The sequence below is a fragment of the Salvelinus namaycush genome, unplaced genomic scaffold (assembly GCF_016432855.1).
Source record: "Salvelinus namaycush isolate Seneca unplaced genomic scaffold, SaNama_1.0 Scaffold393, whole genome shotgun sequence".
Classification (NCBI taxonomy): Eukaryota; Metazoa; Chordata; class Actinopteri; order Salmoniformes; family Salmonidae; genus Salvelinus; species Salvelinus namaycush.
Genome location: NW_024060930.1, coordinates 135,389 through 207,477, shown reverse-complemented (window position 1 = coordinate 207,477; position 72,089 = coordinate 135,389). Strand labels below are relative to the sequence as shown.

At 42.3% G+C, this 72,089-nt stretch overlaps 2 protein-coding genes across 3 annotated transcripts; one reads left to right on the top strand and one right to left on the bottom strand.

Moving 5' to 3' along the window:
* Positions 1 to 21,171: 21,171 nt before the first annotated feature.
* On the bottom strand, positions 21,172 to 25,427 carry LOC120040930. The gene is made up of 14 exons (XM_038985913.1): positions 25,272 to 25,427; positions 25,094 to 25,165; positions 24,932 to 25,015; positions 24,688 to 24,834; positions 24,518 to 24,598; positions 24,249 to 24,398; positions 24,082 to 24,131; positions 23,891 to 23,960; positions 23,712 to 23,798; positions 23,520 to 23,618; positions 23,317 to 23,397; positions 23,106 to 23,210; positions 22,605 to 22,664; positions 21,172 to 21,195 (listed from the first exon to the last, which is right to left on the bottom strand). The coding sequence occupies exons 1-14, from the start codon at positions 25,425 to 25,427 to the stop codon at positions 21,172 to 21,174; spliced, it is 1,266 nt and encodes a 421-aa protein (XP_038841841.1).
* Positions 25,428 to 56,422: 30,995 nt separating this feature from the next.
* Positions 56,423 to 61,507, top strand: LOC120040929 (zona pellucida sperm-binding protein 4-like). 2 transcript variants are annotated; one of them, XM_038985911.1, is made up of 12 exons: positions 56,423 to 56,519; positions 56,623 to 57,035; positions 57,178 to 57,398; positions 58,047 to 58,203; positions 58,374 to 58,597; positions 58,908 to 59,028; positions 59,300 to 59,496; positions 59,611 to 59,725; positions 60,158 to 60,327; positions 60,424 to 60,518; positions 60,665 to 60,795; positions 61,159 to 61,507. In XM_038985911.1, exons 2-12 carry the CDS (start codon positions 56,951 to 56,953, stop codon positions 61,209 to 61,211), a joined length of 1,569 nt encoding a protein of 522 aa, XP_038841839.1. In that variant the 5' UTR covers positions 56,423 to 56,519; positions 56,623 to 56,950; the 3' UTR covers positions 61,212 to 61,507. The 2 variants fall into 2 exon arrangements, with proteins under 2 accessions (XP_038841839.1, XP_038841840.1); XM_038985912.1 differs by lacking the exons at positions 56,423 to 56,519; positions 56,623 to 57,035; positions 57,178 to 57,398 and adding an exon at positions 57,840 to 57,971.
* Positions 61,508 to 72,089: the final 10,582 nt, after the last annotated feature.

Below are 72,089 nucleotides of genomic sequence, written 5' to 3'. Positions count from 1 at the left end.
TGAAATTCTTAATTAAAATGAAGTACTTATTTTGAAAATATGATACCGACTGTCTATTCGGCAACTTTGGTTAAACCACGGTCAATTGATCAATATTCAGGTCGCCTGTAGTCTGACCATTCTGGATCATTTAGAATTTGAAGAACCAATTTAGAGGGACGTCTCACCACATGAGAATGCGATCATGTCAATGTAATTGAATATACATGTTGGACATACGACGTAGACATTTGACATCCGTCATTTACCTAGCTATAAAAGCCTTTGCAGTAGACAAAGTAATATTGTTGATGAGAAATGCTATGGCATTGCTAGTATGACCCTCCCTTGACAAATGAAATGCATTTTTTTTCAAATAGGCAGCCCAATTTCTGTTTTTAAATAAAAAATGTACTAAATCAGATTTTTCCAGGTCTGATGGGCCAAAAGATCAGAAAATAAAACCAACAAACTACTGTTGTGACCTTGAATTATCTGAGGACTGTTTAATTGTTACCCGACTCTAAATGAATCGTGTTAGGATTTGGGGTGCCGAGGAAACGGTTTTAAAGATACCGTCTCCCGACTTAAACTCTACACGGTAGAAATCTATTACATTGCTAAAGTCAACTTATTAACCATTACATCGTATCCTCCTCGCAGTTGCAAGAACCCCAGCCTTATGATTCAGTACTATACAAATTGGTTTAATTTAATTACTAGCTAAACACAGGTCCCTAGCGGACTGACACAATATGACGGCTCCCCACCCATGGTTCCATAAGGGACACTTATCGTTGTTACATTTTTGCATGAATGTATTTATGTGGGATGCCGCCGTGTTTGGGTCTTCTCTCTGATTGGCTCCCTGAGGTCACAATGTCGTTAGTTGTCCGTGGCTCCAATGACTAATCTTGAACGGAACTTCAGGATGGATTTTCCTTTCACTCATTCTGGAAGATGGGCTAATCAACCCTGTCGCTGATTCCTCAGTGGGTGATGAGAGTAGGATGGTTTGGATATAGTAGCAGAATGGTCCCACTGAAGTTAGCTTTTCTAGGTACTTGGTTCAAACAGCTAATCGGCTGTACCAGTGACTGTCTGTCTGAGGGGTGTTTATTCTCCCTTGTGTTGGTATTCTGGTTTCGGACCACTTTGGACATGAGCTGCCGCTCGCCATCCTTAGGAAGGTGCGTTTAGGAAAGTTCCAACCATTTCAAACGTGTAGCTAGCGACTCACGGTTTTCTGGTCTAATGTTAATTTCAGTTACCAATCCTTTTATGTACTCTGGCCGCCGGGGACAGTTCTGTCAGTCTGGCCCGCTCTCTGATGTCACTTGTGGCATGGCTACTTACTATGCACATTTTCTTGGAGTTTCTCTAATATGTTCAAAAGTGAATACTGGAACAATATTTCTAACATAAGACTGGTCAGATAGAATAAGAATGTTATGTTTCTTATTTTGTGATTTTTAAAAAGGAAATACTGGAACTAGAAAAGTGCTCACACTACAGGTAGGGAGTCTCGAGCCTTTACATTGTATATGAAATATGTTGGGTGTTTTTCAAGACCGAGGGGTAAGAGTTTTGGTGGGAAAAGCCTGTTAACAAAGACATTAGTTCATACTGGAGGGGGAGAAGGAACCCACTTCTCCTATCATTTACAACACGGTGTGAATTGATCTGATCCTCACAGGACAGTCATGACACCACCATAAGACTTCGTACACAAGGCGGTTGGGGTTTACAGTTTTCTTGTTCCTAACTTAGTCCCTCTACACTGGCAGTTGTGAGAACCCGGAGGATCCGTACCGTGTAGTCTTCCACCCGGTGGTAGCTGACGCCAGGGTCCACTTCCCCCCTCACGTCAAACGCTTTGAGGTCTATATGTTTTCCTTCGTCGAGGATGCGGTTGAGCCGAGTGGCCAGGTAACAAATTTCACCCAACAATCTTTAGGTTAATTTTGTGAGTGGCAATCATCCCTTTATTTAAATTTCTGACACCATCAAATCTTTGATTCCTAGGTCTTTGTCCATTGTGATGTGGTCATCTGTGACGCCAGTAGTCCCTCTGGCGGCCCCTGTAGTGGACAATGTGTGAATCAGGACAACTTGAAAAGAGGTAGGTCTTGTGTTATGCTTTTCAGACCCTGTCAGACCATAACTGAACTAATAGGTTCTCTCTCAACAGGTCAAAGACCTCTTTGAGGAGCGTCATTTGTATGTTTCTTCTGGATACATTCTTTGGGTGTAATGTCTTGTTCTAACATGTCAAATAAAGTGTTCTATATAACAATTACGTTTGCTTTACTTGCGTGGCAACAATCCTAACCGTTGGAGCTACCTTATTTGTATCTGATTTGCGTATAACACCAAGGCGCATGTACTTTAGTGGATGTAGTAGGCTTGTCATCTGACGTGTATCAATCAACCCTTTTGTAAGCATGGAACTCTGAACCATCCACACCAATTTCCCGTCTAGGATGAACAATGGGTGTCAAAACAAAAGCTTTCCAATGTCCAGTAGGAAGAACTGACTCAATGTTATAGCAGATGGTGGTTTGTGAGGCCAGCAGGGCTGTGGTTGGCTGCAGGCCCCAGGGAGCACAGCAGTGTTGGGAATTTTCAACTGATATTACAACTTTACTTGATACCTCTCACTAGCTTGGTTTCCATCCAAATATGGACCTTTCTTTAATGATATGCATGTATATCTCAAATGGGGAGAGCTTGACTTTCTCACTACTTGTTTTATGTAAGAAGTGTTGACAAGCTGAATGTACCGAGCGGTCTGGTTTTTAAAACTACTAGCGCACAGCTCGGACACCCATGCATACCCCACAAGACATGCCACCAGAGGTCTCTTCACAATCGCCAAGTCCGGACTACGGAAGGTACAGAGTCATGAATACGTTGCAATCTATTCCGCATCAGGATCAGATTTAAAGAAACACCTTACGGAACAGCGGGGACTGAAGAGATGCAGCAGTTCCTCCTTTAAAAGTTGCGAGCTTGCACCGTGGGATGGCTTCATTGCTCCAGACCACAAGGGAGTTGGCGCACTGGAGGATGAATTAGTTGGGTAACATAGATAAATAGGATGTTTAATTTACATAATATGCTTATGTGAGTTGTCATTAGAATGTGTCCCTTTGGACTATACTGTTGGCAGTTGCACGTTTCCCTTCTCAGCTAGGGCTCAGTCACTTGGGGCCCAGAGAGGGGAGATGTCAGAATGGAACATTGTCTTTGTATGTGAAGGGATGGCGTGATTAAGGGGGAACCAATTATCTCTTGGCTCAACAATGTCTGTGCGCAAGTCACTACCCTCAGTGAGCTTGTCCAGGAGTGGGGAGAAGAGGTTTACTTGAGATGGGATCAAATTTATTTATATAGCTCTTCTTACATTAGCTGATATCTTAAAGTGCTGTACAGAAACCCAGCCTAAAACGGAAAGCAATGCAGGTGTAGAAGCACGGTGGCTTGGAAACTCCCTAGAAAGGCCAAAACCTAGAGAGGAACCAGGCTGAGGGGTGGCCAGTCCTCTTCTGGCTGTGCTGGGTGGAGATTATAACAGAACATGGCCAAGATGTTCATACATTTTCAGCATGGTCAAATAATAATAATCAGTTATCGAGGGTGCAACAAGTCATCACCTCGAGTAAATGTCAGTTGGCTTTTCATAGCCGATCATTAAGAGTATCTCTACCGCTCCTGCAGTCTCTAGAGAGTTGAAAACAGCAGGTCTGGGACAGGTAGCACGTCCGTTGAACAGGTCAGGGTTCCATAGCCGCAGGCAGAACAGTTAAAACTGGCGCAGCAGCACGGCCAGGTGGACTGGGGACAGCAAGGAGTCATCATGCAAGGTTGTCCTGAGTCATGGTCCTAGGGCTCAGGTCCTCAGAGAGAGAGAAAGAGAATTAGAGAGAGCATACTTAAATTCACACAGGACACCGGCTAAGACCGGAGAAGTACTCCAGATATAACAAACTGACCCTAGCCCCTCAACTACTGCAGCATAAATACTGGAGGCTGAGACAGGAGGGGTCAGGAGACACTGTGGCCCCATCCGATGATACCCCCAGACAGGGCCAAACAGGAAGGATATAACCCCACCCACTTTGCCAAAGCACAGCCCCCACACCACCAACTTACCATCCTGAGACAAGGCCGAGTATAGCCCACAAAGATCTCCGCCACGGCACAACCCAAGGGGGGGCGCGCCAACCCAGACAGGAAGATCACGTCAGTGACTCACCCCTCCTAGGGACGGCATGAAAGAGCACCAGTAAGCCAGTGACTCAGCCCCTGTAATAGGGTTAGAGGCAGAGAATCCCAGTGGAGAGAGGGGAACCGGCCAGGCAGAGACGGCAAGGGCAGTTCGTTGCTCCAGAGCCTTTCCGTTCACCTTCACACTCCTGGGCCAGACTACACTCAATCATATGACCCACTGAAGAGATGAGTCTTCAGTAAAGACTTAAAAGTTGAGACCGAGTCTGCGTCTCTCATATGGGTAGGCAGACCATTCCATAAAAATTTAGCTCTATAGGAGAAAGCCCTGCGTCCAGCTGTTTGCTTAGAAATTCTAGGGACAATAAGGAGGCCTGCGTCTTGTGACCGTAGCGTATGTGTAGGTATGTACGGCAGGACCAAATCGGAAAGAGGGGTAGGAGCAAGCCCATGTAATGTTTTATAGGTTAGCAGTAAAACCTTGAAATTAGCCCTTGCCTTAACAGGAAGCCAGTGTAGGGAGGCTAGCACTGGAGTAATATGATAACAATTTTGGGTTCTAGTCAGGATTCTAGCAGCCGTATTTAGCACTAACTGAAGTTTATTTTGTGCTTTATCCAGGTAGCCGGAAAGTAGAGCATTGCAGTAGTCTAACCTAGAAGTAACAAAAGCATGGATACATTCTTCTGCATCATTTCTGGACAGAAAGTTTCTGATTTTTGCAATGTTACGTAGATGGAAAAAAGCTGTCCTTGAAACAGTCTTGATATGTTCGTCAAAACAGAGATCAGGGTCCAGAGTAATGCCGAGGTCCTTCACAGTTTTATTTGAGACTTTACAACCGTCAAGATTAATTGTCAGATTCAACAGAAGATCTCTTTGTTTCTTGGGACCTAGAACAAGCATCTCTGTTTTGTCCGAGTTTAAAAGTAGAACGTTTGCAGCCATCCACTTCCTTATGTCTGAAACATAGGCTTCTAGTGAGGGCAATTTTGGGGCTTCACCATGTTTCATTGAAATGTACAGCTGTGTGTCATCCGCATAGCAGTGAAAGTTAACATTATGCTTTCGAATGACATCCCCAAGAGGTAAAATATATAGTGAAAACAAACGGAACATTGAGGAACAACGAAATGTACAGTTGATTTGTCAGAGGACAAACCATTCACAGAGACAAACTGATATCTTTCCGACAGATAAGATCTAAACCAGGCCAGAACTTGTCCGTGTAGACCAATTTGGGTTTCCAATCTCTCCAAAAGAACGTGGTGATCGATGGTATCAAAGGCAGCACTAAGGTCTATGAGCACAAGGACAGATGCAGAGCCTCGGTCTGCGCCATTAAAAGTTCATTTACCACCTTCACAAGTGCAGTCTCAGTGCTATGATGGGGTCTAAAACCAGACTAAAGCATTTCGTATACATTGTTTGTCTTCAGGAAGGCAGTGAGTTGCAGCGCAACAGCTTTCTAAAATTGAGAGGAATGCAAGATTGGATATAGGCTGATAGTTTTTTATATTTTCTGGGTCAAGGTTTGGCTTTTTCAAGAGAGGCTTTATTACTGCCACGTTTAGTGAGTTTGGTACGCATCCGGTGGATAGAGAGCTGTTTATTATGTTCAACATAGGAGGGCCGAGCACAGGAAGCAGCTCTTTCAGTAGTTTAGTTGGAATAGGGTCCAGTATGCAGCTTGAAGGTTTAGAGGCCATGATTATTTTCATCATTGTGTCGAGAGATATAGTACTAAAACACTTAAAACTTCTTATGGCTGCAAGGGAAAGTGTTGAGTAGCCAGTGAAATCGTGCCCATTTCAAACGGCCTCGTACTCAATTCTTGCTCGTACAATATGGATATTATTATTAATATTGGATAGAAAACACTCTCTAGTTTCTAAAACCGTTGGAATTATTTCTCTGAGTGAAACAGAATTCATTTGGCAGCACTTTCCCTGACCAGGAAGTGAAATGTCAGAAATATATGCTCTGTTCAACTTGATGCCTATACATGGTCATGACACTTAGGAGTCTACGTACACTCCATACGCCTTCCTCTGGGTGTCAAAGAGGATGTGAGAGAAGAAATTTTGTGTTCATCTTGGTCTGAGGTGGAATAAAATCTATTTCTTTGACGTGACCGTCCACTTCCGGTACTCTGAAACGCACGACAAGGACGTGGCATTGCCTTCTGTTTTGCTGCCGTAATAGACGACAACTGTCCCCGGCTCGGATTTTTTTTGATACATGTGACCATATCATCGTAATGTATGTTTTTTTCAATATAGTTTAATCAGATTATTGAAATTTTTTCTGGAGTTTTGCCGTGTTCCGTCCTCTGACTGTGTTTTCGTTGGAGAGATTTGTGCCACTCGGCTAGTGCCAATGCTAATTGAAGAGGGAAATTTGCCATTCTGAATCCAAACAACGACTCATCTGGACAGAGGACACCTTGTTCAACATTCTGATGAAAGATCAGCAAAAGTAAGACCCAATTTATGATGTTATTTCATATATCTGTCGTGCATGTCAACTGGTCGTGGGCGCCCAAGTGTTTCTGGCTATTGTGGCTACGCTAATATAGCGATACATTTTGTTTTCGCTGTAAAACATTTAATAAATCGGAAATATTGTTTGGAATCACAAGATGCCTGTCTTTAAATTGCTGCACACTATGTATTTTTCAGAAATGTTTTATGATGAGTAATTAGCTATTTGACGTTGGTGTCTGTAAATATTATGGCTGCTTTCGGTGCAATTTCTGATTGTAGCTGAAATGTAAACTATGGTTTATACCTGAAATATGCAAATTTTTCGAACAAAACATATGCTATACAATAAATATGTTATCAGACTGTCATCTGATGAATTTGTTTCTTGGTTAGTGGCTATTTATATCTTTATTTGGTCGAATTTGTGATAGCACCTGATGGAGTAAGAAACTGATGGAGTTAGAAAAGTGGTGTCTTTTGCTAACGTGGTTAGCTAATAGATTTACATATTTTGTCTTCCCTGTAAAACATTTTAAAAATCGGACATGTTGGCTTGATTCACAAGATGTGTACCTTTCATATGCTGTATTGGACTTAATGTGTGAAAGTTAAATATTTAAAAAAAATATCTTTTGAATTTCGCGCCCTGCACTTGAGCTGGATGTTGTCATAAGTGTACCGGTGTCGGGCCAGCCAGCCTAACAGGTTTTAAGTGTCTCTCTTGATCCTAAGTCCTGGCAGAGTTGTGCAGACTCAGGACAGCTGAGTTTTGGAGGAATACACAGATTTAAAGAGGAGTCCGTAATTTGCTTTCTAATGATCATGATCTTTTCCTCCAAAGAAGTTCATGAATTTATTACTGCTGAAGTGAAAGCCATCCTCACTTGGGGAAATAAATTTCGGATTGTTCTTATTTTCCTCAATTAAGTTGGAAAAATAGAATGATCGAGCAGCAGTGAGGGCTCTTCGATACTGCACGGTACTGTCTTGCCAAGCTAGTCGGAAGACTTCCAGTTTGGTGTGGCGCCATTTCCGTTCCAATTTTCTGGAAGCTTGCTTCAGAGCTCGGGTATTTTCTGTATACCAGGGAGCTAGTTTCTTATGACAAAGGTTTTTAGTTTTTAGGGGTGCAAATGCATCTAGGGTATTGTGCAAGGTTAAATTGAGTTCCTCAGTTAGGTGGTTAACTGATTTTTGTCCTTGGGTAGGCAGAGGGAGTCTGGAAGGGCATCAAGGAATCTTTGTGTTGTCTGAGAATTTATAGCACGACTTTTGATGCTCCTTAGTATATAGAGTTGACAATTGAGTTATGCCTTGGATGAGGTAATGTTTTGGTACTACGAAGTACCAGGAACGAGATTAGAACCTCGTTTTAGAGACCAAACCGAGCGATAATTCATAGCGAATGCAATCTGGCTAAGGGATACTCCTGTCTCAAGTTAAAGGCCCTTTGTGAAGTTTTCCTAAGATCTGTGGTTCGTCATGTAAGTTGAGAGGGGTGTATCTTTGCTATAAAAGATCTCAATTGCCATTGTTGGAACTCTCAACAATTAATAGATAGTGAATTGTTGAAAGTCACAGGGCTTTGGTAAAGCTCATATTATTAAAGATGAAGTTTAAGTATAACTCTGACGTGTGTGTGGTTTGTAACTCTCCTCATTTGGTAATACAGGAAATTGCCACGACAGCACTCATAATGCATTTGGGTCCCAAGGCTTTGTGATGACGAATTTTGACGCGAGCCACCCTTGCCTTGTGGCGCTCAACGAAGATGGCTGACGTCTTAACGAGTCAAGCAAATGTACAATTTGAGAGGAATGTGTTAATGTAGAGACAAACGCATTGACTGCACAATTGTGTAAGCTTGCCTTGCAATGCAGCTGAAGTAGCATAGCTAACTATTTACTTGCTTATTGTGTCGGGTTAAAAATAACTATGTAGCCGATCTGGGTATGAACCCTAAAACGTAAAGTTCTGAACTAATATTCATACCAATCTATGAACCTCAAGGCTGAATGGCATTAATGAAGCCTAGAGTAGAATATAACTTTAATGTGCCAAGGATGCAAGTCCTATATACACATGGACTGTAGTTACCACCACATTGTAGCCTGTACATTGAATATATTCACCGATCGTGTACTCTTCCTTGGCAAATAAAGGTGCGGTTCAGGTATGACTGTATTTTTCAGTCATATCAAACGCCATTATTTAAATGATGCGGTGTCTGCATGCATTACAATTATACACTTTAGTGTTTACTGCTCCTGGGATATCAATGATTACACATTGTAACTATACAATAGACTAAACATGATTGATCTGTAATTCATAGAGAGAAAAACCTATGCACATTTAACTCCATTAATCTGAGGACGGACACAGGATAGTATTTCAACCAGTGGAGAATGTGAAACGCTTTATTGAAAGAAGTGCATTTTAATTGTAATATTATAAATACAAGTTCAATCTTGGGCGGGCAGGTGGACTAGTAACCGGAAGGTTGCAAGATCGAATCCCCGAGCCGACAAGGTAAAAATCTGTCCTTCTGCCCCTGAACAAGGCAGTTCTTAGGCCGTCATTTTTATCTGACTTGCCTAGTTAAAAAAAAAAATGGTAGGCAAATCTGTACTTCAATGCACATATGGTGTGCATTAGAAGATGAGGTGGGTAGAGAGGTAAGAACAGCGGCAGATAGCATATGATTCATGAATGACAGTGCTACCCTAATATTCTCTCAGTTCATCACAATTGCGCTGTCGGGACTGGATTCCTCTCACATCAAAACATACCTGCAGACGAGAGAGCATGATTAAGCCTCTTTTTTTGTCTAACACGGTCAGTCATCTTAAATCAGAAGGTGAAATGCAAAACTGACCTTGGATCATTAACTCTGGGGTTTCAATGTAAAGCATCTCTTTAATAATACTTCCTGTGGACTCAACCAAGTGACATCTCACCTATGATCAGGCTGTGCCCTCTGTCAGCCAGTTCAGATGCGGGAGAGGTTCAACAAAACAGCTGATATAACCTAGAGGATTTAGGGGGAGAGGGATGACGTGAGTGGCTACAGAGTACTTTAACCTGTTTGGCGTGCAAGCCCGACACCGGTACACTTATGACAACAGCCAGCTCAAAGTGCAGGGCGTGAAATTCAAAATATATATTTTTTAAATATTTAACTTTCACACATTAACAAGTCCAAGACACCAGATGAAAGGTACACATCTTGTGAATCAAGCCAACATGTCCGATTTTTAAATGTTTTACAGGGAAGACACAATATGTAAATCTATTAGCTAACCACGTTAGCAAAAGACACCACTATTTTTACTCCATCAGTTTTTTACTACATCAGTAGCTATCACAAATTCGACCAAATAAAGATATAAATAGCCACTAACCAAGAAACAACTTCATCAGATGACAGTCTGATAACATATTTATTGTATAGCATATGTTTTGTTAGAAAAATGTGCATATTTCAGGTATAAATCATAGTTTACATTGCAGCTACAGTCAGAAATTGCACCGAAAGCAGACAGAAAAATTACAGACACCAACGCCAAATAACTAAATACTCATCATAAAACATTTCTGAAAAATACATAGTGTACAGCAATTGAAAGACAGGCATCTTGTGATTCCAGACAATATTTCCGATTTATCAAGTGTTTTACAGCGAAAACACAATATAGCGTTATATTAGCTTAGCACAATAGCAAACATAACAACAGCATTGATTCAAGGCAAAAATAGCTATAACGTATAAACCACCAAAATATATTAATTGTTTCACTAACCTTCTCAGAATTCTTCAGATGACAGTCCTGTAACATCATATTACACAATGCATATAGAGTTTGTTCGAAAATTTGCATATTTAGCGGCACAAATCGTGCTTAGACAATGAGAATAGTGTCCATAACGTCAAGCAATCTGTCCGGCGCCATCTTGTAAAGGCACCTTTTCTTATCGAATACTATTCATAAACTTGACTAAAAAAATACAGGTTGGACAGCAATTGAAAGACAAATTAGTTCTTAATGCAATCGCTGAATTACATTTTTAAAATTAACCTTACTGCGCAATACAGGCTGCGATAACGCAAGGCTACACTGCAGGAAATGGCGTCTTATGCATTTGACATTTTTCAACAGAACAATGAATTATCAGCATAAATAGTTCTTACTTTTAGATGAACTCCCATCAGAATCTTGGGAAATGTGTCCTTTGTCCAAAAGAATCGTTGCTAGGTTGGAGAACGTCGTCTTGAACGTTGCAATTAGCAGTAAACAATAGCCATGTGGGCCAGAGATACCCAACTTCCTAAAACGTCACGAAAATAAATACCCGAAAATCGCAATATACTGACATAAACTGATATAATTCGGTTTAAAATAACAACATTACGATGTCTTCAACACCTATATCGAATAAAAACAGAGCCGGATATATCTAGGAGCTAATACGGGAGCTTCTAAAATGACATGCCAAGACCCTTCCTGCGTCAGAGCGAAGAGTGGAAAGATGGGACACTTCGGTTCCAAGCAATTTATAACCTTTGGGACCTACGTAGAAACTCCATTTCAACTCTCCCTATTCGCTGACACCCAGTGGAAGGCGTATGCAGTGCATCTCAACCAATAGAGGACAGGCAAATTAATACACAGGTCTCAGAACAGCCAGCAAAATTCTGCATTCTGACATACACATAGGAAAATTGCTCTAAGTCGAGTTCTGTTTCACCCACAGATATAATTCAAACGGTTTTAGAAACTAGAGAGTGTTTTCTATCCAATAGTAATAATAATATGCATATTGTACGAGCAAGAATTGAGTACGAGGCCTTTTTGAAATGGGCACCTTTTATCTGGCTACTCAATACTGCCTCTTGAGCCCAAAGAGGTTTGCTGAAAAACAGACCCATGAGGACAAACAATAGAAGATAATGCCAATAGGTGTCTCACCACTTGGTTATTGCAAGGCTAACCCATGACTTAGCAGCAACAGATAGTCCAGTGAAAATGGCTGTAAATCTGAAAATTAGCAGCTGACATCTTAAGGGTTTTTTAAAATTCATGCATGTGAGACAAGACAGGCAGAGATGGAGAAAAATAACATAGAACAGTTTAATTACCTCTGGTTAGGGACACTTTGCCAGCAATAAAGATTCCACGGCCTGGTCCTCACACAGTGAACATCTGGCAATATCTACATTTTCGACCCCCTTGGTCAGCTCGCTCTCTGAAAGTAAAGAAAACAATAACTGAGATATGACCGTTATATCTAAAGCAGCACATGTCATTTTTTTAGGATACGTCAATACAGCCCAGTGCTGCTTACCTGAGATGCCATCTTCGTAGGTGTCCGCTTTGACTTCCTTTTCTGTCGGGGAAAAAATTGCTGTCAGAACAATTATTTTGACAAAAAGTAACAAATGCACCTCCATAGCATATAACAATTTGACTGTAAATAACCACACCTTCATACAAGTGTGCAACTATTTTTTGAAATAACAAAAAAATATCAATTGTTGTTGGAAGATATGGGTATGGTGAATTATTTCAACCATAAAACACATAATGTGGTACACACAATTAATAATATAAAAATAACTGATTATCTCAAAATGGAAAAATTGTCACATACCGTAATTTCCGGACTATAAGTCGCTACTTTTTCCCACGCTTTGAACCTCGCGGCTTATACAATGACGCGGCTAATTTATGGATTTTTCCCGCTTCCACAAGATTCATGCCGCCAAAAAACTGAGCACCGTCACATAATGTGACGTGAATCGAGCGCGCTCAAACTTCCCATCATTCTGATTACGATAGTCATTTTGTCACCCTCATCATGGCAAAGACACGGAGAAATGCATATGATGCAGCTTTCAAGTTGAAGGCGATCGATCTGGCTGTTGGAAAAGAAATAGAGCTGCTGCAGGGGAGCTTGGCCTTAATGAGTCGATGATAAGATGTTGGAAACAGCAGCGTTAGGAACTGACTCAGTGCAAAAAGACAACAAAAGCTTTCAGAGGGAAGAAAAGCAGATGGCCCGAACTAGAAAATGAGCTTGAAGACTGGGTCAACACACAGAGAGCAGACGGCCGAGGTGTTTCAACTGTGCAGATCCGACTGAAAGCCAAAACAATCGCCACCGCAATGAAGTTTGAGGATTTTAGAGGTGGACCATCGTGGTGTCTAAGATTTCTGAGACGTAAAGGCCTGTCCATCAGGGTACGGACGAGTCTGTGTCAGCAGCTCCCTCCCGACTACGAGGAAAAAATTTCAAACTTCCGCAAATTCACTGATGCAAAGATAGCGGAGCATTCCATCGGCCCGCACGACATCATAAATATGGATGAGGTTCCTCTGACGTTTGACCTGCCTCTCACTCGGACTGTCAACAGGAAAGGCGAATCATCCGTCACGCTGAAAACAACTGGGCATGAAAAAACGCACTTCACCTGTGTTCTGAGCTGCACGGCATCGGGAGAAAAGCTTCCACCGATGTTGATTTTCAAACGCATGACGATGCCAAAAGAAAAATTCCCGAGAGGAATTGTTGTGAAAGTCAACAAGAAAGGATGGATGACGGAAGGCCTAATGCATGAATGGCATACGGAGTGTTACGGCAAGCGACCGGGAGGATTCTTTCACAAGAACAAGGCATTGCTTGTGTTGGACAGCATGAGGGCCCCCAAACCTGCGGGTTTCGAAAGGCTGGACTGCTGCGTGTTGAAGAGGGCAGCATGAGCTCAGCGGGGAATTTGCCTCCGGATGAAAGTGACGAGAGCGACAATGAAAACGATCAAACATTGGATGAAGCAATTCTGAGGCTATTCAACTCCGACACCGAAGGAGATGACTTCAGTGGTTTCAGTGCACAGGAGGAAGATAGTGACCAATGACTTTCTTGGTAGGCTACTGTTTACTGCTATTTTTTTTATTTTTGTTACAAGCCGTGTTTTGTTAAAGCCTATTTATTTTTGTTACAAGCACGTGTTTCGTTTAAAGGCTGTGTAAAGTTCATTTGTTTCAATGTACCGGTAGGCACCTGCGGCTTATAGACATGTGCGGCTTATTTATGTACAAAATACATATATTTTTTAAATTCAGTGGGTGCGGCTTATATTCAGGTGCGCTTAATAGTCCAGAAATTACGGTATATGGTTCTTCGTCTGTAGGATTAATTTACTTACTGTACAGACAAGTATATTTATACATATATATTTTTTTTAACTAATTTTTTTAATGTATTCCATAGACAGAACGAAATATATTTAGATGCATTTTGAATTTCTAATTGTCAATATTTAATTTTCTGTGTCACGTGTTCATGCGCATTTATGTACATCCTGTGTATGTTACCCTTCCAATGAGCTTATCGTATAAATTACAACGCGAAAACTACGGTTTACCTCACTTTGAATCATGTTAGCACAGGTAACAGCCGTTTACAGTCTTTCTTTAGTTTTTCATTCGTACTCTTCCCAATTCACTTAAACTATATTTATTTATTTCCCATGGGCTTCACCAGAGTACCCCCTAGTGGCTGGAATACAACTGTATTAAGCCCCTTACAACACCTCCCTGCAAAAACGCAGTGGTGGGCCGTCAGGGCCAGCAAGGCCTTCTCTGCTGGCCTAAACATCATCAGAATATAATTTTTTTTAAATATATTTTCCCACAAATATGTATTAAATTATTCCCCAGAGTAAGAGTTATACTCTTCATTTCATAGCTTTCCTCTTGGTTGCACTGCTTCCAGCCCCAGGTTGAGATTTGGAGGGCTGGTCTTTATGTTAGATCTTTTATCCAATCATATTCAGCCATCATGTGTTGCCAGGGGTCTAAAATCTGCCCTCAGGCCTTCAGAATCAACAATGCGGGCGCTTGTAGCTTAAAGTGAATGGAAATGAAAATTTAGTGTCAGCCAATCAGCTTTAGAGTTGGCTATTGTACGCCTGCTGGCTGGCTCCAGTGTTACACAGGAGCCAGCTAGCAGGCGTAGTGCGTGCACGTCTTTTGATTGGATTACCAATATTGAGAGGCAGGTCCTATGGGCAGGTCTATGCAGAACCTCAGAACTAGGAAACTGAATTTGATAAACGAATTAATTTGCGTACTACTAAGCTGTTTTTTCAACCCACAATGGCGGAAGGAGGAGAAGATATCGATTTGGTCGAGGATATAATTATAACGCCATTCTCAAGACAAACTTTTCAAGAAAAGTTAGACATTGTAAGGAGAGGTCGCCCGACGCTGACGCTACAAAGCCTGTCACAGGCGGGAAAGGGGTTCGTTCGCCACTTTCAAAGTTCCAACTACGAGCGCTATCAATGGCTCAAAGGCTCCGAGAGGCACTGCAAACTGTACTGCTGGGAATGCCTATTATTTGCAAGTGATCGATTTGGTGTTTGGAGCCACACTGGCTTTGCAAACTTGAGTTGTCTAACCAAGGCAGCAACGAGACACCAAAGTACGGCTGGGCACTTACAAGCAATGGTGCTTTTGAAAACTTTTGGGGACACCGGAGTGGATCTACAGCTCAACGAACAAGCGCGCAGGGCAACGGAGCTGCACAATGAAAAGGTGAAGAAAAATAGGGAAAAATGTTGGGTAAACAGGAACTTTCATTTAGGGGACACGATGAAAGTGCTGACTCCACAAACAAAGGGAACTACGTGGAGCTTCTTTCTTTTCTTTCTGAAAGCAACACAGATTTACAATACCACCTGTCCACTAACAAAGTGTTCATTGGGACGTCAGGCAAAATACAAAATGACCTAATTTATGCTATTGCTGAAGTGATGGGAGAAGAGATCAAAATGGAGATTAAAAAAGCTCCCTTTGTTGCTGTTATGGTGGACGAGACAACAGATGTGGGAAATGCAGCACAGCTCTCACTCGTCCTGCGTTATGTGACGGACACAGGAGTCAAGGAGCGATTTATCCGATTTGAAGATGTGACAAGCGGCAAGCGAGCTGATGACATTGCCGCTCTTATTTTCCGTTTCTTGGAGGAAAATGAATGTAGTCTGGATAAAGTTGTGGCACAGTGTTTTGATGGCGCAGCAGTCATGGCATCTGGACTCAATGGGGTGCAGGCTAAAGTTAAGGAGAGGGCACCGATGGCCTTATTCATTCACTGCTATGCACATCGACTAAATTTAGTACTGACTCAAGGAGCCTCAAAGCTTAAAGAATGCAAGGTCTTCTTTGCCAACCTCAATGGCCTTGCAGCATTTTTCTCACGATCCACCAAAGCGCACGCAACTGCTGGATGACATCTGCAAGTGTCGTCTTCCTAAGGTTGCACCAACGAGGTGGCAATATACATCTAGATTGGTCAATGCAGTCTTTGAAAAGAGAGTTGCCCTAAAGGAGCTGTTTAACCACTTACTGGAACATCATGATGACCATGACGGGGATACTGTGCTTATGGCTGATGGATTTAATGCACGTTTGGATGATTTTGAGTTTTGTTTTTTGCTTGAAACATTCAATGGGATTTTTAATTATTCGGATGTGCTTTTTGGAATTCTACAGAAACAAACTTTGGATGTACAAATCTGCCTGACAAGGGTGAACGAGTTTTGTGACACAATTGAGCGAGAGAGGCGCAGGTTCAGTCAAATCTACGATGACACAGCTCGCATCTCAAGTTCACCCAGCGCACGCAGAGGCCCAGCACAAGGAGAACCTCGCACATACTACCAACAACTCCACAGCAATATTCTGGACAACATTCTTTGCCAGATACGAAACAGGTTTCAAGACCACTAAAAATTAATGTTTCTCTCCCTCCTGGACCCCCAGCACTTTCAGACCTACCGGAAAAAATTCCCGCAAACAGCCTTCTCCAGCTTAACAGAGAGTCACGGAACACTGTTCGACCTATCCAAGCTAAAAACAGAACTGACTGTAATGTATGCTATGACTGATTTTGAAGGGAAAAGTCCCTCTGATCTCCTTGATTTCCTTAAGCAGAAAAATCTGAATGAGGACATGGGGCAACTTTACACATTGGCATGTGTGACAGTGACTATCCCTGTGTCCACGGCTTCTGTCGAGCGGTCATTCTCGGCCTTAAAGCGAATCAAAAAGTATTCCAGAAATGCTACTGGACAGACTCGGCTTTCAGCATTAGCCTCCATGTCGATAGAAAAGGACTTATTGGTGGAACTAAAACGCACAGATAGACTGTACAACAGAGTCATTGAATTCTTCTTGAGGAAAGAAAGGAGGAAGGATTTTGTGTTCAAATAATCAGTCTTTGGTGAGTAGGCATACAATGCATTTTATTTTTTATTAAATGTGTATGTATGTTTCGCATTTTATTTCGTTAATATTAAATAGCCTATATATTAACAAAATAAAATGGCAAATAGCCTATTTTGCAAATTATTTGTTTTCTTTCTTTTATTTTCAGTGAATAGTTATGTGTCTTTATCATCACGGTGAAACTGCTTTGGGTGCGACAATGCGCTGTTTAGTGAACACACTGTATTTATTTTTTTGACTTAAAGCTCAAAGTTTGTGGACCAGAAATGGATAGAAGAAGAATATTAATATAACTCTGTTGCACTCGACTATGTTCTTGCCTATTAGTTGACCTGTACTGTATTGTACTCTTCCCCTGCAATTCTCTGAATAAAAATGTCAATTTCAAGGTGACGCAACGCCTGGTTATACTGCGTTTCTGTCTAAATGTATAGTGTCTAGAGCCATGGCATCATAATGATGGTAATAAGAGGTGGATTAATTTTCCCCGCATTCCCAGCATAAAGCGCTCATCGATTCAGGCGCGGCTGGGAATTTTATAGACAGATCATTTGCCCATAGTTTAGGGATCCCCATTGTTCCAGTGGCTATGCCCTTTCCAGTTCACGCCTTAGTCGACCAATATGGTCAGGGTTGATTAGGGAGGCCACCGTTTCCGCTCAGTCTCTTCCTCATTGACTCTCCTGCGTTTCCCGTGGTGCTAGACCTACCCTGGTTAGCCTGTCATGACCCCACTGTTTCATGGCAACGAAGGGCTCTCATGGGATGGTCGCGAGAGTGCTCGGGGAGGTGTCTAGGGGTTTCCGTTGGTGCTACTACGGTGGAAACTCCAGACCAGGTCTCCACCGTGCGCATCCCCCCCGAATATTCTAATTTGGCTCTCGCCTTCTCCAAAAAGAAGGCAACTCAATTACCACCCCATCGTTGCAGGGATTGTGCGATACATCTCCTGGTAGACGCTACACTTCCCAGGAGTCACGTGTATCCCCTGTCACAGGCGGCGGCTATGAAAACATTGTCTCCGAATATCTGCATCAGGGGTACATTCGGTCCTCCACTTCACCCGCCTCCTCAAGTTGCTTTTTTGTGAAGAAGAAGGAGGGAGGTCTGCGCCCGTGTATTGCCTATCGAGCCCTAAACCAGATCACTGTGAAGTACAGTTACCCGCTACCTCTCATAGCCACAACGACTGAGTCAATGCACGGGGTGCGCTTCTTCACCAAACTAGATCTCAGGAGCGCTTACAACCTGTTGCGTTTCCGGGAAGGAGACGAGTGGAAGACGGCGTTCAGTACTACCTCAGGGCATTATGAGTACCTCGTCATGCCGTACGGGTTGATGAATGCTCCATCAGTCTTCCAAGCCTTTGTAGACAAGATTTTCAGGGACCTGCACGGGCAGGTGTAGTTGTGTAAATCGATGACATTCTGATATACTCATCTGCACGCGCGGAGCATGTGTCCCTGGTGTGCAGGCTGCTTGGTCGACTGTTGGAGCATGACCTGTACGTCAAGGCTGAAAAATGCCTGTTCTTCCAGCAGTCTGTCTCTTTCCTAGGGTACCGCATTTCCACCTCAGGGGTGGAGATGGAGAGTGACCACATTTCAGCCGTGCGTAATTGGCCGACTCCCACCACGGTAAAGGAGGTGCAGCGGTTTCTAGGGTTTGACAATTACTACCAGAGGTTTATCCGGGGTTTTGGTCAGGGCTCCCATTACCTCACTGCTGAATGGGGGCCCGGTATGTCTGCAGTGGTCGGTTGAGGCGGACAGGGCTTTTGGTCACCTAAGGGCTCTGTTTACCTCGGATCCCGTGCTGGCCCATCCGGATCCCTCTTTGGCGTTCACAGTGGAGGTGGACCAAGGCTGGGATAGGAGCCGTGCTCTCTCAGCGCTCGGGTACGCCACCGAAGCTCCACCCCTGTGCCTTCTTCTCGAGGAAGCTCAGCCCGGTGGAGCGAAACTATGACGTGGGGGACCGGGAGCTGTTGGCTGTCATCAAGGCTTTGAAGGCGTGGAGACATTGGCTTGAGGGGGCAAAACACCCTTTTCTCATCTGGACTGACCACTGCAATCTGGAGTACATCCGGGCAGCGAGGAGACTGAATCCTCGCCAGGCAAGGTGGGCCATGTTTTTCACCCGTTTTGTTTTCACCCTTTTGAACAGACCAGGTTCCCAGAATGTCAAGGCAGACGCACTGTCCTGGCTGTATGACACAGAGGAGCGGCCCATGGAACCCACCCCCATACTCCCGGCCTCCTGCCTGGTGGCGCTGGTAGTATGGGAGCTGGACGCGGACATTGAGCAGGCGTTATGGGCAGGGCCCGCTCCTCTCCAGTGTCCCGCTGGGTGTCTGTACGTTCCGTCTGCTGTACGTTCCGTCTGCTGGGTAGGTTTCTGCGGTCTTGTTGCCAGGACCGGCCGGGGGAGTGGGCGGCGTTCGTGCCCTGGGCAGAGATGGCCCAGAACTCGCTTCGCCACTCTTCCACTAACCTCTCCCCCTTCCAGTGCGTACTGGGGTATCAGCCGGTTCTGGCTCCTTGGCATCAGAGTCAGACCGAGGCTCCTGCGGTGGACGACTGGTTCCGGCGCGCGGAGGTGACATGGGACGCCTCCCATGTTCACCTTCAGCGCGCCGTGCTGCGCCAGAAAACCAGCGCAGACTGTCACCGCAGTGAGGTCCCGGTGCCCGGTCTGGCTCTCGACCCGAAACCTGCCCCTCCGCCTGCCCTGCCGGAAGCTGGGTCCGCGGTTTGTGGGGCCGTTTAAAGTCCTGGGGAGACTGAACGAGGTGTGTTACAGGTTACAGCTCCCACTCGATTACCGTATTAACCCCTCAATCCATGTGTGTCTCCTCAGGCCGGTGGTGGCTGGTCCGCTCCAGGGGTCTGAGGTGCGGGAGGTTCCTCTGCCCCCTCTGGACATCGAGGGGGACCCGGCGTATGCCGTTCGCTCCATACTGGATTCGAGGCATCGGGCGAGGGGCCTTCAGTAACTCATGGAGTGGGAGGGGTACGGTCCGGAGGAGAGATGCTGGGTTCTGGTGGAGGATGTGTTGGACAATTCAATCATGCAGGAGTTCCACCGTCTCCGTCCGGATCGCCCTGCACCTCGCCTTCCTGGTCGTCCCCGAGGCCGGTGTCGGCGCGCTGCTGGAGCCCCGCGTCAAGGGAGGGGGGTACTGTCACGACTTCCGCCGAAGTCGGTTCCTCTCCTTGTTCGGGCGGCGTTCAACGTCACCGGTCTTCTAGCAATCGCCAATCCACCTATAATTTTCCATTTGTTTTGTCTTGTTTTCCCGCACTCCTGGTTTACATTCCCTCATTACTTGACGTGTAAATAACCCTCTGTTCCCCCCATGTCTGTGTGTGGAATTGTTTGTTGTAAAGTGTATGTGCACTTCAGACTGGTTTGCGATGGATTATTTCAACCCATATTTTGTTGTTCTGGGAGCCGTTGGTTTTTTCCTCATTAAACTGCTTCGGTTATTACCCAGTTCTGCTCTCCTGTGCCTGACTTCCCTGCAGCCTGTTACGCACCTCTTACAAGATCAATATCTTAGGTTTTGTACCATTGATTTTTCCAAGCGCTGGGATGCGCAGAACTTAGAACGCACAGAACTTCGAACGCGGAGGTAATGAAATGCCCAGGAAATGGCACAGAAAATTTGGGCCGGTCTCTCCATAAAAGTCAATGGCCACACACCAATACATGGATTTGACAGTCAAACTATTACTTAAATAGCAGTCAACTGTTGTTATTCTATAGAGGGTCGTGATTCATTTAGGTTAACTAACAAAAAAAGTGGTCTGGTCCCTCTTCCATGATGGAAGCCTCCCAAAATCAACATCCAACATTCCAAAACATAGATATAAGCCTTCAAGGACTCATCTAACCAACTTCTTCAGGGTCAGCCAGGTCCCCTGTCGCCCCCCAGGCGCCCTGAAACCCAACCCCCATAAGAAGAAGCCCAAATACGACCTGCCCTTGCCCAGTATACATACAAGGTCAGGGGGACAACACTGGTTTTTCGTCTTGTAGTTAAACTTGTTTTATACACAATTTAAAGGGAGAGTTCATCCCAATTACAAAATTACTTAAGTTGAGTTTACATGTCATCCAATGCATCCAAAGTGTACATTAGTCTTTCCTGGTTCATAACATATTTTTTGGTCCCTTTCAGATCACAGCCATGTGTGGGTGTCAGGCTTGTAAGAGACATGAATTATATGTGAGATTCAGTGAACAAGGCTGGAAGGTGAGATTCTATCTCTCTTAACTACTCATTGTACTGAATAGATATTCATGAGCTAACATTGTACCACCTTATTTGCTGTAACACACAGTATTTTTAGGGAAGCAAGGTATTTGTGTAGGATGTGCATTGTAGAGTATGTTCTTTGGATTCTTTATCATTTCTCATTGAAAGAGTCTATTCTAGTCATTCATCTAATCTTGTCATTCGATTTCTATGGTATTTCTCTCCATTAGGACTGGGTATTGGCTCCTACGGGTTACTCTGCCTTCTACTGTGATGGAGAATGCCTCTACCCTCTGTGTTCCTGCATGAACTCCACCACCCACACTATGATCCAACTAGTGGTCAGTATGCACTACTACACCCTCTCTCACATGAACGCTAACATTACTGGTTTCAGTGGGAAAGATGGTAAATGGTTCAGACATTAATGGCAAATATAAAAAAAAATAAGATACCCAAGTTACCGGAGTCTACAATGGCAGACTGTTAATGTAGAGTAGGGATAGTGAGAAGTAACATTCAAGACTGAAGCAATTACCCCCTCTAGTGGTAAACGTTATACTGTACCAGGTTACTACACACACTGATAATACAAAACATTGAGGACACATGCTCTTTCCATGACAGACTGACCAAGTGAAAGCTATGACCCCTTATTGATGTCACTTGTTGAATCCACTTCAATCAGTGTAGATGAAGGGGAGTTAAAGAAAGATTTTAAAACCTTGAGAGAATTGAGACATGGATTGTGTGTGTCATTCAGAGGGTGATTCGACAAGACAAAAGATTTAACTGCCTTTGAACGGGGTATGGTAGTAGGTGCCAGGCACACCGGGTTAAGTGTGTCAAGAACTGCAACACTGCTGTTTTTTTTCATGCTCAACAGTTTCCCATGTGTATCAAAAATGGTCCACCACGCAAAGGACGTCCAGCCAACTTGACACAACATGGGCCAGCATCCTTGTGGAACGCTTAGTGCAGCTTGTAGAGTCCATGCCCCGACGAATTGAGGCTGTTCTGAGGGAAAAAGGGTGTGCAACTCAATATTAGGAAGACGTTCCTAATGTTTTGTGCACTCAGTGTATGTAGTCCTACATGCTTTTAAATAGTACAGTATCACAAACCACAGTACAAAACCATATAAAGTGTGGGCCTGTAGTATCTGTAAATCAACTAAACATTGTTTTTTTATTTCCATATGCAGATAATAAAGCATCATTGTTCATGTAATAATCTAATATTAGCATTATACCTCTAGGAAGAGGAAATGGTCATAAAATCAAATAGATGAAAAGACAGAAACAAAAATGTTTTTGAACTACAACTTATTTTATTTAAAAATGTCAAATTCAGTGCAAAGTAATGTAGTGCATTGGTGTCTGGATCCCTCTTGGGTGGCAAAGTGTCACAAGAATCCTGTGGGGAGAGAAAACAAGAGAATACATTAAATTAATGGGTGTTAACTAATCAGGGATCAACAAAGCACTTCAAGTCCTTAATTCCTTCAAAAGAGAGAGAGAATGAGAAAGGAGTATGGTCCCTGCAGTAGGACTACATGCTGGCCATGAGGTTCTCCAAGTGGTACTCCAGGAGGCTGGAGAGCTCCGTGACCAGAGACTCTGGGTTAAAGTACCAGGCCAGCTGCTGGCCAAACATGTCATCTAGCAGAGCCATCAGTCCGCCCTGAAGAGAACACCACACAACACATAGAAAATGGCTCTGAGTTACTAGCTTATCAAGAGGAGAGAAACAATTAGAAATACTCCCCCTAAAATGACATTGGAACCTGGTTAACCATGAATAAGGAAGTACACTAAGAATATGGAAGTAAACAGGAAGTAACCTCTTGACTCTTACATTGAGCAGCAGCAGGTATCTGTCAGCCTCTGGCTCCATGTTGGCAGCAGTGGGCAGGAAGGAGTACAGGAGAGCGTACAGATGCTCCACAAACCCACCGGGGTGCTAAAGGAAACAAAGGAGGAGAAAAGAGGAGAGAATAGAAGAGAAGAGGAATTTAAGTGAAACTGCTAATAGATATCAAAACATGTACCAGTGAGATGCTACTTACCACCATCAGGGACTTCTGAGCTGTCATCATCCCAAACAGCACCAGCTCAAAGACGACATCTATCATGTTCACATGATGGATCTAGGACAAGAAAACACGTTTGGAGAAAATAGGAATGATTTCATATAGATCAGCTACTGTGATGTATAAAAGACATGCATGTGGAAGAACTCAGTGAGACTTGAAAGAGTTAATGAACTCACCTTTGCCTCAGCCAGCTCCCTCTCAATGTCATTCCGCTTGGAGGGGTCACTCAGGTAGTCCACAAAGTCGTTATAAGTACGGATGAACTTGGCCTCGTCCTATGACAAAGAAAAGAGCATCTTAGTGAACAGAACACATTTCCCCTCAGGGACGCTCTCTTTCCCTTGAAAGAGAATGAATTAGTGAGTTACCATGTGGTTGGCCTGAACCAGTGCGCCCAGGAGGACCTTTCCCGCCACAAACAGATGGTTCCTGCTCAGGGTGGAACCAAGCAGGGTCTAGGGAAGAGGGAAGAGTTAGGGTGAGGCATCTTCCTCTAGGAGACAGAACAAGAAGTCACGGAGAGAAAAAGAAAAGTGGGTCCACTCACAGTGAAGGCCTGGCGCAGGGAGACGAGCCTCAGGGCGATGTCCTCCACTCTCTTGGTGGTAAGGTAGAGGCTGTGAAAGGGAGGGAATGGAGCATGTCAACCATTAGAGTCAATGGGGGATAACAGCATTATGACCACTATCCTTCAGCATCTGACAAGCCCAGACTACACAGACATTTAGAGGAACTCACTTTAGCAGAGGAACCTCCCTCTCCTCAGGCAGCAGGTCCTCCTCCCAGCCCTACGACAACAAAACAAGCATTCAAAATCAGTGACCAATGCAATGACATAACAAACAATCGGTCAATGGAAGGATCTTAATGCTCTTAGTCAATAGTATGTGTGTGTAACGTCTGACCTCATAGCAGTTGTGGCCCTCAGGCTCTGGGTCAGTGAACTGCTGAGTGGTGGGCGTAGAGAAGGAGGCAGCCTCCGACCACGCTGAAGAGGAGAGAAGCCCGTCCAGCCCCATGTGGAGAGTGGCGTACACCACTGAGACATCAGTCTGCTGCTCAAAACACACAACACACCTGTTTACCACACACACAATATTAGAAAACACACCAAATCTAATGCAAAAATGCCCAGTAATGTCTAGTCTATATACATAGGAAATCGTTTATTTACCTGGTAGCAGCCAAGCGTCACGTCCACAGACGTCTCGTGGCGGAGGTGAGACACATAGTGGGTCACCCTGCCAGCCACACGCTGACAGAGAGAGAATACATGTTAAGGCCAAATGGAATAAGTGAAGAAAAATCTAATTTAATACTATTTCAGTAGTATTTACGTCTTACCTGGATCCAAGTGATGGACTGCACTTTGGTGGCACAGTAGGGGATGCCCTTTGGACTAAGCCTGGCTGTCTCCTTGGAGATGGCCCACACCAGTTGAGTCTCCAGGCCTCTCACCCTACTAACGTGGTGCATCCTCACCACCACCTGCTGTTGAGATAAACAACAAGACAACATCAACAAAACCACTTCAGCAATCGCTGTGACACACTGACAATGTAGATTAGGAAGTTACAAAGACACATACCTGGGATCCCCCACGCATGTAGGTGATGATGGGGCTGATGAACTGGAAAGTTCTCCAAGCTTTAACCACCGGACCGGCATTGTTCTGCACATTACAATACATTCATGTTGGAAACTGTAAACATAGTAACCGTGATGTGTGTGCGTGTGGGGGGTCTCTTACCCTGATCACAACAGGCCCACAGTACAGGGGGCTGAACCTAATCGGAATCAACTGCCAATTGCCAGTGGCCTTCTAAAGCAGAAAGCAGACAAGAGATTTGTTTCATGTCAAAGAGACACAACTTGAATATCTGGGATATTTTTCAAACATAAAACTCCAAACTTTCAGAAAATTGTACCTCAAGGATAGTCTGCACATCTGGCACATCCTCAGGGATGATAGCAGCATTCTGGACATCAAGGAGGACTGGCAGCTGTGGAACATCTGGCACATCATCCAATGGCACATCCAACTGGACCTCATCCAGGACAGTTGTTTCTAAAATGAGGAACATTGCAATACAAAAATAAACAATTGTTAGGACATAAAAAGTAGCAAAATTGCTAATACTAGCTAACTAGGAAGCAAAAGTCGATCGCTTAGCAACAGTTACTAAAGTTAATGTTAGCTAGCAAGCTAGCTAGCTACAACATCTCTAGCACAAGCATTTTTGCCAAGTCTGAATTATAGAAATACACAACATTTCTATAATTAACAATATAATTGTTATAATTTCTATAATTGTTGAGTAGAGTGTTGGAGGCTATTTTGTAAATGACATCACCGAGGTCGAGGATCGGGTAGGAGGGTCAGTTTTACGAGGGTACGTTTGGCAGCATGAGTGAAGGATGCTTTGTTGCGAAATAGGAAGCCAATTCTAGATTTAACTTTGGATTGGAGATGTTTGATGTGAGTCTGGAAAGAGAGTTTACAGTCTAACCAGACACCTAGGTATTTGTAGTTGTCCACATATTCTAAGTCAGAACCGTCCAGAGTAGTGATGCTGGACGGGCGGGCAGGTGCAGGCAGCGATCGGTTGAAGAGCATGCATTTAGTTTTACTTGTATTTAAGAGCAGTTGGAGGCCACGGAAGGAGAGTTGTATGGCATTGAAGCTCGTCTGGAGGGTAGTTAACACAGTGTCCAAAGAAGGGCCAGAAGTATACAGAATGGTGTCATCTGCGTAGAGGTGGATCAGAGACTCACCAGCAGCAAGAGCGACATCATTGATGAATACAGAGAAGAGAGTCGGCCCAAGAATTGAACCCTGTGGCACCCCCATAGAGACTGCCAGAGGCCCGGACTACAGGAAGCCGATTTTACACACTGAACTCTATCGGAGAAGTAGTTGATGAACCAGGCGAGGCAATCATTTGAGAAACCAAGGCTGTTGAGTCTGTCGATAAGGATGTGGTGATTGACAGAGTCGAAAGCCTTGGCCAGGTCAATGAATACGGCTGCACGGTATTGTTTCTTATCGATGGCGGTTAAGATATCGTTTAGGACCTTGAGCGTGGCTGAGGTGTACCCATGACCATGATAGAGCATGACACTTGGAACGCCAGGGTAGTGGGTTCGATTCCCGTCACCACCCATACATAAACGACAGCAGGTTTTATTGTAAGTCGCTTTGGATAAAAGCGTCTGATGAATGACATATATTATTTTTATATATTCACTTACTTGCTATACAATGTAGAGAGAAAAAGGGTCAATTCAAGAGGGAGCTACGAAATTCATGTACAAACGTTATTTTCTTTGCCTGATGTCATTAGAAATTACATAGAATTAATCATTAGCTTGTTTGTTACGTTCCCCAGTTTCTGTGTTGTAGTTTGTATTTGAGTGTGTGTGTTTCAGGAGATGGCTTCCTGAATTCTCCCCAAGCAGCTGATTGGTCAACTCCATGGCTAATTGGAGCTGACCCCGCCCCCTCGTCAAGACGCAGCTGGATCCAATTAGACTCCTGAAGCTATATAAAAGCCAGTGTTCTGTTCAGGAGAAGAAAAAAAGAAGAATGAATGCAGAGGGAGATTGATTGTGAAAAGATATTTTTGCTGATTGAGGATTGCTGAGAGAGGAGGCCGATGGCTGTGGGTAATTAACTGAGTTAGTTGTTGCTGAGGGAGCTGATTGATTATGTCTGTGTCAATAGGACGTACTGTTTTGATTATTGAAATTGTTTGTTCTCCTGTTTCATTTGTTCCCAGGGAGGAAGGGGAAGGCACCTAGGGAGTGCTTAGGCAAGAGGCCCGCGGGCATACATAGTAGTCAAGGCACACTAGGTAAGACCTGGGTGGACCACTCCCTGTATTTTGGTTAGGGCACCAGGTGGTGCTAAGTTAGGTACGTAGTGGGTAGGCATGTTAGATAGGAGAGGGGGGCTTTGACATTTACTTTCTTTGCTTTGGTTCCGTCCAGCCCCTTTTCCCCATATTACCGTGTAAGGAATAAAATCCTAGTAAATGGTCAATTCTGCCTTTTGTTGTCCTTTCTCACACCTACAGTCCATACCTCTTTCACTTCACGGGGAGTTGAGTTGTAGCAGGGTGTTGCGTTCCCTCTTCAGAGGCGTGCGTAACATTGTTCTCTACAATATTATAACATTCATATACTTGTACTTGACAGTGTTGATGAAATATCAACGATCATTTGCTGTGACCATTACTAGTTTAGACTGCACCGCACTTGGTTGTATGTGTTCCATATTTGGTGTTGTGAGGTTAAATTCTCAGTAAATCGTCAGTAACTTTTCAACCATATATGGTAGAGACATTGGGTTTAGACTATTGTTTTCTGACATAATGTTTTATTGATTAGGCATATTTGTAAACCTTGAATTAATTCATGATTTTATGTTTTTGGCTATTTTGCCACCAGATGCTTTCCTATATCGTTGGCATAATATAAAATACAAATTCCAAATATTGTGTTTCATAAAGTCACTAGCTAGATTGTCTCATTCTTCCAAAGGTGATTTATTTTATTTTATTGTGTTTAACTCCTGAAAGTATAGTCTTTGCCACAGTGGGCTATAAAGTATTTTGGAGGACATATTGACCGAATTCAGACAAGGGGGGCCACAGCCCACGAGAAAAAAGCACTGAAGGCTCTACACTACCGGTCAAACGTTTTAGGACACCTACTCATTCAAGGGTTTTTCTTTATTTTTACTATTTTCTACATTGAAGAAAAACAATGAAGACATCAAAATGATGAAATAACACATGGAATCATGTAACCAAAAAAGTGTTAAACAAATCCAAATATATTTTAGATTCTTCAAAGTAGCCACCCTTTGCCTTGATGACAGCTTTGCACACTCTTGGCATTCTCTCAACCAGCTTCATGAGAAAGTCACCTGGAATGCATTTCAATTAACAGGTGTGCCTTCTTAAAAGTGGAATTTCTTTCCTTTTTAATGCGTTTGACACAATTGTGTTTTGACAAGGTGGGGGGGTATACAGAAGATAGCCCTATTTGGTAAAATACCACGTCCATATTATGGCAAGAACAGCTCAAATAAGCAAAGAGAAACAACAGTCCATCATTACTTTATGACATGAAGGTCAGTCAATACGGAATATTTCAAGTGTAGTTGCAAAAACAATCAAGCGCTATGATGAAACTGGCTCTCATGAGGACCACCCCAGCAATGGAAGACCCAGAGTTACCTCTGCTGCAGAGGATAAGTACATTAGAGTTACCAGCCTTAGATATTGCAGCCCAAATAAATGCTTCACAGAGTTCAAGTAACTGACACATCTCAACATCAACTGTTAAGAGGAGACTGTGTGAATCAGGCCTTTATAGTTGAATTGCTGCAAAGAAACCACTATTAAAAGGACACCAATAATAAGAAGAGACTTACTTGGGCCATGAAACACAATCAATTTGTCCTTTGGTCTGCAGCCCAAATTTGAGATATTTGGTTCCAACTGCCATGTCTTTGTGAGATGCTGTGTGGGTGAACAGATGATCTCTGCATGTGTATTTCCTACCATAAAGTATGGAGGAGGTGTTATGGTGTGGGGATGCTTTGCTGTTGACACTGTCTGTGATTTATTTAGAATTCACACTTAACCAGCATGGCTACAACAGCATTCTGCAGCTATACGTCATCCCATCTGGTTTGGGCTTAGTGGGACTATCATTTGTTTTAATAAATTATTATAAAAAAATTAAAACTATTGTTTGTTACTTTTTCGTGGTATCCAATTGGTAGTTACAGTCTTGTCTCATCGCTGCAACTCCCGTACGACTCGGGAGAGGCGAAGGTCGAGAGCCGCGCGTCCTCCAAAACACAACACAACCCAGCCAAGCCGCACTGCTTCTTGACACAATGCCTTCTTAACCCGGAAGCCAGGCGCACCAATGGGTCGGAGGAAACACCATACACCTGGCAACCCTGTCAGTGTGCATTGCGCCCAGCTCGCCACAGGAGTCGCTAGAGCTCGATGGGACAAGAACATCCCTGCCGGCCAAACCCTCCCCTAACCCGGACGACGCTGGGCCAATTGTGTGCCGCCCCATGGGTCTCCCGGTCGCGGCCGGCTGCGACGGAGTCTGGACTCCAACCAGGATCTCTAACTGCACAGAATTCATTTGTTTTTCAACAGGACAATGACCCAACACACCTGCAGGCGGTGTAAGGGCTATTTTACCAAGAAGGAGAGTGACGGAGTGCTGCATTAGATAACCTGGCCTCCACAATCCCCCGACCTAAACCAAATTGAGATGTTTTGAGATGAGTAGGACCGCAGAGTAAAGGAAAAACAGCCAACAAGTGCTCAGCATATGTGTGAACTCCTTCAAGACTGTTGGAAAAGCATTCCAGGTGAAGTTGGTTAAGAGAATGCCAAGAGTGTGCAAAGCTGTCATCAAGGCAAAGGGTGGCTATTTGAAGAATCTCAAATATATGATATGTTTTGATATGTTTCACACGTTTTTGGTTACTACATGATTCCATTTGTGTTATTTCATAGTTTTGATGTCTTCACTATTATTCAACAATGTAGAAAATAGCATTTTCTTCTTTGACGCACCTTATGTCTAAACTTCTTTACAGTGAAATGATCTTGATTGGTGATCTCAACTGGTGTTGGTTAAAGCCGGTGTCTGATGATTTAAAAATGTTTTGTAATTCTATGAATCTTACCCAGTTGATTAACTCACACACTCGCCCAAATCTTAAATGCTCAGATAAATCTACCCTGATTGATTTGATATTAACACATGTTCCACATAAATATTCTGCGGTTGGTGTTTTTTGTAATGATTTAAGTGACCATTGTGCTGTTGTTGCTGTTAGAAATACTAAGGTTCCTAAGACAAACCCACGTTTTATTCGTAAGAGAAATTTGAAGTGTTTTAATGAGCAGGCTTTCTTTCATGATTTGTTTTATTTTGACTGGAGCAAGATTGAGCTTATCCCTGATGTGGAAACTGCCTGGATATTCTTTCATGATGGTTTTTTACAAATAGTAAACAAACATGCCCCATTCCGCAGATTCAGGGTTAAAGGGCGGGATAATCCATGGTTTTCTTCTGAGCTGTCTTGTATTATTCACGACCGTAATCTAGCCTGGGCTAAAGCAAGGAAATCATGTTCTGATGCTGATTGGCTTATTTTTAGGCAGTTACAAAACAAGTGTTCTTTTCTTCTCAGGAAGGCCAAGTCTGAATATTTTATGTCTGTTACCACTGATAACCTGAATGACCCTAGAAAGTTTTGGAAGGCTATTAAGTCTATGTCTGATAACAGTAATGTTAATGAATTACCGTCATGTGTTTTGAAGGACTCTCTTGCTGTATATGACAAAACTGAAATGCTGAATTGTTTCAATGAGCACTTTGTATCATCTGGTAGGCTGTTTGATTCAGTGTCCTCTGTCTCTGTACAACCCTGTGTGGATGAACCAGTGAGAGCTGGTCAAACTTTTAGCTTTTTGCCATTCTCAGTGCAGGTGGTACATAAAGCCCTGAAATCCTTAGATCAGAGAAAGCCTGCAGGTCCTGATCTTTTGGATCCCTGCTTTTTAAATCTGGCAGCTGATTTCATAGCTGAACCACTTACATATCTGTTCAATCTAACCCTGGAATGTAATGAAATTCTGGAAATCAGCATTTGTACTACCACTTTTAAAAACTCTTTAAAAAAATTATAGGCCAATCTCAAAGCTGTCACCCCTGGTGAAAATACTTGAAACCCTTGTGAGTTAACAGCTAAAAGAGTTTTAATTTACTAACTCTATTTTATCAATGTACCAATCGGGCTTCAGGAAGAAGCATAGCACAATTACAGCAGCCATGAAGGTTTTAAATGATATCACTGAAGCCCTTGACAAAAAACAGCACTGTGTCTCACTTTTTATTGATCTCTCTAAGGCTTTTGATACAGTTTATCATGCTATACTGTAACCTCATATAAATATCTTGGAATTTTAATTGATGACGGCCTCTCTTTTAAATTGCATATTCAACAACTTACAAAAAAAATGGAAGCTGAAATTGGGATTTTATTTTAGGAATAAGGCCTGTTTTTCTTTTGAAGCCAGAAGGAGGCTAGTATCAGCTACATTTATGCCTTTACTAGACTATGGGGATGATTTATACATGAATGCTTCGGCTCAGTGTCTGAGATCAATTGACACCCTTTACCATGGTACTTTGAGATTTATTTTCAACTGCAAAACCCTTACTCACCACTGCACTTTGTATACCAGGGTTGGTTGGCCTTCTCTAGTCACTTGTAGGCTCAGTCACAAGTATACTTTGATTTATAAAGCCATTTTGGGTTTACTACCTTTTTATTTGGGCATTTTTATTGTTCAGGAATGTGGTGGGTACTCTTTTCGTTCGCTGGACTTTATCCTGCTAACTGTTCCAAATGTCCGAACTGAATTTGGTAAAAGGGCTTTTATGTACTCTGCGCCATCGTCTTGGAACGCCTTACAAAATACTTTTAAACTGGAAGAACTTGTCCCGATTGGTATTTTTAAATCACTGATGAATGATCTTGAGACTGATTCTCTGACCTGTCAATGTTTTTAATTTGCTGTTTTTGATTTTTGTTATACTCTTGTGAATTCAATGGTTTCTACTAGATTACTTGTAGTTTTTCATGTTGTTTGTCTGTAATTTTTGTAATGACTTGGTGCTGCCTATCTTGGCCAGGACGCTCTTGAAAAATAGATTTTAAATCTCAATGAGCCCCTCCTGTTTAAATAAATAAAATAAATAGTAAAAATAAAGAAAAACCCTTGAATGAGTAGGTGTTCAAATAGCAATAAGGCACCTCTGAGGTTTGTGGTATATGGCCAATATACCACCCCTCCTTGGGCCTTATTGCTTAAATAACCCATCTCTCTTTTATAACAGGATATTATCATTGACTATATGAAAGTGCATGTATGAATGAGTCTGATTTACCGTTTTCAATGGCAGGTTCACCTTCTGAAGCCAGATGAGTTTCCCAAAGCGTGCTGCGCATCCACCAAGCTCAGTCCCATCTCTGTACTCTTCTACGCTGACAACAACAACGTGATCCTAAAGAAGCATCGCAACATGGTGGTCAAGACCTGTGATGCCTGTGACACCAGTGGTAGCCCATCTATCTATTCTACTTAATTTTAATCAACTTAATTGCCATTGTTCCAAAAGATACAAACAGGGTAATATAACTTGCAACCAGCAGTTGATAGCAATAATCTGTCAATATGCTGATAAATAGTATGTATCTAATATATTGATTTTGAGTCTGAGAGTGGTATATGAACAACACCCATTGGACCTATAACCATACCTCAGTTTTGATTAACTAAACTATTAAAATCTACAGTAATTCAGATAATTACATCACCCCTTCATGTCATATATTCTGTGACCAATCAAAGCTGTAAAGTACTGTATCATAAGTATATCAATGCTAAAATTCTACCCTTTTGATGACTATAATATCTTGTTGAACCATGAATTTGTCATTGTCTCTTTCAGATATACTAAACATGGTTTGCAAAACATACACGTTTTTTCTTCTTCTTTAATCATACTTTTAACCAGTACAAGTTAGTAACAATGGGAAATGGCAACAAACAAAACAATGTTTGGCCATTTTATATGTACAGAGTAACAAATACACAGTGATGTATGTCCTTGTCAACAGATATCTGGAGGACTGTATACTGCTATATTTGTAATCAACTATACTGAACAAAAAAACATGTTTCATGAGCTGAAATTAAAGATCCCGGAAATGTTCTATACGCCCCAAAAAATGAATTGTGACCATTTCTCCATTGCCAAGATAATCCATCCACATTGAAAGGTGCACCATATCAAGAAACTGATTGAACAGCATGATCATTATACAGGTGCACCTTTTGCTGGGGACAAAAGGCCACTAAAATGTGCATATTTGTCACAACACAATGCCACAGACTTCTGAAGCTCTGAGGGATTGTGCAATTGGTATGCAGACTACAGGAATGTCCACCAGAGTTGCTGCCAGAGAATTGAATGATCATTTCTCTACCATAAGTCATTTTAGAGAATTTGGCAGTACATCCAACCGACAATTTTCCTGTCCTGCTAGCCATTCAAAATGTAACGATTACTTTTGGGTGTCAGGGAAAATGTATGGAGTAAAAAGTACATTATTTTCCTTTAGAAATGTAGTAAAGTAAAAGTTGTCAAAACTATAAATAGTAAAGTACAGATACCCCCAAAAACTACTTAAGTAGTACTTTAAAGTATTTTTACTTAAGTACTTTACACCACTGTATGTGCTTCAATAGAGTCTGACGTTCAGGGTGGTTGGACATATAAGATGGGGTGCTGATGAGCTTCTGTCCCCATTTTAGGTCGTCACACAAATATTCCCCCACCCATGTCCATTGAATCAAAGTAATTACACCTTGCTATAAGGAAGCATAGCAAGAATGAAAGGAATCAATTTATCGTTGAATGATTTATAAATCTCGCTTATTAAACCATCATTTCCAGGGAACCTATTGTCCTTAAGGCTTTTAATACAGTCTTTTATCTCAATTTCAGATAACTCATCATCACAAAAATCCCTGAAATCATTTCTTCTTAGCAATGTTTGCTACATTGTCTAAGAAAATATCCATATTGGAAGTTGGCTGGGCTGATGTATACAGATTCTGATAAAAAAACTGGGCAACATGCTGAGAGATTTCTTTTGGATTTTCATTGGGAGTATTATTAATCATTAATTGACATATGGAAGGAAGTCTTTTCGCCTGCCCTTTTTTCTAAATTAAAGAAATATTTTGTATTTCTCTCTCCCTCTTCCATCCATTTTCATCTTGTTCTTACAAACGCTCCCCGGGCCTTTTCCTCGTAGATACAGTCTAACTGCATTTGCAATGATGATAGCTCCAGTAATTCCTGATTAGTTAGTTCCCTTTTTTTAGTTTAATCCATTATTCCCTTTATGATGTCATATTCTTTCTCTCTCTTGGCACGAGCAATTTCTTTCCCCATTGAAATAGCCAAAAGCCTTAATCAAATTTCATTAGCTCCCAGTAACTTCCAAACGTATTCATAACACAGGCACAATTCCTGTATTTATCATTAATTCCCGCTACTTCCTTCTTAAATACTTAATTCTCTAGTAAAGTCTGGTTCATTTTCCAGTAACCTTTAACTTGTTTTGGTTGACAAACCATGCATATTTATCTTTATTGAGATGCCGTTGTGGTCTGTTAAAATCAATGGTTCAATCGAGACTGTATCAACCTTGTCAGCCATATCTTCAGATATCAGCCAGAAATCAATACGGGATTGTATAGATAAATCTTTGGTACTCCATGTAAACATAATCTTATCTGGGTTCTTATGTCTCCAAATATCTAGAACACCTAACCTTAGACATATATTCCTTATCTCACAAACAGAATTGCTATGCTTAGGAGGCCATCTATCTAGATTATCATGTAATACTGTATTAAAATCTCCACCCCATATTACATTGGCCAATGGAAATTTAGACATAATTTTACTTATTTTCCTCTCAATGTCTCTAAATAAAATACAGTTACTTGACTTGTTATTGGAAGCATAAGTATTTACAACAATGAATTGAACATGGTTGACATCTACCAATAGTATAATCCATCTCCCTGTATTATCTGCTTCATGACTCAATATATGAGCCTTAAAGTTGCCTTTTAAAATAGGGACACCTGCTGACCGATTAGTACCAAATGAAAACCAAATATCATTCATATCATCACCATTGACACTTCCAAAACGCAGTATCTGTGCAACAGAACAGGCATGAGTTTCTTGAATGTTTGGCTCACACAAACAATGCTCTTTCCTCAAGAAATATCTAGTTTTATCAAATTAGCAAATAAAACTCAGTCCTGCACAACTCAATAAGTCCAGCAGTCAACAAACTAGGCGTCAGCGTGAATTTCCCTTCCATTACCAAAAGCCTTAGCTCCCGCAAAGTATGCACTTTTCCCTTCCTTCCTTGCTCTCTCAATTATCGGCCACAGACGTTTCAGAGCTTCTTTGTCAAATGCTGTCAGATCCTCAGGTCATTTCTCTTTGCACTTTTCCATGTCATATCCCTCGCTGTCCGGGAGATGAATCTCGTGATCACTGGTCGTGGTGGCTGGTTGTTTTCCCCATCTCTTAGCCTACCCAGGCGGTGCACTACATCACTACATTTGCTGTACCTAACGCTCCTCCTCCGGGACTATTGCCCTGCAAATGTCCTTCACTCTTGCTTTAATGTTCTCGTCAGATTTTTCTGCTATTCCATAAATTCGAAGACTCCATCTCCGACTATACCGGTCATTCTCGTTTACCTTTGACTCCATTTCAGTGAGTTTATTATCCTGCTTTGCAACCTGAATGTTCAACGTTGCGTTCTGCTGCTTCAGAGTTTTTACTTCGTCAGCACTGAAATCAATCGATTTCTTCAGGTTAACTATATTGATTGTGTTCTTTTACACCAAATTCATGATGTCATCTGCGCTCTCTTTGATTTTAGCCGTGAGGATGCGAACGATGTCCTTCCTGTAGCTGGCTCATTGATGGTTCACTTCTCAGCTTCTTTGGAAGTTGCTCCTTGGTTGGGGTATTCGGGTATGAATCGCATTCACCCCCCTTTTTTACACCGCAAGCATATGAGTGAGTTTCAACAATGCCCCTTTTCCTCCTTGGAAGTTTCAACATCCATTATCTCAGCAACAGTTTGGTCATGTCCTGATTACATGCTACTAGCTATGAAGACGTTAGCAGGCTAATTTAACTACACACGCTGACACTTTTCGATAGCTTGCTTGTTCGTTGGAAATAGTCAAAAATATATGTCAATGGTTTGATTAATTACAAAATTATTCATTGTATGGTTAGATATCATTTTTTGTGAGAAAAAAAAACAAATTTCAACTGCAGTCTAAAACTATAAACTTTGTGAGAAAACCCCAAAATTGTTCCTCAGCTAGAAATGTTACACCCTCTCATGGCGCAATCTTGACCATGTCACTGATTTCATGGCGCTCTCCTGCGCATCATTTACTTCACAAAATCCCGCAAACGTGAAAGCGCCAGAAATAAACATCGCGAGATTGTACATATGTGCGAGTCAGAGATTTGAAAGCAGACGCTTTCATTCAAAACGATGTACAGTAATCCGTACATACATTTTACGTTTGGGTGGCCCAGGGAAATTAGAGTTTTTCGAAGCAATTTTTGTATCTCTTTCTTTGTAATACTGTATGTATTCAATCATTTCGAATTGATCACTTCCCACTGGGCACATACATCAATTCAATGTTTATTCCACGTTGGTTCAACGTAATTTAATTGACATTACATGGATATTGTGTCACAGTGAATTTTTTAATCTGCAGTCAATTTAATTATGTTTTCATGTGCCATGATTCTGACATTTCACATATGATCCTCATAGGATTAGGCTACATAATTACAGTGGTGCAGTAAATGTAATCGCAATTCAATACGATGTGCATATACTGTACATATAGCCAATATAGCTATTAAACCCATGTTCAGTGACTGTAATCTGTGACGCAAGTGGCCTAATATGTTTGTGACGTTCCATAGAACCCACGGTATTGTTTAAAACTAGATTCTGATTGGCTTGCAGGTCATTCTACAGTGTAAATTATAAATGAAAACGTGCTTTTATATCAGTGTTACAGATTCACAATACCGAGCGTGTCTCAACCCGTACCGCGCTTTTATCTGCCTAAAGGTATCTTCACGTACGACTGAATAGGCCTTTTGGATACGCTTGTCCAAGGTAAGGATATGCGTCAAGCTATAGCCTACTTTTAATGTTTTAGGTCCGAACTCAAGTTACTCCAGTCAAGTGATTAATCGTAAAAGTTTGTTGTTTTGACTGAGCAGTCCAATGGCCAATAACATGCATAGATTATGTATTAGGCATTGCACAAATCAGTGTCTAGGTCAGAATATAAAGTTGCTACTTCCGTCAACTCAAGTTACTCAATTCAAGTGATTAATTTTAAGATTGACTTGTTTTGACTGTCAAAACAAATAACTTTGATGGAATATTCCAAATTATAATGGCAATTATGCATCACAATATTACTTGTATTTCAATGATTCATCCAGGCCCAAGACATAAAGTCTTCTGAAAGCTGTGTAGCAATCATTCCATTGCTGACCCATAGGATGGTAATCACGTACATGATTGGCTTAATCTAGAATCATGGATGCCTTTCATGCGAGTACACACACCATATTTTTTTTTTTTACATATCTCAGAAGGAAGATACCTCAATATCTGGAAGCACTGTCTCAATTGTTAATGCTATCTCTGAAATGTCTAACAAAATGTTGACTTGATTGTTTCATCAAGACCTTCTCATCACAAGTTGGAACTAGTGGTCAACATTGGGACAATGCAGCCATAAATAACATGGACCAATATTTTCATGGAGATAAGCACTACACTTCTGATGGGTTTAAAGATTGTATTACATTATCTAAAAGTGAGAAAGTAAACCCCAGCTGTTATTCTTTTCACAGGGAAGGGCAATCCCTATTATGCCATGAATGTTTCATTGCTGAACAACCATAGATATGTTTCCTCTAATTTGGCTCCCGTTCCTCCAACAGTGAGCAAGACCTGCCAGCAGAGCTCACTGGAGCAGGGAGACATCCTGTCATCCTTTTGGCGCCTGACAAAGTACACCTTTTCCTTCTAAATAACACTATAGTAACATCTTCTGCACAAAGTTACATTCCTAATAAGATTGGTGTTAAGTGAGAAAGAATCCTAAAGATGGTCCAATGGGCATGGTCTGAAGCCTCTCGTCATCTCAGTATGTTGAACCGCCTGATTTCTTGCAGGCTTGAGATTCAGATCCTGCTGAACGATGTTAAGCATTCGATTAACCACATGCAGGGGACGCTGAACACCATGCAGGGGCAGTGTATTGAGTTGCAGACTGCCATGTCTAAGGTAGTGTCAGATGAGTCTCAGATACAGAAGAATAAGTCTATGATGGTATGGTGATAATGATTGAGATGGTGATTATAACTAGCGGTACCCCACCCTACAGGCAGTAAATCATTGGATCTGATTAATTCAATTCAATGCAATCTTTGAGGACTGCAACCACAGAAATACAATTTATTTACACTAATAATAAGCTTTTGTCAACTTCCCGTCTATGCTTATCTTGCTCATTGCTCACTGTCAATTGCTGACTGTTATCCTATGTCTGCATCTATTATTGATTTCTCACAGAAAAATAATTTGGTTTCAAATGTACCTGGGGCCATGTAAATAATTGTTAGGCTACTCATTTTGAATCCACCGTTGGCAACTTGTGTTACCATAAAAGTGTGTGCAACTGGGCACAGTAAAATAATTTGGTTACTGACCTGCCCTACATCATAGAAGGCCCTTCAAGTCGGAACTAGGAAATTCTGACATTTCTGACTCGCGAACTCGTTATGGAATGATGATTTCAAGTTTCCCACTTGTGAAGTATCAGAATCAACCAGTAGGAAGCTCTACACTGATAACTTACATTAATTTGAACTCTGAGGTTCCAAGTTTCCGACGGCATGTGAATGCGTCAATAATTGCCATGTTAATTTTGAATGTTCAGTCAGTGAGCATTATGGGTAATTATCCTACATACTTACATCAAATACTTTATGATAGCATCATCTCCTGTAGTAACAGTGTCATTCCAAACACAATAAATGTGAAAATTAACAAAGATACAAAATATTGCTAAGGTGAAGAAAATCAGCTCAAAATTGTAGGAGGAAATGCCTTTGCATAAGGGAGGCTTACGGTATTATAATATATTGTAGATAACATTAATATAATTTGTGTATTTACAGTATCAGTACACATACAAATGAAAGTCTATGCTAGGGATTGATCTACACTGAGTGAACAAAATATTAAGAACACCTTCCTATTGAGTTGCCCTCCCCCCTTGGTGGTGGACCATTGTTGATACTCAGGGAAAACTGTTGAGCGGGAAAAACCCAACAGCATGGCAGTTCTTGACACAAACCGGTGCGACTGGCACCTACTACCATACTCTGTTCAAAGGGACTTAAATCTTTGGTCTTGCCCATTCACCCTCTGAATGACACACATACACAATCCATGTCTCAATTGTCTAAAAATCAATCTTTAACCTGTCTCCTCCCCTTCATCTACACTGAGAAGAAGATTTAACAATTAACATCAATAGCTTTCACCTGATTAGTCTATGTCATGGAAAGAGAAGGTGTTCTTAATGTTTAATACACTCAGTGTATGTGTCAATGATGTTATAGATTCCAAGTGGTTGATTTTTTAGGGAATGACTATATGCTCTATATTATACCTGCAGATCATCACAGCAGCCGAAGTTGCGGTGCAGCGGGAGGAGATCCTTCAAGCATCAGGCCTCATCCCGTCACAGAGGGAGGGTATCCTCCAAACAGCCAGTGTCCCTGCACAGAGGGAGGGGATTCTCTCAGCAGCTAGCATCACTGCACAGAGGGAGGAGATCCTCCGAACATCAGGCCTTATCCCTGTACAGACGGAGGGGATCCTCCAAACAGCCAGTGTCCCTGCACAGAGGGAGGGGGTTCTCCCAGCAGCTATAATCAATGCAAAGAAGACGGAGATCCTCCGAGCATCAGGTCTCATCCCGTCACAGAGGGAGGGGATCCTCTCAGCAGCTAGCATCATTGCGCAGAGGGAGGAGATTTTCCTAGCATTAGGCCTCATCCCGTCACAGAGGGAAGGGATTCTTCCAGCATCTTCTATCACTGCGCAGAAGAAGAAGATCCTCAGAGCATCAGGCCTCATCCCTGCACAAAAGGAGTTGATCCTCCTGATGGCCAGTGTCACTGCGCAGAGGAAGGGAATCGTCCCAATGGCCAGCGTCCCTGCGCACAGGGAGTGGATTGTCCCAAAGGCAAGTGTCTCTGCTGAGAGGGAGGGGATCCTCCAAACAGCCAGTGTCCCTGCACAGAGGGAGGGGGTTCTCCCAGCAGCTAGCATCACTGGGCAGAGGGAGGAGATCTTCCGAGCATCAGGCCTCATCTCTGCACAGAGGGAGGGGGTTCTTCCAGCATCTTCTATCACTGCGCAGAAGAAGAAGATCCTCAGAGCATCAGGCCTCATCCCTGCACAAAAGGAGTTGATCCTCCTGATGGCCAGTGTCACTGCGCAGAGGAAGGGAATCGTCCCAATGGCCAGCGTCCCTGCGCACAGGGAGGGGATTGTCCCAAAGGCAAGTGTCTCTGCTGAGAGGGAGGAGATCCTCCAAACAGCCAGTGTCCCTGCACAGAGGGAGGGGGTTCTCCCAGCAGCTAGCATCACTGCGCAGAGGGAGGAGATCCTCCGAGCATCAGGCCTCATCCCTGAAGAGAGGGAGGACATCCTCCTCACAGACAGTGTCTCTGCACAGAGGGAGGGGATTCTTCCAACAACTACTGTCACTGTGCGAAAGGAGAAGATCCTCAGAGCATCAGGCCTCATCCCTGCACAGAGGGAGGGGATCCTCCTGAAGGCCAGCGTCCCTGCACACAGGGAGTGGATCGTCCCAAAGGCTAGTGTCCCTGCAGAGAGGGAGGAGATCTTCCTCACAACCAGTGTCCCTGTGAAGAGTGGACACAATCATCCACAACCACCTCCCATCATCCCCATGGTGGCACCACTGTGGAAATGGGATGGTGGAGCGTGTACTCCACCTGTGGATTTCTATTCCAAGAGAAGAGGTCACTTAAACTTACCTAATTAGTAAAGAAATTACCATTGTGATAGTGTGAGAATTAGCTGTGATAGGTTAAATGTATGGCTCATGTGAGTGTATATCTGTAATACTTTCATGCATTTTCTACATAAAACAGGTTTAGCTCCATTTTACTTTGACATTTTAGTCATTTAGCAGATGCTCTTATCCAGAGCGACTTACAGTAGTGAGTGTATACATTTTCATACTCCAGTGAATCTCTCCAGGATTTCACATGGATTTTTTTTATATTTGCAGATAAGTATGCTAGATTTTGCAGCAACAATTATGACATTTTGCATAGCAATATGCATTTGTTTTGTCCAATTTGTTGCAAAAATGCGCTGACAAGGGAAAAAACTGTGTTGACGTGTAGCTTGATTGAACCATATTATGCAGTAAATGTGCGGTGATTGGTTGAAATTGCGAACCCTCTTTTTGTACTGTGGTAATGGGTCAGTTCTATGCGATAATATTGTGATGATGTGACTATTTTATGCAGAAATAGTTTGGTGATTGGTCAAATTTGTAAGCCCTTGTATAATATGCAGGGAATTGTTGATTTTGCAACCAAAACAATACGATCGCAGAGTCCTGGAGTAACCTCCCAGTTATCCCTGTGACTGCGTGTAGGTTAAGATTGGGTTGTAACAGAGTATCAGAGCGAGACGTTTCTACCTGTCAGCTAGTAATTGTTCTGTATGGTGACATAAGCAGATTGGCCTGACTTCTCCCACATTACAGATGTCCGACTTAGATATGTTGAGCATCCTGCTATGATGTCCATCACCAAGCCGGAACACTCCGAGGCCAACCCTCAGTGCCAGACTGGCAGCCGGCCGGTGGCTGAGCCCGAGACCCCTGCTGTTCACAATAACAGTGGAGGCTGGCTCAGCTGGGTCTTTGGGAGTGGAAGAGTTAATAAGAAGGAGGTTCATCTACCTGAGGACAAAGACAGATCTGTAAGGAACTGGATATTAACACTATATTCTATGTAGAGACAATTGAGTGGATTAAAAAAAAACTATTGCGGCTTGCTTCACATTGCTAATATCTTCTTCCTCAGATTGTCTGGGATCCAACTCTGCAGATGGGTTAACAAAACTGAGCCCAAGGCTGAGGTACACACTTAAATTCAATGAAATTAAAAACAGTGAACAACCATTGTATTTTAACTGTGATAATATTACTAACAATTTGGAAAATGTGTTGATGTTTTTTACAGAACAAGTGTGTACCACCACCTCCACCGATGTGGACATATGGATATCAGGGGAACACTGGCAGTGTCCCCAAAAGAGTGAATCCTTACTCTATGCAAGCAGGTGAATATTGCTTTAGAATACATGTGGTTTAACCAAGACTGTCAGCCGATCATAGATGTCCCTGGTGGTCTCCTGCTAATGTTACGCCCCTGAAAAAGGGGAGAAAGAATCACGAGAGTGATACGGTAATGTTTACTCATTGAGAACTTTTAGTGCAATCATTTTACCAAAGTAACACATTTTACAGATCTACAGGAAATAGAGTTTTGTAGGGTACAAGGCTTATTCAAGTCATAACAGTATACACTGTAATTCACTGAAACCGATACTAATTTCAATATAACTGTCAAGCACAAAGCTTTAACTCAGTAAACCATAACTCAATTTATCAACAGGCAATAAAGTGTTTGAAAAACCATTATACAAATAACACCGCAAACTCTCTTATTAACAACGCACATGTTCATTCACAATCGACATAAAATGGCAGCTACTCTCAGTACGAAGCTATTCTTCGTTGCAATCTACAACCGAGCAGGGCTCATATTTCTCTCTGCAAACTTAGTAACATATTGAGGAAGTTAGTTAAGACAAACCTTAAACACTCTTGACATGTTAGCGAGTTATTATATTTAAATTACTCTTTTTAATCATCAATAACGTACCTGAAAAAGGGGAGAAAGAATCACGAGTGATTTTTATTTTATTTATTTTTTGGGGGGGGAAATAATTTTTATTTTCATTTCACATTCAAATACAATTACAAAATCAGTGCATTACGTTGTACATGACATGGATTCATAAAAACAGTATCAAAAAGTAGTGTAACAATATAACAATAGCAAAACTCCTCAAAAAAGTGCTGTTCTGCAGAACCTGAAGTTTAACATGCCTCTAACAATCTCCAAAAAACAATACAAATAATTCTATAAATATAAACATATACATATACCAAAGTGAACTCTGAATAAACCTCAGTGTATATCAAATATGCACAAAGGCTTAGCCTACATTTCAATTGGCTCTAAATACGTTTACAGTGAAGGGTAAATCCCTTTCCATTTCTGTTTTACTGATACAATGCCCCACTTATCTATTTCGAATTGTATTCTTTTCCAAATGTCCTGTTTTATAAATTGAACTTATCCCGTCGGTGACCACTTGAGGGTGTCATTGACCGCACCACATCTGGCCTCCCAAAGTCTGGTCTTGATAAGGGACACCAGAGTCACTAATGCTAATAATTGCACCCTTTCCACATTTTTTAGTTCAAGTTTGGCTACCCCTTCATAATCAATGTTTTTTTAAATCTCGAAAAATAGTTTAATTTTTCTCCAAACTAATTTGGCAAAAGAACATTCCCATAAAACATGGGGAATTGTTTCAATTGCGAAACAATTGTCCCTGGGACAAAATTTATTCAGGGTCAAATTATGATCATATAATGTTGATCGGACCGGAAGACGTCTGTGTAAAACAAGCCAATTAAAATCTTTCAGTCTGTTGTCTAAACCTTTTAATTGTGTCCGTAGCCAGGTGGAAGGCGATATTGGTAATCTGTCTCTAGGACGACAATTTTCTATTAATTTCACGTATAGCAATCTGTGGTTGATTACGTTCTCTTTGCCCATTCCACTAGTTTCTTAAAATGTAATGGGATAATTTCAGTTTTTGGCTTACTATTATCCCACTCCACCATGAACCTTAACGGTACAGACAGCCAGAATTATATTAAAATGTGACATTTGTGTACAGAGGACGACAAAAGACAACAAACGTTTGAATAGAACAACGCATATAGCTTGAGAGGAATATGAGGGAAATCCCTTCCACCAGCCTCTATAGGCTGGTACATCCGATCTCTACGGATGTACTCATATCCCCCCCAAAAGAAATTAAACAGTGCCCGTATGAAAGTTTTTCTGAGAGACACCGGCATGGGAAACACATAGGCAAGGTGAAGTAATGAAGGAAGAATGTCCGCCTTCAGCACTAACACCTTCCCACTAAAAGATAGTCGCCTCACTTTCCACAGTCCCAATCTTTTATTAAGCGATAATAGTTTTTCTTTCCAATTAAACATGTCATCTTTAATTTCATTCCCGAAAGATATGCCGAGCACTACCATTGGTCCTGTGCACACAGTCAAACCACATAACTGATCAGTTCTCCATTTCCACTGTCCCATATATTTTATTTCTGTTTTATTCTTGTTTATCTTTGACCCAGAGGCAACAGAGAATTCATCAATGACTTTGATAGACTCTTTCAAGCTCAGGTCGTCCTGTAAATATAAAACTGTGTCGTCCGTATATTGCGAAATTTTTAGAATATACCCTCCGGGTAAAATGATGCCTTTGATGTTGTAATGTGTCCTAATTGCGCATGCGAAAGGTTCAATATATAAAACATACAATAGCGCAGATAGAGGGTCCCCCTGTCTGACACCTTGTAATTGCTTGTTAACAGTTCCAATATTCCCATTAATATGTACCCTTTCTACCCACATTAATATAAAGAATTTTTACCCATTTCATATAATTATTTCCAAAACCAAATTTTCCCATAACTCTAAATAAAAACGCATGGTTTACCATGTCAAAAGCTTTTTCCTGGTCCAAATTCACAGTAATAGCTGGCAGGTGCCTTTCCTCTAAATATGCTTGAACGTCTCTGTGCAACTGCAAATTCCAGGTTAATTTTCTCCCCACCACACCGCATGTTTGGTCTAAACCAACAACATATGCCATGGCAGAAGATAGGCGATTAGTTATGGCTTTGCGTAATAATTTATAGTCAACACACAACATTGTTAAAGGTCTCCAATTTGCTAATGTCTTGGGGTCTCCCTTTTTGTAAAGTAGAGAGATTACCCCCTCGCACATCGAACCTCCCATATGCTCCAAACCAAATATACCTCTAAACACTTCCAACAGATGACATCCAATTAAATCCCAGAAAACTATGTAAAATTCTTTAGAGAGCCCATCCACTCCTGGTACTTTATCTTTCATGCTCTTCAGTGCCATATACATTTAATCTAATTTCAATTCCCCTTTTAATTGGTCTCTAATATCAAAAGGTATCTGCACATCCACGCATTTAAAAAAAATTAGTCCCCTTCTCATAATCAATTGTTTGTTTTTGAAATAGCTGAGAAAAGTGATGTGTAGCGACACCAAGCATGCCATCTCCATCCTCAACCATCTCCCCATTTTGGTCCAATAAAGCAGTAATAGTCCTCCTCTTTCCCCGTGATTTAATTTGTTTGAAAAAATATGCAAAGCACTTCTCATCATTTTCCCATTTATCTTGCTGACTTTTAAAAATGAAGTCTCGAGCTTTCTTTTCAAAAAAGGCATGCTGCTTTTTCTGCAGGATACACAATTTGTCTTTATCTAATCCACCACCACTCAAATTACCTTGGATGTGTATATCTTTTAGTTCATTCTGCAATTTATAAAATTCTTTGTGGGTATTACTTACTTTGTCTTTGCAAAAATTCTGAATAAAAATCTTGATTCTTAATTTTGTGCTCTCCCACCACTCTATGGCAGTAGAATAAAACGGTTTCATAGTTACACAGCCCTGGAAAAAAGACCTACATCTTGTCTCAAAAGTTTTGTCATGTAAAATGCCGTTATTAATTTTCCAATACCCTTTTCCAAATTCAATTGTTTTTAATTCTACTGTCACAGACAGGCAACTGTGGTCTGAATAGAATACCGGAGTGACGCGCGCAGAGGACACGCCGAGTCCACGCGGAACAAACAGATAATCTATACCGCTCCTCGCTCCCCTGCTGTTTTCCCAAGTGAAACCTGGATCATCCGCATGCGCCACTATAAGTATCAACCAAATTATATTTACCTATTAGACTTTTACAAGATGCCCTCCTAGATTACCTCGGCCATATGATACATTAAAATCTCCCCCCATAAACACCTGTCTGTTTGTCATAAAAACAGCATCTAGGTCGTTAAGCATTTCCCTCCTTTCCTTGGGTGTCGATGGTGCATATACGTTAATAAATCTAAAACATTTACCCCTCCAATCGATATCTACTATTGTGAACGCTGCGTGTAACACATCCGGTGTCAGGATAAATAAAAAGCAAGGTCTGCTAACTTTCTTTAATTATGTTTAATTACCGCAAACAATGAATGGCAAATGCAATTTTCGTATATACGGGTTCACAGTATCTCCGCGCAGGGTAGATCAGAGAACTGGCAGGAAGTACGTAACCAGCTGTTCTTATACAGTGATGACGTAGTTCCAACGCGCCTGTTGGCCTATCACAGTAGAGGCTGGGCGCGGTTTAGACTTGGCCCCGCCTTTGCTGGCCCTCGGATTTGTCCAAGCCCCTTGGCGCTTCCCTTTGTCCACATCTGGTTGCTGGGTAGATTAGATCCGTCTTGTGTCTGTCGATTCTACACTGAAACAGTTCCTAATATGGTATTGTCCAGTATTCTAACCTCCTGGTTGGCCTAGAGAGATGCACCCCTCCCCTCTCCAGACTGACCACAGCTTTTATGGCCTGTGTTGGTCAGTCCTTACACACCTACACACACCCATCTGTATTGTTTGTGTGTGTGTGTGTAACAAAACAATATTCATCTTCAAACAATATGCTAACAGGCTATAGTACATAAACATAAATCCTAACACTATTAAAACCCTCCCGTGTACTGCCGAAAAACTTCCTACTATTTTTAAATCCCTATTCCCACATAGCACACCAACCATAGGCGGAAATCCCAGGGGGGACACACGACCCCCCCATCCTGGGAAAAATATGATTTGTCCCCCCCAATATATCACTGTAAACATAACTATGTAATTTCAATAATATTAATAATACGCAATTAAAGCACTTGTGCTGATTATAGACACTTAATAGCGCGTTTAAGTTTCACAAGATTGCGACCCCCCCGCCCTTTGCCTCACAATGATTTGATCCACTGCCAGTTCTTTAGCTTGCAAGGTAATAGAGGGTTCGTATCTACTGTCCGAAAGGCACTCGATGTACGTAACTGACGTGAGGTAATCCAGTCAATCGCGCCATAGCAATGTATATATTTTTTTAATGTTGCAGGGTTCACACACTAGCTGCATTTGCAGAGCTAGCGCGCAAACTAAAGCAAACATTAACTATCAAGCTAGCTAGTACCTATTCCATTTATGTGGCGCCAAGATTAGCATGCAGCTGTAGTGCTTCAAAGTCCCTGTGATAAGGTTAGCGATAAACTGAAATCCAAACTGAACAAAACTACCCTCTCTTATACCATTGTCTTAAATATATTTCGTTGCAAAAGCTAAATTGTCGCTAGTGAATTATTTTTTTTTCTTCACTTTATTTAACCAGGTAGCAAAGATTATAGCAAACACCACAGAAACGGAATTGGTGCTCGCTAGCTTTGCAAATTCAGCTATTGTTGGAAGCCTGCCAATATGAAACAAACTATGTTAAAATTTCAAAACGTTGCAGCATGTGTTGTGTAAATGTGTGTGTGTGCAGCTAGACCGGCCAGCCAGCCAGCCAGCCAGGTAGAAACATGTCAGAAAAAAGTAAAAAGACGGACATCAGAGTATTTTTCAGTACACCAAAACGCAAAGTAAGAACTCTAGTAGCCTAATATCGCAAAGACGAGTTGATAAAATGTTCATAAGAAAGAAGTGAAATGCTAATGGAAATGTTTCACAATGTCATCATTAGGCATAGCAGGCAACAGATGGCACACAGACAGCAGAGCTGGGGACAGATGGGCAGGGACAGACTGGCAGAGACAGGGAGTCTCAGGTAAGTTTGTTGACTCTTTGTTTGGCAACATTATGAAAGCTTCTCAATTTTTTTGATTTGTAAAATAGGGACATAATTGGAAAATGCCATGGATACCCCCACTCAACTTAAACTGGTGACTAAACTAAGATTTGTTTAAGGCAATGGTATTGCTGTTGTGATGAATTGTGTAGTTTTGGGTACCGGTAGTTAGGAGTACAGCAAACACCTTATTTCTTTTCTAGGAGACAGACTGAGTCAGTGAGGGTGGCGAAAGGGAAAGAGCCAAGGAGAGAGACTTCAGAGGACAGTGTCACAGCCACGGCAGGACCAGGTGTCACCCTTGTTGCCAGCAGCACCAGTATAGGGGACAGTGGCACAGCATCGTCCAGTTACCTCAGTGATGGCACAAAACCATATCAGCCACACCCACAATTTATAGAACCGCAAACTCTTGCAAACAGAGTGTTGATGTTTCAAGAGAGATGGTTTCGCGATTTCCCCTGGCTACATTATAATCCATCAATAAAAGGAGTGTTGTGTTTTCACTGTAGCCAAGGGTTTTCAAGCCAGCCATCTTTTGGCCAAAGAGCAGATGCTGCCTTCATTTGTGCAGGATTTAGGAACTGGAGAAAAGCCATTGAAAAATTCACAGCACATCAAAACTGCCAAACCCACCGCCACTTTGTAACTGTAACAGCACACCAGCTAAATCCAATCAGTGTCCAGTTATCCAGCGCGTGGGGTAAACAGCAGGAGGACGCAAGGCATTGCTTGATGAAAATTGTTAGTTCGGTGCGGCATGTAGTAAGACAGGGACAAGCCTTTAGAGGCCACACGGATGACAGTGGGAATTTATACCAGCTTTTGAAACTCAGGGCAGAAGAGGATGATCCCATTTTACTGAAGTGGTTAACAGAGCGTACCACAATGTACACAGGCCCCAAAGCACAGAATGAAATTCTGAACATCATGGCCAATACAGTCATTCGAGGCATTGCAGCTGAGATTAGGTCTCTTCCGATTGTACAATTTTAATTATTAATTGTTGATGGTACTCAAGATGTCTCTGGTGCTGAACAGGAGAGTGTCTGTCTGCGTTATGTTGACCATGACCGTGTCCCTCACGAGGAATTTATTGGGCTATACAGGGTGTCGGAGACAACAGGCGAGGGCATTGCGAAAGTGGCAACTGATGTGTTGTTGAGGCTCAATTTGCCCATGTCTGGCTTACGTGGGCAGAGTTACGATGGTGCCTCAAACATGGCAGGAAAATACACAGGTGCACAGGCAATTGTGAGGAGGCAGCAGCCATTAGCCCTCTATGTCCATTGTGGAGCACACTGTGTAAATCTGATTACACAGGCTGGCTGCTCAACCTCCCCACTGATCCGGGATTCCCTTTCTTGGGTCCATCAGTTAGGTGTCCTCTATGGCCAGTCAGGAAAGTTTAAGAGCATGTTTGAATCAATTGCCACGTCCAAAGATACAAATCTGACCACCCTGAAACCCCTATGTCCAACAAGGTGGACTGTGCGGAATACTGCTATTAGAGCTGTGCTAGGGCAGTATGAGCGGGTACTCAGCAGCCTAGAGGAGATGGCAAAAACTGCATCCAAGACAGCTTCAACTGCCAGTGGCTTATTCGAGCACTTCAGCAAAGGCAAGACTGTGTTGGGCCTCACACTTGCCTCTGCTGTTCTTGGAGAGCTTGAATGTCTAAACATTTCACTGCAGAAGACTGTCTCTGGTATGCAGGCTGCAGTCGAGTGTGTGCGGTCATCTCTTAGGGGCAAGAGAAATGACGAAAGCTACCTTGCACTGTATGAGAAAGCAACAACTTTGACTCTATTGAATCCATTGAGACGCACTCAAAACGATTTGCTGGCAAAGCAGTGGATCACTATAGGGCAGAATTTTTTTAAAGTGTTGGATGGTGTGGAGGTTCAGTTTGGCGACCGTTTTGACCAGGACAGTCTAAACGTCCTGCAAAAGTTGGAAAGAGCGCTTCTCACGGGGGAGTTGGATGAGTCTCTAGATCAGTACCCTGAGCTGAACATAGATTCTCTTTCAGTGCAGATCCCTCTCTTTCACAACAAATACCCCTGTAGCAGCAGTGGAGAGGCAGCAGAGGTCCTCAGGAGGCTTCCAGTGGAGGTGCGGGGGTTGTTTGACCAAGTTGAGGTGCTGATCAAAATTTTGTTTGTGGTGCCAGTGTCTTCATGTGAGGCTGAGAGGAGTTTCAGTGCACTCCGCAGGTTAAAGACTTGGCTACGGGCTAGCATGGGCCAAGAGAGACTGAACGGCGTAGTTGTCTGTAATGTACATAAAGACAGGCTGGACAGTCTCAAGAGGGAAAATATCTGCCAGCAATTTGTTGGATCCATTGAAACCTGCAAACATATGTTCGGTTCTTTTGTTCAGTAGTGTGTATAGCAGTGGTTCTCAACCTTTTTTGGGTACTGGAACCCCTGCATATTTTGAGGCAAGGCAGGCAAGGTTTTCAGCGGTCCTCAGGGACCACCACCCCCTCTATATTATATGTAAACTTACTGGAAACCTTGTGGTACTGACTACATTCATTACACTTTTTTATTTCACGGACACCTTGCAATTAGTCCATGGACCCGTTTGAGAACCCCTGGTGTAATTGATATTTGTTCTTTTGTTTAGTAGTTTTCAGTTCTTAGTACATGACAGTACACTTACAAATGATTTATTTCATGTTATTTTATTTAAAATTGCATACTTTGTGTGACATACTTGTCCATAGCTGCTGTTTGAAGAGTTGAGACACTGACTGAAGGATATTTTGTTTGATTTATTTGGGTTTTTCATTGAAGTAGTTATTTTGCTTTTAGAACTGTACTTATTTTAAGCTTTTTGTTCTTGTAAAGATATTGTAGTAGACTCAGGCCAGGTGCACATATTTAATGACTATATAAATGTATCAAAGTCAAATTAAAAGGTCAATTGATGGTTCTCAATGGAGATTCTTTACGATGAGATCACACCATGTTTATTGTATTTATGATAACTGCTCCCATACAGTGTACAGTACCATTGCCGCCTACTGGCCTTTCTTGATATTGCTGGTTGTAAGTACGAATACCTGCATACATACTGGACTGATAAGGAACACTGCTATAACTATTATTATTAGTAGTATTATAATGATTTAAACAAGTTGGGACAACCCTTCAGTTAACTACTGTACCTAACAATTATCCAGTAGTAGTGATTATGGTCCCTCAATATACATTTAACATATTACAACGTAGGCTGTGTGACAGCACTACTTTTGGTGTCCCCCTCAGGAATTGCCCCTGAGAAAATTTTCATGTACTTGTCCCCTCCAAGGTTGATATCAGATTTTCGCCCCTGACATCAACCCCTGTAGAATGCACCCCGCCGACACTCCACCTCGACTCTCCCTGAACCCATTCCCACGTAAACCTCTCCACGTCATTTTGATCTTTTAAATGTACTTCTTGTAAAAAACACACAGAGAAGCAAATGGAGGACAAATGGGAAAAAACTGTCGCCCTTGTTAGGGTTGAGTGAATTCAATCTGGTATAAGGACAATTATGACGATGAGTCACCGATTGTATACTATATAGTTTTTATTAACTAAGCAATAAATGGTAAATGCAATTTTCGTATATACGGGTTCAATATATCGTCACGCAGGACAAGACAAAGGAACTGGCCGACACCCCAAACCCCCCCCCCCCCATATACTCTAACAGTTGTTAGTTCCTGCTTCAGAGCAGGCTTGTTAGAGTAGAGGTCCAGTGTGGTTTTAGACTTACTCGCCCAGAGCGGACTTCTCAGTCGCCTCCATGCGGATGAGTGGGGAAACAGGGCTCATCTGCTTCCTTTTCACCGAGCACTTCCTCCTCTCTCTCACCGTTGTCCAGCTCTCCGGAGCCGAGGGAGCGGTGGGCTCTCCCTTCTCCTCCTCCACTTGGTTGTTCCAACTCCTGTCGGTCTCTCCGCTCTCCTCGTGAGATGATGATGGCGTCTCACTCCCGCTCTCCTCAGACTCTCGCAGTTCTCTCTCCATCACCAGCTCATCCACAACCTCCTCAATAGCGCGTAGTTCCATGCTTTCTCCCTCATCTGGTCTTTTCCCGCTCACGGCTCTGGCGTAAGAGGCGGCTGCCTTCGGGCAGTGACGGAACAGGTGGTTCTCTGAGTTACACAGACTGCAGCGCTTGGGCACGGTGCAATCCCTCATTATATGGCCTAGAGTCCCACAGTTTCTGCACCTTGTCTGGGTGCAGGCATCGGCGAGGTGCCCGTACGTGCTACACTTCCTGCAGAAACGAGGCTGTCCAGCATACATGAGGTAGCCCCTGTCTGCACCGATGGAAAAGGAAGCGGGAGGATGGCGGTAGCCATCATGGCCGCTCTCGTCCTCCTTTAGCAGCACACGAAACTGCCTCTTCCCTGTCCAGATGCCAAGGGCGTCCTTAATGTCTCTCACTCCTGGCAATATGGTCACGTACCGGCTGAGGTAGCACACTAGAGTTTCTTCAGTGACCCATGGGTTGAACATGTGCACCGTTAGCACCCTCATACTGTGCCTGCACAGGAACTCAACTTGAACGGCACTGAATAGCGAGAGTGATACGGTAATATTTACTCATTGAGAACTTTTAGTGCAACGAGGAAAGACCGCGGTTTCTCCGGGAATTTGAGTGGAGACCAGAGCAATCGATCTCAGGCTCATAGATTAAGAGCATTTAGTAGATCACAGATTAACACTTTTACCCACGACAAAATAAAATAATCAACGTAACGTTTACACATTCCTCTCACAATTCGTACCCTTTGTACGCTTGACGGATTTTAACATAATTATATGAACGTTATCAATATCTATCAACTAATACTGAACGCATGATCTTTTTAACCTTAGATGTTTTAAGATCCTCACATACTATGAACTTAGTAATACTTTAATGCATAACAGGCTATGAGTATTTCCTTTAACCTGTCACACTAACACCTTTCCCACTACCAGCAGGTCTATGGGGCAGCAGATACCCTACAATGCATTACAATGATGGGACCAACTCAAAGCCTCCAAGCCATGGGCCTGGACTGCTTCCTAGACAGCGCTCTGGCTTGCTCCCTCCTTCACACTTTGACCTCATGGCACCAATGGTTGTGCCACCTGACACTCTACCCTACTGAGGTATGACTCTGGAAAATCCTTCCAAATTGTATCCATTCATTATTAACTGAGATTTTTCTTTAACATAGCAAGTGGCTGAAATAGCAAGGATGTTAACTATTTTTTATTTTTGTTCAAGAGGCCATTTGCCAAGAGTGGATTTGCCATACATAGATTTTTTCAGCTTTAAAAATCTTCAGCATAAAAAAGTATTAAAAGATGATCTTTTAATTAAATCTCTCCTTTGTGTCCTCATGTTCACATTCATTTGATGTGTTCTATCATCATTTACAATGCTTATTGCTTCTGCATTTCTTTAGACAAGTGTATATTATACACAATTATTTTATTTTAGACATTACAAAAACATATTTTTGTGCATTTTGGATTTCCTACATTTACCTGTACAGACAAGTATATTTTATACATATCTATTTTTTTACGACATTTTTGTATGTATTCCATAGACAGAACTACATATATTGGAATCAAACGTTCCCAGAGATTGTTTTGACTGGAGTGATGCTTAGGACTTCATTAAAAAATCTATCCCGTTTTATTTTACCACTACAGTCTGTTCGTCGGACGAAACTGGAGAAAAATAACGAGTGTCTAAAGTAAACATCCACACCTCGATGGTGTCAACTCTGCTTATGTCTGCGTAATGAAAAGGTAGGGGGAAAAATAAAAAAACATCTGGTCTAGCGATCGATGACAAATTAAATGGTGCCCGTGTAACAGTTTTACTTCTGTCCCGAACCAGTGACCCTTTGCACACATATACAACAGTTACCCATCGCTCCACAAAAGCCACGGCCCTTGCAGAGTAAGGGGAACAACTACTTCAAGGTCTCAGAGCGAGTGACGTCACCGATTGAACCGCTATCAGTGCACTACCCCCAAACTAGCTAGCCATTTCACACCGGTTACATCCAGCATAACCCCTCATTCAATTACGCCAGTGGCAAACAGTGACATGTGAGGAGCAGGAACAGCTATAGCCCTCAAACTCACCTCTGGGTCTCAAAGCCAGTTCCACTGCATTTCTTCATTGTTCTCCTGTCATCGGGAACTGATCTAGACCTGGGACACCAGGTGGGTGCAAGTCATTATCAGTTAGAACAGAAAACCAGCAGGCTCGTAGGGCAGGGGAGTGTTTCCCAAACTTGGTGTGCATTTTGGTTTTTGTCCTAACACTACACAGCTGATTCACATTAACAAAGCTTGATGATTAGTTGATTATTTGAATCAGCTTTGTAGGGCTAGGGAAATAAAAAGAAAATGTGCAGCCCTTTGGGGTTCAGGTGACTGAGTGTGGGAAGCCTTTGTCATAGGGTAAAAGTTGAATACCTGTGGGCTGCACACCTTGGGTCAAATATTACATTCTGTAGCTGTGTATTTTATCAAAACAATTCTGTTCTACAATGGTTCCTTTCCTTAGCTCAGGGTAAGTAGTAGCAGGCCTAGAAGAGTCTTATGTGACGCAAACATTTGAGTTGTGCTCTTCCTCCTTTTAATCAATCATAATTTGTCAAATGCCTTATAGGTTGTTTTGCCTGTTGGCAGCTGTGGGCATACAAGCACAACAGAAACCTTCTATAAGTATGCATTTTTCACCCTACAAGTTCAAGCACTAAGCGTTTGACAATATATATTTTTTGGTTTTTAACTAACCTTTCCCATTCCAGATGACCTCAACGCTGAATGCCTTGGTAACGTTATTCGTTTGAGTGTCGCTCCTCTTTTTAAAGAGGTTGATGCTGTCTTCAGTGAGTTTGTCTCTTATGATTCTCCTTTCATAATTCATGGATTGATATTGTTTGTCAACTATTGTGTTCACACAATCTCCATCCCTTCCAGATGACACACAAATCATAAACCTGACGCCTGGCCTTGCTACTCAGTGTGGATTCAGCTTTAAATTTGACCCCATGGGGAATGCCTTTTTTTTTTCTTCAAAACTGCTTTTCCCAAAACATGGTAACCCTAAGCACTGTAGTGTTTGCTTGAACTTCAAATGGACAGTTTGCCTTTCAGTGTCACTGCATTTGCAACCCATAATGTAGCAACGTCATTTTATTTAACCTTTGACATGGAGTCATGCTGAGACCAGGCTCTTTTACAGATGAGCCCTGTATACACAAAGATACAAGTCAATATTTGCATCACTAGATGAAAAATGTAATCATTGAAAACAAACGCATTCTTCAGTAAAAAGGTCCTCAATAAGCCTGAGTTGCTAATTCATACCATTTTAGAGCATGGAGGTAATTAGAAGTACGGTGCCAGAAACATTTAAGCAGTTTTACCACCCCTGGGTCTGCTATCGCTTACCTCTAAGTTAACGAAGCCGTAAGGTACAGCAGAAGTTTATGGCGGGCTTTCAGAGGGCCAGCCAACTTTCTGATAGACTGCAGTGATGTGTACTACTGAGCTCTTCTCCTGTAGTGTGGCTTCAATACAGTGGCAGCTGCATTCATATAGGCAATTTTGCCACAGTCTATAACTTGCATGAAGGTCAACTGAATTATTTGTGTTCTGCTATAAAATAATTAAAGCCTTTCATTCTTTTTCCTTCCCCCTTCATTTTAGGATGATAAGATGTTCAGCTTGGTCATGCAGTTCAGGCTGCCAGGAAACCACATGACTGAAGACCCTGTGTATAGAGTGGGCAAAACCTGTAGCTACACCCCCTGGACCTCCCGAGAGATTCTGTGCGACCGCAACTACATGGAGGCAAGTGAGCAGAGCATGCCCCAAAGGACATGTTTACAGTCGAGCTTGTCGTACTGCCTGTATAAATGATCTGTCTAGAGCTACAACTGTCCAGTGTTTCATTTCTTCTGCTTCTGTGACACAACGTAGAGGTTCTTGACTCTCTCTCAATTCAATACTCCTTAATTTAAGGAGGCGAGTGGACAGATTGAGAACTGGCCCTTGATTTCATATTGTATGGGAGGGAGAAAATGCATAGGGAATAATGGCCTTTCTTCTCTAGGTATCTGTCAGAAGGACTCTTCCAGACATCCAAACCGTGCCTGAACAGCCCACTGGAGGCCCGAAAGCAAGGAGCGGCAACTTCCGGAGAGGAGCTGAGGTAGCCATATTTCAATTTCTGTAATTTCACTACAGGATGGCGCCAAACAAAATGTGCATTTGTTGACAATTTGTTTAATTCCTGTTTCCATTTCCTGAGACAGGCTGTTGCTTCAGGATACAAAATGACAGCAGTCGTCTTTAGTCCTAGCAAGAAGGTCATGAGTGTGGATGAGGTCCAAAGAAAGGGCTATGCAATAGCCAACACTCCCACACGGCTGGTGTTAAGAAGCCCTCATAATGCAGAGGAGACATACCTCCAGAATGTAAGCTGACTTTCTCCACTTCCTCCATGAACTGGGTCATGTTCAGTAGAGCAAAAATTTGGAAACGGTGGCCCTACCTGAACTCTGCAACATATTGTTAATACGGTGTGCCCTACTGAACACGGCCCTGGTGTGGTTGCCCCCTGAACAGGTAGCTGGGGTTCCGATGCGGGTGCTCTCAACCTCCACCTTCTTTGAGCAGAAGTGGCTGGTTACTCGAGTAGATGCCACGGCTGTTTGTCCAACACCAGGTTGAGTGTGAAATAATGGACTAACTTGGTAAATTTAAGATCCTATGATCCCAGTTCTTAATTTGGCTCCAGACAAGACTTTGATTTGTTTTCAGTTGCAAAATGTTCTGTGATGTGTACTTGGTTTCTTGTTTCACTGCAGGGGCAGTGGCCTTTACTCCAGAAGTGATCACCTGGTACATGCCCAAGCACATAGACCCACTTTTCTCCTCTGATTCCTTCACCATGTTGGAGGTGTACATGGGAATTGACGCTAAGAGGCTGGACACTGAGGAAATGGCTGCCAGAAACTACTCGGTTTTAGTCACAGAGGCTCATATTATTGTTGAAATTCCGGTGGGGGCGGTTGGCGGCTATTTCAAGGTCAGCGTTGGATGAGTAAAATGTTCCTGTTTAATTTCTAAATCTTATTTGTAGAGCCCTTTGTACTGCAGCAGTTGACAGTGCTTTGCAGTAACCCTTTGCCATCTCTCATGGGTAAACTCCTAGAAACGTTGTCTTGTGTAAAATGTTTGTTATTGAGCAATTGTCTGCTTAATCAGGCTAATATACAATGGATTGTTGGGTGTGTGTACAGCCTGACACATTGGATAGCAAAATCGTGTGAATGTTGCATAAAATGACACTTAAACATACTCTACCATTTGTCCTTAAGCCGCTTGAAATTTGAGACCAAATATCCACACAAGTATTGTTTACCTGACTTTTTAGGGAGCCGGTAGCTTTGCCACTCAACTGAATGCAAGCAACGTTCGGTTACACTCGGCTACTGTTTACATATTGTGCAAGTGTTTACTTTGTGTGTCGGTTGCTTTGGAAATGAGAGTTGACAACCATACCAGCTTTCTGAAGTCGGGTAAACCGATATGTTGTCTAAAATTACGAGCGGCTGAAGGACAAACCACACAGATAACCGGACGAGTAACATTCTGGCTTGTAAGGAACATTTAGCTGTTTTTGCACTCCACTTGTGTATTACAGCCTGAATGCATCACTCGTCTCCCTTTACAGAGCCATATTCAGGATGACCAGTACTTTGTCACTTACACCATTGAGCCCATGCTTGAGTTGCTGTGGATCGAGGAGGTCGCACACGAGGACACCGGCTACAAAGTCCTCTTCCCTATCACAACACCTCCGATGGCCAGGCCTCCACAAGTTCGCAACTGTGAGTCTGGTTTAGTTAAATAGTGCCTATGGTAATTTGGGATGCCTGGGTTGTTCATTAGGCACAAAACAGAAGAAAATGTACTGAAACGGGGAGGCAATAACAAATGTCAATTTTCGACTTCCATTGCACCGCATTTCAAAATGTTTTTTTTGTTTGCCAATGAACAGACACGCCCTTAGACACAGTTCCTGAGCAGGCAGTGTTTGTGCTTGAGTTGGGGACCTTCAACCTTGATGTGGAGCTGCTGAACATCACCTTTCCCACCATGGTGCTAACTGTTGCAGAGTGCAACGCCAGAGGCTTCAATGTTCAGGAGCAGAGATCCCTGGACAACACCTTGAAGAGCTTCAGGATGGAGGTGCCCTTCTCAGACCCGGTGGTCTTTAAGGAGGTGTGTTTCTGTTAAATGCAAAGCCACACGCAGTGATTTGTACATGCCCTAATGAGTGGGCCACCAACAAAATATAGATAATGGCACAAGTGTACTTTGTATCCCTCATTTACTCAAGTGTTTCCATTATTTTGGCAGTTGTATGCATTCACTTGCCAATAGTGCTTGATTTAGAGGAATGAGGGCAACATTACTTCAAGTATATAGTTTGTTTTAATAGTCCCCATATGTACTTGTCACTTGATATTGAATAGAGTTCTGTTACAACAATAATGCTATCAATTGACCAATGCTTTTAACTTCACTACAGAGAAGGGCGGAACAAGGTGTCACAACCTTCACTCTTCAGCTGATCTACGGCCTGGTCGTCTTTCCAGAGTACGCTCCTTTCGCTCACTCTGCCGTTGTGGACGCTGTACTGCTGGACATTGGTATGTCTCTGGACTACGCCAAACTACTGTTGAATGGCTTCCTCTCGTTAATGATTGCAGTGAAAGCCCAACTAGCCATACTGTAGGTTTTTCCTATGCGGTCTCTCTACAAAGAAAATGTTAAGCTTTAGAGTATTTGGACCCAGTGTCCTGTTCCTGGTTTGCCAGGATCGTGTTTATTCTGAAAACAAGGTTTTCTCCTTGGACAAGTTCAAGTAGTACCTTCCTGTTTTTTTGTGCTTAATGAACACAACCCTGTTTGTCCTTGTAGTGCCACCCTCAGTCACTGGCAACTGTGATCAGGAGAACTTTCACATCACTGTGGACTACAGGAACCAAGATCCCTTTTTCGTGGTCTTGGTTGGCAAGCGGCTGCTTAACCATGAGCTTGCGCAACAGTATTTGACAGAGGGCGACGCAGACTTCACCATCACGTTGCCCTTCTCTTCGCCGGACGCAGTGTTTGAGGTACGGTGCTCTCCCAAAACATGTTAATCTAAATTGCAGCAGCTAGCCTCGCTTTCCTTACCCTGTATACATGCATACAATATTGGACTAATGAACTCTCCCATTGGTTCCCAGTCGGTTCACTCGTCCTCTGTCAGGAGCAGACTGGATGTGGCTCTGTTGAATCCTTACAACAACATGACCATCAAATACTTTTCCCTGGCTTGCAGCTTCCTCAAAACGCTGACTGGTTGGTTCTCAAACTATTACTTCCGATAAATAGTCGTTTGACATGGTTACTGTAGTAACCTGGTATATTTGTTTACCAATAGATGGCAGTATTGACTCAAGACGGGGGTTTGCTTCCCGCTATCCGTAGCTATTTCCTATGTCTGCCTATTTAACTATGATTAAGAAAGCTTCAGGAAGTTTAAGCCAGGTGCATAAGATAATGTAAATCTAAGTTAAAATTAAATACTAAACCGTACGTAAGTCATGAGTCGTAATTATAAGAAGCCTTTAAGGATACTACAGTTACCAAACCTGGGTTCCTTGCAAATACTGTGAGTCTAATAGTGCCAGATGGGCATGGTTTGCACTTTTGGTGCTATGCCATTGGTTCTACTGTGCTCAATTAAGTGTAACAAATACAGAACCTGTCTTTTGCTCCCCCACCCCCAAGAGTGTTTCTCTAACGGAACGATGACTGCGCTGGCGGTCAAGGTGGAGTCTGCTCCCAGTCTGAACCCCGGTCAGCTGACCCTGAGCAACCCCGCCTGTGGTCCCACCTACAGCGATGATCGCTTCGCCTACTTCCACTTCACTGTCAACTCCTGTGGCACCACCGGGAAGGTAAAATTACTATTACCCTGAGGTGATGGGTACTGTGTATTTACGGACTGTTTGCTTCTGCGGGCTGTAATAAGTCAATTCCCCTCTACTACATAGTTTATCAACAATGTCATGCTGTATGAGAACGAAATCTCCTTACCAGATGAACTTGAGGTGAAGCTGAATGGCACGACGTCTTCAGAGGAATATCAGTAAGTGCATTACGCATCACAATTGTAGCTATTAGTTTTTTTAATTCTTCACCAATTGCTCAATACTTTGTATACAGGGAAAATGTGCCTCTACTACCAGTGTCCACTCCACTGCTTGAAGTTTCCCCTACTTCCCTCTTTTTTAGGTTAAAGGTTTCCTGCTACTATGTGGTCAACATCACTCGCACATTGGTCTTCCTCACCAGGCCGCGTGACAACGAGCCTTTTGCCGAGACTGGGACGGGTCGACTAATGGTCAGAATGAGACTCGCTCAGGGTAAGCGTGCACAAATTCTGAATTTCAACTTGGCCTCTAAATTCTAATCACTCCTGATGATCTGGAATATAGGATCTTGGAAGGTGTCCTTTACAAAACCATTCCCAAAAATGTAAGCCATATGATATATTACTCTTGCGTTCTGAGATCTACAGGTGTGGCTACGGAGTAACGGTGAGGAGCTGATTTGGGATTTTGTCAGAAGCCTCTGGTGGGGGGGGGTGTGTTTGCTATAAATGGCTTGTGTTCATCAGGGCACAACAGGATATGATAAACGAGTGTTTCTTAATGGACAAGTTGATGGTACCTTGCTGTATTGTGCCCGCTGAACACGACCCCCGGTTGTCTCGTTCTGTGTTCCAGACGCCTCGTATAACACGTTCCACAAGGAGGAGGACTATCCAGTGGTGAGGTAGCTGAGACAGCCTCTGCACTTTGAGGTGGAGCTGACCAGGTTCTCTGACCCCAATAGGGGGGTGCCATTTCGACTTTGTAAAAATTCGTTCCCAAATTAAACTGCCTCTTACTCAATTCTTGCTCGTACAATATGCATATTATTATTACTATTGGATAGAAAACATTCTCTAACTTTCCGATTGGTTTCATACAACTGCTCTTAACACTGACTGAATACTTGTTGATTTCAGGCACAAGTGACCTCTTGTGTTTTAAAACAGTTATTGCACTAAACATAAAGGATGGTTCACACGCCTGTGCAGCATGGAAGTTGATGTTTGAAACTGAATAGGATCAGTTGACAGGATCCCTAGAAGTTGATGATACTTTCAATGGAATTTCCTGTCCTAATTGAGAGTTGCTAAACATGAACAAATACCACAGACAAGTGTAGCAGCATCTTGCTAGCTAATGTTCATATTTAAAAAAATGTTACGACACAGCTGGGTTTGTCGTAAGCATTGATTTGGGTGAGCACTTTGCCACAGATGGACACCGCTGGCCTAATGTTTAACTTTGCCATCTTATCTCAAGAATTTAAATTGGGTAACCTATTGAAAGATGACTTATTTTTCCTACATTGTAATGGACACTGCAACCTTTGGTAGATGGGCTACAATGACTTTGCCCGTGATTATGCACGCTGCAAATGACACTTTATTTTGCGGGTGCCTTTTCAGTATCTGGATACATGTTACACCAAGCAGTGTAGTGAAGCAACTTTATGGTCAAAACCATTTATTTGGGGGATCGGGTTTGCCAAATGCTATCAAATCACGCAATTTTAAAATTTGGCACCCCCTATTTTAATTTGCTCCGGCGGCCATGTGGACACAAGGCTCATCTGTCACGGGAGTAACTTTGCAGCTGTTTATTAAATCAGAAATGTCATCCTGGTGGGGGTGGTAGCAGTTTAAAAAAAACAAGCTGAAAAATATTTTTTGTATATCATAGGAAAAGACACCACATTCACATGGCTGTGCATGAAATGGGCAGTTCAGATTTGTCACTTCAGCTGCAACTATATCATACTTGGCTTAAATCGTTGTGTAAAATCCTGGGAAAGCTCTTGTCTGTCAGCTCAAGTGGATTTGTACTGGTGTGGGCGTTTGTCTCTTAATGTAACGTCTTCAGATTTCACAAATCCCTTTTTGCTAATATCTGTCAGTTAAACAGTAAATGATAAACCTCCCAAAGATGCAAATTTTAAAAAAGTAGGCCTAAACTGTCAATGCGTAGGCCTTTATGCACTCTGGCCGCCGAGGACGGTTCTGACACGTTCTGATGTCACTCGTGGCATGGCTACTTACTATGCACATTTTCTAGGGGAGTTTCTCTAACACGTTCAAAAGTGAATACTGGAACAATATTTCTAACATAAGACTGGTCAGAGATAGAAAATGAATGTCATAATGCTTTTTAAAAAGGAAATACTGGAACTATGAAAGTGCTCACACTACAGGTAGGAAGTCTCAAGCCTTTACATTGTATATGAAATATGTTGGGGGGGGTTTCAAGACCGAGGTATAAGAGTTTTGGTGGGAAAAGCCTGTTAACAAAGACATTCCTTTAGTTCATACTGGAGGGGGAGAAGGAACCCACTTCTGTCATTTACAACACGGTGTGAATTGATCTGATCCTCACAGGACAGTCATGACACCACCATAAGACTTCGTACACAAGGCGGTTGAGGTTTACAGTGTCTTGTTCCTAACTTAGTCCCTCTCTCTACACTGGCAGTTGTGAGAACCCGGAGGATCCGTACCATGTAGTCTTCCACCCGGTGGTAGCTGACGCCAGGGTCCACTTCCCCCCTCACGTCAAACGCTTTGAGGTCTATATGTTTTCCTTCGCCGAGAATGCGGTTGAGCCGAGTGGCCAGGTAACAAAGTTAACCCAACAATCTTTATTGGTTAATTTTGTGTGTGGCAATCATCCCTTTAAAAAAAAAAAATCGGACACCGTCAAATCTTTGATTCCTAGGTCTTTGTCCATTGTGATGTGGTCATTTGTGATGCCAGTAGTCCCTCTGGCAGCCCCTGTAGTGGACAATGTGTGAATCAGGACAACTCGAAAAGAAGTAGGTCTTGTTTTATGCTGTTCAGACCCTGTCAGACCATAACTGAACTAATAGGTTCTCTCAACAGGTCAACGACATGTCAAAGACTTCTTTGAGGAGCGTCATTCGTATGTTTCTTCTGGATACATTCTTTGGGTGTAATGTCTTATTCTAACATGTCAAAAAGTATTTTATATAACAATTAAGTTTGTTTTACTTGCGTAGCAACAATCCTAACCGTTGGAGCTACCTTAATTGTATTGGATTTGCGCATATACTTTAGTGGATGTAGTAGGCTTGTCATCTGACGTGTGTCAATCAACCCTTTTGTAAGCATGGAACTCTGAACCATCCACCGGAGATAAGTGTTGCGCACCAATTTCCCGTCTAGGATGAACAATGGGTGTCAAAACAAAAGCTTTCCAATGTTCAGTAGGAAGAACTGACTCAATGTTATAGCAGATGGTGGTTTGTGAGGCCAGCAGGGCTGTGGTTGGCTGCAGGCCCCAGGGAGCGCAGCAGTGTTGGGAATTTTCAACAAATTACAACTTTCCTTGATACCTCTCACTAGCTTGGTTTCCATCCAAATATGGACCTTTCTTTAATGATATGCATGTCAATCTCAAATGGGAAGAGCTTGACTTCATCACTTGTTTTTTGTAAGAAGTGTTGACAAGCTGAATGTATTAAACTAATAGCGCACAGCTCGGACACCCATGCATACCCCACAAGACATGCCACCAGAGTTCTCTTCACAATCGCCAAGTCCGGACTACGGAAGGTACAGAGCCATGAATACGTTGCAATCTATTCCGCATCAGGATCAGATTTAACCTTTCTAGCCCAGGGGTTCCGCTAGCGGAACACCCACAACATTCCGCTGAAAAGGCAGCGTGCGAAATTCAAAAATATTTTTTGGAAATGTGTAACTTTCACACATTAACAAGTCCAATACAGCAAATGAAAAACATCTTGTTAATCTACACAGTGTCTGATTTTTAAAATGTTTTACAGCAAACACAACATATTTGTTAGATCACCACCAAATCCAAGAAACACACAGCCATTTTTCCCAGCCAAAGATGGTCACAGAAGCAGAAATAGAGATCAAATTAATCACTAACCTTTGATAATCTTAATCAGATGACACTCATAGGACATGTTACACAATACATTTATGTTTTGTTCGATTAATGTGCGTATTTATATCCACAAATCTCGGTTTACATTGGCGCCATGTTCAGAAATGCCTCCAAAATATCCGGAGTAATTACAGAGCCACGTCAAATAACAAACTCATCAACTTTGATTAAAGATACATGTTTTACATTTAATTAAAGATACACTTGTTCTTAATGCAACCGCTGTGTCAGATAAAAAAATAATAATAACTTTACGGAAAAAGCATACCATGCAATAATCTGAGACTGCGCTCAGAAATACACAACATTTCTCTGCCCTGGAGTCAACAGCAATACGAAATTACATCATAAATATTCCCTTACCTTTGATCTTTCATCAGAATGCAGTGCCAGGAATCCTAGTTCCACAATAAATCGTTTTGTTCGATAATGTCCAATTAGCTACTTTTGCTAGCACGTTTAGTACACATGTCCAAACGCTGGCGCCGGTCCAGGGGACTCGGACGAAAACTTAATTAAGTTATATTCCAGGTCAAATTAAGTAGAGAATCAATCTTCAGGATGTTATCATATACAATAACGTTCCAACCGGAGCATTTGTTTTTGTCTACGGAGTAATGGAACACATGGCCATATCATGACTAGCGCGCGTGACCAGGAACTAGCATTCTGCCAGACCACTGACTCAAATAGCTGCCATCCGGCCCCACATCACACTAGAGGCTTCATTCCACGTTCTACTGACTGTTGACATCTAGTGGAAGGCGTAGGAAGTGCGAACAGATCCATATCTTACTGGGATGTGAATAGACGATGAGTTTAACATCAACCAGAACCAGAATTTCCACTTCCTGTTTGGAAGTTTGCCTGCCATATGAGTTCTGTTATACTCACAGACATAATTCAAACAGTTTAAGAAACTTCAGGGTTTTCTATCCAATAGTAATAATAATATGCATATATTAGCATCTGGGACAGAGTAGGAGGCAGTTCACTATGGGCATGCGATTCATCCAAAGTGAAAATGCTGCCCCCTATCCCTAAAAAGTTAAAGAAACACCTTAAGGAACAGCGGGGACTGTGAAGTGGTTCCTCCTTTAAAAGTTGCGAGCTTGCACCGCGGGACGACTTCATTGCTCCAGACCACCACAAGGGGGAGTTGGCGCACTGTGGAGGATGAATCAGAATTAGTTGGGTAATTAGTTGGTCATTTATGAACATCTTGGCCATGTTCTGTTATAATCTCCACCCGGCACAGCCAGAAGAGGAGGCCAGCCCTCATAGCCTGGTTCCTCTCTAGGTTTCTTCTTACCATCCTGAGACAAGGCCGAGTATAGCCCACAAAGATCTCCGCCACGGCACAACCCAAGGGGGGGCGCCAACCCAGACAGGAAGATCACGTCAGTGACTCAACCCACTCAAGTGACGCACCTCTCCTAGGGACGGCATGAAAGAGCACCAGTAAGCCAGTGACTCAGCCCCTGTAAAAGGGTTAGAGGCAGAGAATCCCAGTGGAGAGAGGGGAACCGGCCAGGCAGAGACGGCAAGGGCGGTTCGTTGCTCCAGAGCCTTTCCGTTCACCGTCACACTCCTGGGCCAGACTACACTCAATCATATGACCCACTGAAGAGATGAGTCTTCAGTAAAGACTTAAAAGTTGAGACCGAGTCTGCGTCTCTCATATGGGTAGGCAGACCATTCCATAAAAATTGAGCTCTATAGGAGAAAGCCCTGCCTCCAGCTGTTTGCTTAGAAATTCTAGGGACAATAAGGAGGCCTGCGTCTTGTGACCGTAGCGTATGTGTAGGTATGTACGGCAGGACCAAATCGGAAAGAGGGGTAGGAGCAAGCCCATGTAATGTTTTATAGGTTAGCAGTAAAACCTTGAAATTAGCCCTTGCCTTAACAGGAAGCCAGTGTAGGGAGGCTAGCACTGGAGTAATATGATAACAATTTTGGGTTCTAGTCAGGATTCTAGCAGCCGTATTTAGCACTAACTGAAGTTTATTTTGTGCTTTATCCAGGTAGCCGGAAAGTAGAGCATTGCAGTAGTCTAACCTAGAAGTAACAAAAGCACGGATTACTTTTTCTGCATCATTTTTGGACAGAAAGTTTCAGATTTTTGCAATGTTACGTAGATGGAAAAAAACTGTCCTTGAAACAGTCTTGATATGTTCGTCAAAAGAGAGATCAGGGTCCAGAGTAACGCCGAGGTCCTTCACAGTTTTATTTGAGACGACTTTACAACCATCAAGATTAATTGTCAGATTCAACAGAAGATCTCTTTGTTTCTTGGGACCTGGAACAAGCATCTCTGTTTTGTCCGAGTTTAAAAGTAGAACGTTTGCAGCCATCCACTTCCTTATGTCTGAAACATAGGCTTCTAGTGAGGGCAATTTTGGGGCTTCACAATGTTTCATTGAAATGTACAGCTGTGTGTCATCCGCATAGCAGTGAAAGTTAACATTATGCTTTCGAATGACATCCCCAAGAGGTAAAATATATAGTGAAAACAATAGTGGTCCCAAAACGGAACATTGAGGAACACCGAAATGTACAGTTGATTTGTCAGAGGACAAACCATTCACAGAGACAAACTGATATCTTTCCGACAGATAAGATCTAAACCAGGCCAGAACTTGTCCGTGTAGACCAATTTGGGTTTCCAATCTCTCCAAAAGAACGTGGTGATCGATGGTATTAAAGGCAGCACTAAGGTCTAGGAGCACAAGGACAGATGCAGAGCCTCGGTCTGCGCCATTAAAAGGTAATTTACCACCTTCACAAGTGCAGTCTCAGTGCTATGATGGGGTCTAAAACCAGACTAAAGCATTTAGTATACATTGTTTGTCTTCAGGAAGGCAGTGAGTTGCTGTGCAACAGCTTTCTAAAATTGAGAGGAATGGAAGATTCGATATAGGCCGATAGTTTTTTATATTTTCTGGGTCAAGGTTTGGCTTTTTCAAGAGAGGCTTTATTACTGGCACTTTTAGTGAGTTTGGTACGCATCCGGTGGATAGAGAGCCGTTTATTATGTTCAACATAGGAGGGCCGAGCACAGGAAGCAGCTCTTTCAGTAGTTTAGTTGGAATAGGGTCAAGTATGCAGCTTGAAGGTTTAGAGGCCATGATTATTTTCATCATTGTATCAAGAGATATAGTACTAAAACACTTACGTGTCTCTCTTGATCCTAAGTCCTGGCAGAGTTGTGCAGACTCAGGACAGCTGAGCTTTGGAGGAATACGCAGATTTAAAGAGGAGTCCGTAATTTGCTTTCTAATGATCATGATCTTTTCCTCAAAGAAGTTCATGAATTTATTACTGCTGAGTGAAAGCCATCCTCACTTGGGGAATGCTGCTTTTTAGTTAGCTTTGCGACAGTATCAAAAAGAAATTTCAGATTGTTCTTATTTTCCTCAATTGGAAAAATAGAATGATCGAGCAGCAGTGAGGGCTCTTCGATACTGCACGGTACTGTCTTTCCAAGCTAGTCGGAAGACTTCCAGTTTGGTGTGGCGCCATTTCCGTTCCAATTTTCTGGAAGCTTGCTTCAGAGCTCGGGTATTTTCTGTATACCAGGGAGCTAGTTTCTTATGACAGAAGTTTTTAGTTTTTAGGGGTGCAACTGCATCTAGGGTATTGCGCAAGGTTAAATTGAGTTCCTCAGTTAGGTGGTTAACTGATTTTTGTCCTTGGGTAGGCAGAGGGAGTCTGGAAGGGCATCAAGGAATCTTTGTGTTGTCTGAGAATTTATAGCACGACTTTTTGATGCTCCTTAGTATATAGAGTTGACAATTGAGTTATGCCTTGGATGAGGTAATGTTTTGGTACTACGAAGTACCAGGAACGAGATTAGAACCTCGTTTTAGAGACCAAACTGAGCGATAATTTATAGCGAATGCAATCTGGCTAAGGGATACTCCTTTCTCAAGTTAAAGGCCCTTTGAGAAGTTTTCCTAAGATCTGTGGTTCGTCATGTAAGTTGAGAGGGGTGTATCTTTGCTATAAAAGATCTCAGTTGCCATTGTTGTAACTCTCAACAATTCATAGATAGTGAATTGTTGAAAGTCACAGGGCTTTGGTAAAGCTCATATTATTAAAGATGAAGTTTAAGTATAACTCTGACGTGTGTGTGGTTTGTAACTCTCCTCATTTGGTAATACAGGAAATTGCCACGACAGCACTCATAATGCATTTGGGTCCCAAGGCTTTGTGATGACGAATTTTGACGCGAGCCACCCTTGCCTTGTGGTGCTCAACGAAGATGGCTGATGTCTTAACGAGTCAAGCAAATGTACAATTTGAGAGGAATGTGTTAATGTAGAGACAAACGCATTGACTGCACAATTGTGTAAGCTTGCCTTGCAATGCAGCTGAAGTAACATAGCTAACTATTTACTTGCTTATTGTGTCGGGTTAAAAATAACTATGTAGCCGATCTGGGTATGGACCCTAAAACGTAAAGTTCTGAACTAATATTCATACCAATCTATGAACCTCAAGTCTGAATGGCATTAATGAAGCCTAGAGTAGAATATAACTTTAATGTGCCAAGGATGCAAGTCCTATATACACATGTACTGTAGTTACCACATTGTAGCCTGTACATTGAATATATTCACCGATCATGTACTCTTCCTTGGCAAATAAAGGTGCGGTTCAGGTATGACAGACAGTATTTTTCAGTCATATCAAACGCCATTATTTAAATGATGCGGTGTCTGCATGCATTACAATTATACACTTTAGTGTTTACTGCTCCTGGGATATCAATGATTACACATTGTAACTATACAATAGACTAAACATGATTGATCTGTAATTCATAGAGAGAAAAATCTATGCACATTTAACTCCATTAATCTGAGGACGGACACAGGATAGTATTTCAACCAGTGGAGAATGTGAAACGCTTTATTGAAAGAAGTGCATTTTAATTGTAATATTATAAATACAAGTTCAATCTTGGGCGGGCAGGTGGACTAGTAACCGGAAGGTTGCAAGATCGAGTCCCCGAGCCGACAAGGTAAAAATATGTCCTTCTGCCCCTGAACAAGGCAGTTCCTAGGCCGTCATTCTTATCTGACTTGCCTAGTTAAAGAAAAAGAAAAAAAGTAGGCAAATCTGTAATTCAATGCACATATGGTGTGCATTAGAAGACGAAGTGGGGCGAGAGGTAAGAACAGCGGCAGATAGCATATGATTCATGAATGACAGTGCTACCCTAATATTCTCTCAGTTCATCACAATTGCGCTGTCGGGACTGGATTCCTCTCACATCAAAACATACCTGCAGATGAGAGAGCTTGATTAAGCCTTGTTTTTTTTTGTCTAACACGGTCAGTCATCTTAAATCAGGAGGTGAAATGCAAAACTGACCTTGGATCATTAACTCTGGGATTTCAATGTAAAGCATCTCTTTAATAATATTCCCTGTTGACTCAACCAAGTGACATCTCACCTATGATCAGGCTGTGCCCTCTGTCAGCCAGTTCAGATGCAGGAGAGGTTCAACAAAACAGCTGACATAACCTAGAGGATTTAGGGGGAGAGGGATGACATGAGTGGCTACAGAGTACTTTAAGCTGAAAAACAGACCCATGAGGACAAACAATAGAATATAATGCCAATAGGTGTCTGCGTCACATACAGTATCTCCTTTCAAAGTGTACCTGAAACATTTAAATATAGAGGGCTGTGTTTCTCACCACTTGGTTATTGCAAGGCTAACCCATGACTTAGCAGCAACAGATAGTCCAGTGAAAATGGCTGTAAATCTGAAAATTAGCAGCTGACATCTTAAGGGTTTTTTAATTCATACATGTGAGACAGATTCCATGTACAACAAGACAGGCAGAGATGGAGAAAAAGAACACAGAACAGTTTAATTACCTCTGGTTAGGGACACTTTTTGCCAGCAATAAATCTTCCACGGCCTGATCCTCACACAGTGAACATCTGGCAATATCTACATTTTCGACCCCCTTGGACAGCTCGCACTCTGAAAGTAAAGAAAACAATAACTGAGATATGACCGTTCAATCTAAAGCAGCACATGTCATTGTTTGAGGATACGTCAATACAGCCCAGTGCTGCTTACATGAGATGCCATCTTCGTAGGTGTCCGCTTTGACTTCATTTTCTGTCGGGGAAAAAATAGCTGTCAGAACAATTATTTTTGATTTCGACAAAAAGACACAAATGTACCTCCATAGCATATAACAATTTGCCTGTGAATAACCACACCTTCATACAAACGTGCTACTGTATGCAGAATTCTTGACGCCCAACTGAAGACGCTGCCCTATCCTGCCAGCACGCCCACAAGCGAGCCACTCCGGAGCAGAATGATGACGTGTGGAAGAGGGAAAGGAATGAGAGAGGAACAGCAATTTGTTGCAAGTTGGGCTAATAGCTGAACAATAGACTATTCAACCTTTACTAAAGAACAGTCTAATAGCCGAGCTAGGTGTGAAACCCCCATCCCATCCCAGACCAGATTTGCCCTAACGACCAATGTAATGACTTTTCAAATAAGTTACGTTGGCTGACAATTTGTTAGCTACGCTGTCCTTACGAACCACATATCATAATATCATTACAGCACTATGAACCGGTATGTTAGCTAACTACTGAACGTTAGTAGTTGTACATCAAACTTGCCAGTATATTAACTATAGGCTAAATAGCCAACGTTTATTGACTTGATTATTCTCGTCATTCTTAGTTTAGTTACATGTCGTTGTGCTTCCTCAATGGACATGCGGGTGCTTTCGTAAATTCGCTCTGGCTAGCTACAGGCTGGACAATAGAACGAGTCAAAATTCACCCAAGGCTGAAAAACGGCCTAATAAGAACGTTGGCTAAGCGGGAACACTAGCGCGAGCCCATAGCAAATGAATGGAATCGAACGTTCGCAGAGATTCTTTTGACTGGAGTGGGGCAGGGCAGCGTTTCCCAAACTTGGTGTGCATGTTGGTTTTTGTCCTAACACTACACAGCTGATTCACATGAACAAAGCTTGATGATTAGTTGATTATTTGAATCAGCTTCGTAGGGCTAGGGGAATAAAAAGAAAATGTGCAGCCCTTTGGGGTTCAGGTGACTACTTCAAATTTATGGATTTGTCTATTTCAGCCCCACCCGTTGCTGACAGGTGTATAAAATCGAGCACACCGCCATGCAATCTCCATAGACAAACATTGACAGTATAATGGCCTTACTGAAGAGCTCAGTGACTTTAATCGCGGCACCGTCATAGGCTGCCCCCTTTTTTTTTTACCCCTCCACTCTTCGTAAGACAAATATCTGTTTGTTTACAGCTTTTTTGCTACATATACATTTTACCTATACATTTTACATACATGGTACTTTTATATATAACAACAATACATTACCATACAAACTCTTTAATCCCAACCCTCAGCCACTCTCAGCCCATCCCACCTACCACCACAGGCCGCCCTTGTTTTGTTTCCATGTGCCATATATTTTTCAATTGTGCTGTGATGTTTTTCAAAATGTTTGAATCTTTGTAATCGTATTATATCCACAGATTGTGAGCTGAAGATGAAAACCTTTTCTACGAGTATTATTATATTATTTATTGATTGGCTATGGCTTTCCAGTTCGCCCAA

What these genes read in the sequence shown, in the direction of transcription:
- LOC120040929 (XM_038985911.1), top strand. Translation starts at nt 56,951, where the DNA reads ATGCGGGTGCTCTCAACCTCCACCTTCTTTGAGCAGAAGTGGCTGGTT. An exon ending in GGCTGTTTGTCCAACACCAG is followed by an intron (nt 57,036 to 57,177) that starts GTTGAGTGTGAA and finishes GTTTCACTGCAG; the next exon opens with GGGCAGTGGCCTTTACTCCA. An exon ending in GCCTCCACAAGTTCGCAACT is followed by an intron (nt 58,204 to 58,373) that starts GTGAGTCTGGTT and finishes GCCAATGAACAG; the next exon opens with ACACGCCCTTAGACACAGTT.
- LOC120040930 (XM_038985913.1), bottom strand. Translation starts at nt 25,427, where the DNA reads ATGTTCCTCATTTTAGAAACAACTGTCCTGGATGAGGTCCAGTTGGAT. An exon ending in AGTCCATCACTTGGATCCAG is followed by an intron (nt 24,599 to 24,687) that starts GTAAGACGTAAA and finishes TCTCTCTGTCAG; the next exon opens with CGTGTGGCTGGCAGGGTGAC. An exon ending in GATACCTGCTGCTGCTCAAT is followed by an intron (nt 22,665 to 23,105) that starts GTAAGAGTCAAG and finishes CTCTCCCCACAG; the next exon opens with GATTCTTGTGACACTTTGCC.